Source organism: Protopterus annectens, chromosome 6.part0, assembly GCF_019279795.1.
Source record: "Protopterus annectens isolate FY-2018-M chromosome 6.part0, PAN1.0, whole genome shotgun sequence".
Lineage (NCBI taxonomy): Eukaryota > Metazoa > Chordata > Ceratodontiformes > Protopteridae > Protopterus > Protopterus annectens.
The window spans coordinates 1,733,119,319-1,733,191,407 of NC_056737.1; positions in this window are offsets into that span (position 1 = coordinate 1,733,119,319).

Consider the following 72,089-nt stretch of genomic DNA (forward strand, 5'->3'; position numbering starts at 1 on the left):
CAGTGTTGCTGTAACAGCATAAATAAAATGCAAATAAGAAATTTAAATAGAATTCATACTGACATATCACTGCAATTTATACGTTAATACATAAACAAAAATGTTAATGATGCAAAATTTCATACTGGAATCCCATTGTCTAAATTCATGCCCCTCGGATGTAAGGTATGATAATTAAAAATCATTTTATATTCTAATCTATTAAGTTCAGTTTTGAAATTGCCAACCTCAAAATGTGGTCTAGCCAATACACTGAAAATAAATCCATCACTATTACCATTGTGCACATTAACAAAGTGTGAGGCCACGGGGCTGTCCATATTACTCCTTCTCACATCCCCCAAATGCTCAAGGATGCAAATTTTTACTTTCCTCGTAGTTTGACCAACATACCAAAATGGCTTAACACATCACACCCCAAAATATAAACCACCCCTTGTGATGAGCAATCAAACTTCTCAAACGCTTGATACTTTTTCCCATTGATTTTCTTTCCATGTAAATTTCTAACCCTATTACATACGGAACATCATCCACAACATTGCATGCCAACATCCATGGCATCTGTTGGATATTCCAACTTCCTAGTTAACAATTCTTTCAAATTATTGTACCTACTATAAGAAAAAGTAATGTGTCTAGGAAACAAATGACCAACAATCATGTCATCACAAACCACATAGCAAAATTGTTTAACAATTTTCTCAACTACCCATGAAAATTCAGAATACCTAGATACAAAAAATAATCTATCCTGTTCATATTGAGCTGAACATTGCTTATAGTAACCACCTCTTGTTTTCTTTCCTCCACATAACCTATCCTTAATTCCTAACAGCATTGTCTTCGAGTAACCGCTAGAAGAAAGTCTTACAAACACCTCATTAAGGACTTCATCCCACAATTTTAAATCAGAGGTATTCCTGAGGATTCTTTTAAATTCCCCTTCAGGCAATGCTTTAATCAAATGTGGAGGATGCATGCTGCTAGCATGCAAAAGGTTATTAACCGAGGGAGGTTTCCTAAAAGGTCTGTGTTGCACTTTATGATCCTTTCCAATGTAAAATTCTACATCCAAAAAAGATATTTTTTCTCTTGAACATTCAAATACAAAACTTAGCCCAATGTGTGTTTTTATTCAAATCTTTTATAAAACCATTAAACAAAGATAATTTCCCCTTAAAAACAAAGATGAGATTGTCAATATATTGTTTATAAAAAATGACATTATTAACAGAAAATGCATTCTGGAACATAAATTCCTTCTCAAATTCACCCATATATATGACTGAGTAGGTAGGGGCAAAAGCCGCTCCCATAGCTGTTCCTTTAACTTGAAGGTAAAAATCCTTCTTCCACACAAAATAGTTGTGTGTAAGACTATATTCCAACAGGGACAGCAAAAACATTGTACGAGGGCCCTCACCCATCATCTTTTTCATGGCTTCCAACCCCCAACGCTTGTCAATATTAGTGTATAAAGAAGAAACATCTACTGTGACCCAGTATAACTCTTTATCCCACATCATCCCATGCAGTGCTCTACAAACATCCTGGGTGTTTTTCACATGAGAAGGTACCTTAAGCAAAAAACCTTTGAAGTGAAAATCAAGAAATGTATTTACTCTTTCTATGTAGGAACACACCCCCGAGATAATGGGTCTCCCTGGTGGGTTAACCATGCTCTTATGAATTTTAGGAATTGCATAAATGTAGGGGTGCCTTGGTTCCTTCACCAACATTTTTTTAACATCACTATTTGAAAAAAAAACAAGTCTCTCACCCCTCTCAAGCAATTCAACACGTTCATCTGTATACTGTTTCAGTGAGTTTTGATTCAATTTCATATAAACAGTTTCTCTAAGCAACTCCTCAATAATGTTGTCATATTTTACATTATCCATGATTACCCAGTTACCTCCTTTATCAGCTGGTCTCACAGTCACTTTATTTAGTCTAGTTCTAAATTCCTTTAAAACAAGCCATTCATTTTTAGAAAGATTGAATGCCCTATCCTTTCTACAGAAATCTAAGTATTCTCTTTCAATGCTTGCACATATCACATGTTCAAATGCGTTGATGGCTATAGAACGTTTTGGAGGTAAAAAGGCACTGTCATTAAAGAAATGCGGCAAACAAATACGTGTATAACCCACCCCAAACAATCCCTCACCTGGAATATTCCCATCATCATTTGAATTTTCACTTTCAAAAGACAGTTCATCATTAATGTCATAAATACTTAGATTTAACAATTCATCATCTTCTTCTTCAATAACATTTAATGTTTCAATGCACAAGTTTGAATTGCGTTCAGAAAAATCTACCTTCAAATTCAGTTTGCGAACAAACTTTCTAATGTCCAGAATTACATCCGCTAACACAGGCAGTTTTGTAGGTATGAATTTAGTGCCTTTATGCAAAACACAACAAAATTCCTTAGACAAAACAACATTGGAAAGGTTAATAATGCTTAAATTATCACAACGTGTGGAACAAACATCCTCACAACTCACATCATTTACAAAAAAGTCCGGTGAACTCACATTATTGTCCAAATTACTATCAAATGTGTTGTCATGAGTACAAATTGATCCCAATGAATGGGAAGTACCAAAAGTTCTTACTTTTGATTTTTGTAATAGAAAGGCGACTTCCCTTGATTTTTCCTTGAACGGGTCTGCATATTTAAGTTTGTTTTTTTGGTGTTTTGATCAAATTTTCCAGTCTCTACCCGTTCAATTGAATTGTCTGTTTCGATATCTTCAAAGGATATGCTCTTCCGACTACCAGTAGTCTCCACAGACGAACATGATGAGCCATCCTCACTCCTGGGCATGCGCATCTTAGTGTTCTGACAATGACGACGTCCCTTACGTGGCCAATTATATACTTCATTTTTTTCATAATCCCTTATGTCCCTGTTGAGTTTTGATTTCTTTCTCCCCATAACATCATTCTCTACTTTATTAATCTTTTCATTGATGTTTCTAAAGGTGCCTTGAAAAACATTAGGCGGGTTTTGTTCATTAATTCATGCTACAATTCAACAATCTCTTTCCGTAGGTTATCAACAGTTCTATTATTTCTTTTAATGAGTATTTTAAGCCAGTTAAGGGTGCATTCTTATGCGACCTGTCTCCATTCTGGAAGCAGGTCACTCTCATCTTCACCAAAGCCGCTGGCAGGCAGCCTATCAATGTGCAACCCTCTAGGGGTAATGTTCATAGCAACATATTTTTCAAGCAACTTGGAATCATAGAATACAGTCACCTCTTTGGACATCAATTACTCTAACCGAACAAACTCTTCTGAGCAAGAATCAGTAGCACTGGTAGACCATAAATCAGATGCAGCAAATTTTCGTTCTCTTTCTTTCACGAAATCAGTGAACAAAAAATTCTCACCAATAGAACGTCCTTCTGCATTAACACGATCCATAATTAAACACCAAATGTCTAAGAACCTGAAGCAAAAAATACACCAAACTCCAAGCAGAAAGGAGTATCAAACATGGAGATGATAGAAAAGGTTTTCCTTTAATAACATGTCCTGGTACCTCGGTAATTCGCCTTCAGTGGAACACCTCACCATACAAAAACCATCTCCTTATATACTAATGACTCATTAATCAATCAATTCATTAATCAATTTAAAAGTGTAACAGCTCTATATTAATTTACATTGTTTTCATAACAGTGTTGCTGTAACAGCATAAATAAAATGCAAATAAGAAATTTAAATAGAATTCATACTGACATATCACTGCAATTTATACGTTAATACATAAACAGAAATGTTAATGATGCAAAATTTCATACTGGAATCCCAGTGTCTAAATTCATGCCCCTCGGATGTAAGGTATGATAATTAAAAGTCATTTTATATTCTAATGTATTAAGTTCAGTTTTGATACTCCTTTCTGCTTGGAATTATATTATTATACAAGCTGGTACTAATGACATATGACACACTGTTAAATCATATAGAGATGCAGTATTAGCTGCAACTGAAATTTTAGAAACTGAAAACATCAAGGTCATGTTCAGAGAAATCATACCATTACTGAGGTAGAATGACTGTTCATGAAACTACATATTTTTAAAATTTGGCTCTAACAGCTTTGTGGAGTATACAATTCTGGGCTATTAAGTCACTGTGAAGATTATATAACTAATGATCAAATGTTCACCAAGGGTAGATTAAAGTTGAGATATTATGGGGTAGAGTTCTTAACAGGTAAAATTTCAGAATATCTTTTTTAGAGTATCAGCTTGACAGATTCTTTGAAGTAACAGATTTTATTTTCTGCTACGCTTTTATCACTGGAAATAAGCATACTCAGCTACAATTTACAGCAAGCCATGAAAGTCTTGCTATTGTTATTATTACTGTGGGCACATGGAACAGTGGTGACATAATCTTTCCAGGAAACAACAAATATGAATGCATACATGACAGCAAAATTGGTGATGAAATACTATTTCTTGTGAACTCTACTCTCGTCTCAGTCTTTGTAATAATTACCCAGAAATTATGGCTGTGGATACTATAGGATCAAAAAAGACAGCATTTCTTTCAATTTATTGTCATACAACACCAAGTATAAATGCATCCAAACACAAGGAATATTTTAATCTTTTGGACACTTTATTTTAAGGATGTATTAGAAAGAGACATTAATTACCCAGACATTAACTGGTCAAATGTAACAATGGGCTCTCTTCTCACCAAGACATTCCTGGATGTCATAACCTTTCATGGTTTTTCACATCCAGTCAAAGAAAACACAAGGGGAAAATAACCTGCTTGAGCTGATAGCAGTCAACACTGAGATATTAGTTATTGGCAGAAATGTAGGTGAACCTTTGAATTATCAGGCCACAGTACAATCAAATTTACTTTAAAGATAATGCCTGGATGTTTTGTGCACCATTTCCTTTTGGTATAATTATGCCCTCATCATAAACATAGTAATTTTAAGTGCAGTGTAAACATTTTTAAGACTAATATGTGAAATTATACAATAAAATGGATTAAGATTCAAACACTTGCACGCTGATTAGACAAACCGATCAGCATGCTCATTTTAAATCCAATGTTTCCTCACAGGAAAAAGTTCCATTTATCTTTGCAGAGCTGCAAAGTCAACTTCAAGTGCTATGATGTTTTAATATATAAATAAAAACAAATCAGCCTTGCACCCCTGTTCATTATATATACCAACTCTGGCATCATACTACAGTTGGGAAAAGGACAAATTTCCTGATTCCTACCGTAACGCAATCTCTTCAGAATGGTTTGACGGCCTGCACTGTCGATGAGATGATGTTCAATAATGTGGCCATTCAATTATATGACATAGACCCTTTTATACACACACGCACACACACACACACACACATACACACACACACACACACATATATATATATATATATATATATATATATATATATATATATATATATATGGTTCCCATTCAGAAGCCTGAAACATCATAAGCCTGAAAATCAAAATCCTGAAACCAAAAGCCTGAAAATTCAGAATCCTGAAAACTCAAAATCCTGAAAGCCCAAAATCCTGAAAGCCCAAAATCCTGAAACTCAAAATCCTGAAAACACAAAATAGACATACTGATGTCATTGTGGCTTTGCTATTGTTAGCCGTGTGATGTTAGGTCATGCGTTGGGGTCAGGTAAGTGTGCGGTTGGTTTTATGTTAGGGTTAGGGGCGGTTTAAGTGAGTTAGGGTTAGGGCGCAGGTTAGGCATGTATGCAATAGTGACAAATATTGGGGTTAGTGGCGGTTTAAGTGAGTTAGGGTTAGGGCGCGGGTCAGGTGAGTGTGCGATAGTGGCGGACCTTAGGGTTAGGGTTAGGGTCAGGGTCAGTTGGTAGATATTAGTGTCTTTATAGTGACATATTAGCATTATTTGTGTTTTCAGGATTTTGAGTTTCAGGATTTTGGGCTTTCAGGATTTTGGGCTTTCAGGATTTTGAGTTTTCAGGATTCTGAATTTTCAGGCTTTTGGTTTCAGGATTTTGATTTTCAGGCTTATGATGTTTCAGGCTTCTGAATGGGAACCATATATATATATATATATATGTATTTTTTTTTTTTTTTTCGTTATAAATCCTGGTTCCCTGATGGGAAAAAGTTCTGTTTTCTTGGCAATGCTGAGGGTAGTAAAGTGCTAGGATGCTTTAAGCTGTGAATAAAGACAAATCAGCTGTTACTATATAGTATACTTTATGTAGTAACCTTTTTAGGTTTACTATCATTATTTCGAAAGGCAAAACATTTGCCATTTGAAATAATGAAAGGTTAAACTGAAACCAAACTTTTCAAACATACATAATGTCACCCAAAATGATTGAAACATTTGAGTCAACATTGTTGCCAAAAATGTCACGTGATAGCCGTATAGGAGCTGATGTAAATCAAACTCCTATACGACATATCACGTTTTTGCAGGGGGGCAAGCCCCCCCTGCACCCCTCCACCCCTGCTACTAATATATTCCAACTCTGAGATCGCACTACAGTGGGGATATGGATGAATTTCCAATCCCCACTGTACCGTGATCTCTGTACATATAGTTGAAGACACTTATGCAAATGCACTACATCTTGATTTTTTTTTGTTTTAAAATCCAAAGATAACAGAATGTTTTCTGGCATAAGATAATTGTTTTTAATAAGTTCTTTGTTTTTGTTGCAGCGTTGCACCAGATGTAATGACCTCCTAAATTAAAATAGGAAAAATATAAGAGATAGCTCATACATACTGTAGAAAAAAAATTAAGAAATGCTGTGTTGGTCCAGTAACAGAAAAGAAAACACAAACATGACATGCTGTCTAGGAAAATGGAAAAAAAAATGCCTCTGTCCTCCTTGTAAATCTAGCATTCCCTGACAGAGAGACAGTAATGTACTGTATAGCCATATAGCATGCATAGTTGAGTAGTTTGATGCCCCAACTAGAAAAGCAGAATAGTCCTTTTATACAATGGCATTATTTAGAACACTTAAGACTTTTGTTCCTTAAATAATGTTATCGTATAATATCAATATTCCACTTCTGCGTGGGGGAGGTATCACAGTATTTATCTACAGTTGGCTTGGTTTAATCACTCAGGCTTCATCCTAATGATCAAACCATGCCAACCGTGGGTAAATCCTGTGATACCAACACCCAGTCATGGATTATTGCTAAAGTATTTGATCTCACAGTATATTCGAAAAATTTGGAATAAGTTACATGCATATAAATAGCAAGCAGGTGCTAGCTTCAGTGCCATTTTAAGAGTGCAGCCAGAGAGTGAGTATGTATGAGTATAATAGCTAGTTTGTATACAAGTTTATCTAGGTTAAAGTTACTAAGCCTAAATCCTGATGTATTTGTGCATAATAAAGCTGCTTGAATAGAACCCACAAAGTCTCATCTATTACATCCTGACTAGACAAGCAACATGGTGTCAGAACTGGGATTCCAGAGACTACTTTCCAGAGCTATGAGGTACAGAGTTAACAGTGAAGGTAAACTAAGAGAAACTAGCAGGGAAAAGAGCCAGAAAAGAACCAAAGGTAATGAAAACTTGCACGAACAGTTTATTTTATAAAAAAGATAAATGGAGGATTACAAGGGCACAAACCACATTATTAAACAAGCAAGAGGCACAAAAGGTTTGTTGATTAAACAAAATGTTTAAGATTAAGATATTTGATAAAATGGGCATCAGAAAAGTAGATGAGGGGTTTCGAATTCATCTTTTACGTCACCAAACCGACACATTTTAGCTTTGTTCCCCAGGTCAGTAATATAAGCTACAAAAGTTTCCCCTGTTCCCCTACAAATGTTTCCCCTATTTATATGCATGTTCAGTCCTTGAAATGCTTATTAAAGATACAGCACACATGCTCTGTTCTACACATATTAATAAAATAAACAAAAAAAAAATCAAAGAAATAAAGTGATCTCAAATGAAACAAATATGTTGCATTTGTGATCATCTAAAATAACCAGAAACGTTGCTCACACTCCCCACCCCTCAAAATTAAATATACTAATTCTGCAATTCCACAACCATGGAGACAGGAAATAATTCCTAAATTATATCACATTCAAATTGATGCAAGTTGACCACTGCAACCACAGATGAAATTTAACAAAAATCATGGCAAAGGATAAATGTGTGTGACTGCTCATTTCACTGAATTTCAATTCACTCTGACCAAATCACTTCTTCTTCTTCTTTCGGCTGCTCCTGTCAGGGGTCGCCACAACAGATCAACTGTTTCCATTTCTTCCTGTCCTCTGCATCTTGCTCTGTCACACCAACCACCTGCATGTCCTCTCTCACCACATCCATAAACCTTATCTTAGGCCTTCCTCTTTTCCTGTTACCTGGCAGCTTCATCCTTAGCATCTTTTTCCCAATATACTCTGCATCCCTCCTCAGCACATGTCCAAACCAATGTAATCTTGCCTCTCAGGCTTTGTCTCCAAACCTTCCAACCTGGGCTGACCCTCTAATATACTTATTCCTAATCCTGTCCATCCTCGTCACACCCAGTGCAAATCTTAACATCTTAAACTCTGCCACGTCAAGCTCTTACTAATGCTTTTTTGTCAATGCCACTGTCTCCAACCCATATAACATAGCTGGTCTCACTACCCTCTTATAGACCTTCCCTTTCACTCTTACTGGTACTCGTCTGTCACAAATCACTCCTGACACTCTTCTCCACCCACTCCATCCTGCCTGTACTCTCTTCTTCACCTCTCTTCCACACTCACCATTACTCTGGACATGTGACATGCAGGTGGTTGGTGTGACAGAGCAAGATGCAGAGGACAGGAAGAAATGGAAACAGTTGATCTGTTGTGGTGACCCCTGACAGGAGCATCCGAAAGAAGAAGAAGAAGTGATTTGGTCAGTGTTGATCCCAAGTATTTAAACTCACCCACCTTCGCCACCTCTACTACCTGTATACTCACCATTCCTCTATCCTCCCTCTCATTCATACACATATATTCTGTCTTAGTCCTGCTGACCTTCATTTCTCTTCTCTCTAGAGCATATCTCCACCTCTCCAGGGTCTCCTCCACCGGGCCAAATCACTGAAAGCTCAAATTACTGAAAACTCATATACACTTGTGATTCACTGTGATTTTATGGTCTAATGAAGAACCAGCAGGTGTGAAAGTGCTTACCAATATACCGCAACACAAATGAAATAAACTAAATCCACACAAAAAGGACTGAAACCAGGAGCCAGCAGGAATAACTAGATGAATAGGTATACAGTTACTCCAACACAAAGAGAATCCTTGATGTCAGAGGCCACACTTCTTTATTGCAACACAGTAAATGCAAGTGCTTTCATCTCTGTCAGTTCAGAGACTTTATCAAGATACAGAAAGAAACAGGAAACACCCCATATATAACCCTGACCCAATTAACACCTTAACAAATCATCACTCAATTAATTTCCTTCACTTTCAACCTACAAAACTTTTTTTAAAACTTCCCTAAAACAAAAATATATTATAACCAATAAAACCAAGTCTCAATGCAAGTTCAAGATAAATAAGCTATAAAACACACATATAAATATATATACAGATACATAAAAAAACAAAACTTCCCTAAGAATAAATACATACATACTAAAAATGTATTAAAAAACTTCCATGACAGAAACATTCATATAAAAGGAAAAAAATTAATACACTTGAAAACCACTCACCTTTCAAGTGCCTTTAATTTCAAAAAACAAGCCAGGGAAAACATATAATTTAATCCTGGTCAAACAGTTGCATTCATTCTAAGCTGCCAGTATGCTTCCAACCTTTCTAACTGTAAAGGCCATGGACCCCCTCGGATCCCTTTTCAGCACATCAATAACAACAAACTTAAAAGAATGTCCCTCATATTCCATATAATGCCTAGCTAAGGCATTCACTGTATTCTTCGTCTGATGTCCCATTCACTGTTTCCTGGTTACAAGCGGACGTATTTAAACCTATATTTTCATTCAGTTGAATATGTCGGTGACCCCTTACATATATCAAGCACTTTTAATCCCTCTTTGCACCCCTCTTTACATCTTTTTGAAAGGGTGTGTGAGATAGATTTGAGGAATATTCCTAGATGAAACCCCCCTTTGAACTTGAGTGTAGCCGAGGAGAGAAGCCTTGGAAAACCTAGAAGCAATGCGGATGTGTGGTTTATTAAGCCTGATAAAGGTGGGGGTATGGTCGTCATGGATCTGGATGATTATAATACAAGAATGAGGGGAATGTTAGAGAGTGTTCATTATAAGAAAATCTCACTAAATGAGTTGAATGGCTCATATCGTAACATGAGGGAGCAGTTGAATGACTTGTTTATTGAAGGGTCACTGACTATATAAGAACAAAATTATATGGTAGTGACACACCCAATAATCCACACCACACCATTTTTGGCTTGCCTAAAATCCACAAGAGTTTGAGTAATCCCCCTATGTGGCCTATCGTGGATGGGCGGGGGTCCATTACATACCCAATAGCCAAATTTTGGGATATTAAGCTGAATTCTTTAACAGATGAGAATTACATGTGTAGGGACTCATGGAATTTTTTGGATAGAATTAACAACCTTGATTTTTGTGAATCAGGTGTGTTTATCACTGTGGATGTGAAAGACCTCTACATGGTGATATCCCATGACATTGGTTTAGAGTAGGCCTGTGATTAATGTGTATGAACAGCTTTTTGAGCTTGTATTGAAGTACAATTGTATTTTATTTGAGAACAAATTTTACCTTCAAACTGATGGTGTGGCCATGGGCTCACCGTGTGGGGGCTTATTTGCTAACATTGTCATGATTGAATGGGAGAAGAAATTCCTATACAAGTCCCAATTTTTTTCTTATTGTAAACTGTATGTCCGATACCTGGATGATATTTTTATCTTCTGGGATGACCACTTTGACCTAATATCTGATTTCTTATCTTACATTAATAGTGCTATCCCTTTTTGAAGTTCACACATACTGTTGAAAGGAATGAAATTTCATACCTGGATGTGAAATTATTCAAAGACATGGGTTCCCAGTCCTTTACTGCTGAAATATTTAGAAAAGAGACCTATTTAAATAGTTTGTTACACTTCAGCAGTGCACATCCTTTCAAGCAGAAAAAATCAGTCTTTAAGGGACAGTTTGTGAGGGCAGCCCGCATGGTGTCCCTTTTTGAATCATTCTTGAATGAATGTGATGTTTTGAGGGACATGTTTTTGAGGAGAGGTTATCCCCCCTTATTGGTCCATGAGGTAATGATTGAGGTTGTTAACAAAAGGGAAAGGGGTCATTTCAAGGCTATCTTATCCCTCGTAGGGAATGGGGCAATTAATGATACGTCAGAAATGGATATTGGAAATATAGGGGACCCTGTAATGGCATCATGTGCTAACACCGAGGGAGAGTTCGACTTTAAATCTGACAGAAACTTTAAGTTGGCATTTATTACAACATTTAGAGCAGATAGTAGATTAATTTCTGATATTTTGCACAAGAATTGGGTGATTTTGTCCTCTTACGATGAGGTCAGGAAATGTATTAGTAATGCCTCAGTGGTGATCTATAGAAAGGGCAGATGTTTGAAAAGCCTACTCGAGAACCCTAGAAGTGACCCTAGTGAAGGTCTCATGACAAAATGTGGGATATGTAATCAATGTGGTTTTATTAAGGAGGGTTCATCAGCAACCATCAATGGGCAGACCTTCAGTTTCAGGGACAAGTGCCCTTGCCAATCAGAGAGGGTTGTTTATTGTGCTTTATGTGTGCAATGCCCCTGCTTCTATGTAGGCAAAACTGAGAGGAAACTTAGGAATCAAATCTATGAGCATGTCAGGGACATTAGACTGAAGAATAAAGTGAATGCCTTAGCTAGACATTGTATGGAATATGAGGGACATTCTTTTAAGTTTGTTGTTATTGATGTGCTGAAAAGGGATCCGAGGGGGGGGGGGGTCCATGTCCTTTGCAGTTAGAAAGGATGGAAGCATACTGGCAGCTTAGGATGAATGCAACTGTTTGACCAGGATTAAATATGTTTTCTCTGGCTTGTTTTTTGAAATTAAAGGCACTTGAAAAGTGAGTGCCTTTCAAGTGTATTAATTTTCTTCCTTTTATATGAATGTTTCTATCATGGAAGTTTTTTAATACATTTTTAGTATGTATGTATGTATTTATTCTTAGGGAAGTTTTGCTTTTTTTATGTATATGTGTATATATATTTATATGTGTGTTTTATAACTTACTTATCTTGAACTTGCATTGAGACTTGGTTATAATATATTTTTGTTTTAGGAAAGTTTTTAAAAAAAGTCTTGTAGGTTGAAGGTGAAGGAAATTGGTTTTGTGATGATTTGTTAAGGTGTTAATTGGGTCAGGGTTATACATGGGGTGTTTCCTGTTTCTTTCTGTATCTTGATAAAGTTTCTGAACTGACAGAGATGAAAGCGCTTGCATTTGCTGTGTTGCAATAAAAGTGTGGACTCTGACATCAAGGATTCTCTTTGTTTTGGAGTAACTGTATACCTGTTCATCTAATTATTCCTGCTGGCTCCTGGTTTCAGTTCTTTTTGTGTGCTTACCAATCTATTAAAGATTTTATTTTTATCTTTGAGCCATGTTGGTCAGTCTGTTTGTATTTTTCTGATTTACTGGTGTCATTTGGACTTGCCTTTATCCACGTTACTGTTCTCTACTTGCATCTTTTGCAGTCATGCCCTATCTTTAAAACATGCAAACAGTTTACCCATTTTCAAGTCACCTGCATACAGACTGTAGAACATATCAGATGAAAAAGATAGATCTGAAAGACACAATCTAAACAAATATGGGCCCTGTGGGACACTCTGACTGTAAATAATAATTTCACTTATCCAATTGCTGTATGATACTTACCATGTCCTATATGTAAGCCATGCAGCTATCCATCTTAACAAGAGTACTTTGATACCTAGTTGTTCTAATTTATTGATCAGTGTTTTATGTACAACCCTATAAAATGCTGAAGTTAAATCAATATAAATTACATCACACAAATTTTCATTCATAGCTGTTATATTGTTATAGAACATCATTTTACAGATGGCAATAGATCTATTTTCAACATATCTGTGCTGATATACGGTTTCAAGTCCCAAGCTTTCCAATTCTGACAATAACTTATCCAATATTATCTTCTCCATTATTTTTCCACAACATGAAAGTAGATTTAAAGGGTCTATATCACTCTGGGTTTGTCCTTCTCCTCTTTCTCTTAAAGCCAGGATAAATAAGTGCACGTCTCAAATCTTGAGGAATCTCACCATATTTATGCAACCTAGTAAATAATAGATATAATGGTACTGCAAGTTATTGCTGAAGTATTCTCAGGTCATTATTACTAATTCCATCTCCTCCCTGTGCTTTGTTTGGATCCAGTTTACATAGTTCTTTTTTAATATAATTTAATCTGATTTCAGTATCTGAGGTTACCTGGATGTCACTAGGACAATTTACTACCCCCTTCTTTGAACCAAACTATTTTGCATAAGATTTTGTAAATATATCTATAATCTGTTGTGCCTGAGAATAAATTTTAGAATCTAAACACAGCTTATAAATTTGCATGTCTTTACACTTTCTACTTCTTATGTATCTATAAAATGGCTTACTATTGTGCTCAATATCTTTATATACATTTCTTCAAATGTTTCTTGTCTCACACTATGCTTAATTTGTTCGCCCACCTTGTTTACTTCAGGTTTCAAAGTTGTAGTTTGGCCTCTTTTCCATTTCTTATATTTTTTGTCTCTCACCTTAATCAAGTATCTTGTTCTTATAGAAATATACTCTCCTGCCATTGTGTGCCTAGATCCTGATGTTAAGCATTTTTTTTTATCTTTTGCATTCAATTTGTCTTTCAAAACTTATCACATTCCTTCTGCAGTTTTTCCACTGAACACATCACTCCAATTAGTTTTACATAGTGACTGTTTTGCTTTCACATAATCTGTAATTGATCTTCTGTGCATTGGTTCAGGTTTCAGTTTGGTAGAATTAACTGGCAACAAATTAACCTTAATAACCCCAAGATCACTGCATATCAACAGCAGTAAAACTTGACTTGAAGTAACAGTAATTTCTTTAGGAACACAAGCAATGTTCTAGTATGTTCTATTCCTTGCTAGTTTTTTTTTAATAATCTGAGGCAATTGTTGTTCCTGAACATACATTGTGAATAATCTCCTCATTAATGTTGTTGAGCTAATATTATTTCAGTCTTTTTCTGGTAAATTTAAATCTCCAGCTATTATTCTTCTCTCTCTTGTGTTTCATGAAAGAAATGTATGAATTCCTCTAGGTCATCAGCACTTGACTTTGGTGGTCTGTACACCCCAACATTTGTTATATGTTCCAAGGTTGTCTTTATTGTCACAGTTAAACAATCTATAGTATGGGGGTTATCACTGAACATGTAATAATCACAAGTCTCATAACTATCTCTAATCCCTATCATAACACCTCCACCTGATTTTTTGTTAGAATGTCTGTTACAGTAAAACATTTATACCCTGACAGAACTGATTTCCAATCATTGTTTTTTAACTGTGTTTCACAAACAATAACAACATCAATCTTGTGGGAATATGGCACATTTTCCAACAAAAAAAACTTTATTATTAATGCTCCTAGCATTAACAACCATCAGAGATGCATCAAATGTTGTTATCTATAAACTGTTAAATTTTCGACCTGGCAAAAATCCTTCCTTGTGTTTGTCAAATATACTGCAAAATATCTGCTGCAAAAATTCTCCTCCCTCATCTTGACAAGTTCATGCCATCCTGTTTGAACACGTGTACCCAAAATTAGGGTTGGATGCTCTACACATTTACATTTTTTAAAACAGGACATTTTTGTTTATTTAGGTATTTACCCCAAAAATCTTTTCGTTCATGATAACATAACTCTCCTTTCTATATGAGATTTGTGAAAAATATATCCTAAGACCTTTATAAGCTATGCCATCTAAGAGGGCTGTAAGTTCCCTACCAACAGTTAGAGTCCTTGTGGATGAGATCATTTGTACTGACATGAATAAAAACAGATCCATATTTTCTTACATTAAGGCATTTTTAAGGCCTGTCTCATATCCTCTATTTTTTGCTCCTGGCAAACATAACATTATTCAATGTTCATTATCTTCTCTGCAAATGTTAAGTATTAGTTCCTTTAAACATTGAACTTCCAATTACAAGAATATCTTTTCTGACCAGATCTGAAGAATATTCAAATTCTAATTCAATAATGTCTGCACTATCAATTGTTACAAATGAATGATCTTCATCACCAGTAGTCTTATTAATCTCACTGGTTTTATTGCGTATTATATTTGCAAATGTACAATTCTCATCCAGCTGGCTTTGTACATCCGCAGCTTTAGTCATGCTGTCAGCATCTGTCTTTCTGATGGATTTTGTTAAATAGAATGTTTATGAATCCCTTTACCTTTATATATCATAGCATGCATATATGGTGCAATGGTTGTGTTGTAGTGTCCAGAGGAGGTTAGGTATATTGTACCCACTGCACCACATAATGCCAGTGACATATCTGAATAGGAATGCTTCCCCACAGCTTTTAGACTCTGACCCTGTGTGTTATTTATTCATTATCCTGACAAATCCATAGAACTCACAAGGTTACCAGGCATGGCTCACATGGAACAGACCAAGTAAATATTGGATATATTGTATATATATTTATCAGCTTGCCTTGGATATATTGTATATATTTATCAGCTTGCCTGGGGATGCTTGATGACTGTGGGATGAGCTGGAGACTGTTCCTGGGGATAAGATGGCCTGGTCTACACAGCTTAGCTTATTACTGCTGCTACCTTCACCAGGAAAAGCAGTTTATAAAATAGATGGGTGGAAGTATTAACAATAAATGTCAAGACTGTGCCATTGTCATAACCTGCCAAGGACTGTGTTATTTGCTAGATACCAGATTTATAAAATTAAATTATAAGGAAGACATAGATAAAAGATTGATAGATAAGCAGATGGTGTGATACATTGCATAATAGCAATGCTATACAGGATGACTTTATTAATGAGATGATCCAGCCCACATCCACAACATCACTGGCCCTTGGCATTTACAGTGATAAAATGAAAAGACATACAGTACAATATATGACAAGATGATGCAACAACAACAAAGTAAAGAAAATAATGCAGAAATAGTATTTTAAGCATGAAATGTAATGTTTTTTTCAAAGTGGTGGTAAGTTGTGTGGGTGTTGTCTCTGTTGCTGCTTTACTCACTTTTAAAGCTACTTTTTATTTTTAAAAACTTTATATAGTTTCTTGTGCTCACTCTAGTTCCTGATCTGTGTATTTGTTTAGTATTTTACTTAGTCAGTTGTGCTATTTGATGTGATATGTGCAGTCCTGGGTCCACTCTTGTTCGGCATGTTGTCGAAAAAACACACACCACACAGATATCCTCCAGAAGGGCTCCAGAAATGGATATAACTGGTGCCAGAGCCATGGCCTGAAGTTAAGGTTGACAGTAGCCTTTTGTTGACACTCATGTTGCTAAAGTAGTTAGGAAAACCTTCTATATCACCCACTATGATTGAGTACAATGCCCCGCCTCGAATGTATCTGACCAGACACCTGCTGCAGCTTCCCGCTGAAAGAACTCCAGCTCTATTCAGTCTCATACCGCTTGCTCAGACCCAAAAATCTAGATCCCTCAAAGAACCAAGGGGGGGAGACTTAAACTGACCTTAGGTTATAAATAGATGGAGGGCTGGAGGGACAGATCAGATCCCAGGAGACTGTGGAACAAAAACAAAACAAAATGATCGGTACATGAGGCTCTGGTCTTCTTCAAGAAGAGAGGAAGGAATCTTGACCAATGGATGCAGATATATATATACCTAGGGATTCTTTCACACTGCTTGACAGAGGCACAGCAAAAAATGATAGGCAGTTTTTTTCAAACTAAAGGGGTGCGAAAGCCACATAACTATGGGCTAGGCATGAACCTATGAACCTATATGTAGTATTTACTGCAAATTACCCTCTGGCTTGCAGCTAAGAGTGGGCAGCACAATGGCAAAGAGGCACAGTGGATAGGATTGTTACCTCACAGCAAGAGATTTCCCAGTTTGATTCTTGACTGAGGTGTCTTCTGTGTAGAGTCTCTTTGTCCTCCCTTTGTATATGTGGGTTTCCTCCAGGTAGTCTGGTTTCCTTCCATATTCCAAAGACATGCAGTAGGTGGATTGGACACTCTAAATTGGCCATAATTGTGAGTGCGTATGTGAGTGTGTGATGTAGAAGAACTACCTCAGCAGGACTAGCCATCAGACGGTATAAAGCTTAGCTCTAGATGATTGTCACTGTTGAAGTGACACATCAACCTCATGAGCAAAAATGGGAAAAGGGGTTGTGGATGGGTAGCAGCTAGTAATGCAAGAATCTATGGAAGTGCAAACAACTAAAGCTAAACTACCTCTCACTATAACTCTTGAAAAATTTAGAAAATCTAAGTGCAAAAAATAAAATCTGAAGGATTTATGCTAAACAACCTAAATGAATCTTAAAAATCAAAAGTTAAAAATAAATACAAATATAACCTGCAAGGTTTGCAAGGCACTATCTGTCAGTTACAGGAGGCCTTAAATAAAGTGTTACTTCAATAATTTTTGTCTGATATAACCAAAAGATTGGATTCCACAGAACAAACAATATCATCCATGGAAGACTGCAAGACTTATACTGAGCTATGGATTCAGACACTGCTAAAGATCTTAAGCTCCTTCAAAATAAGGTTACCAGTTTAGATATAAAAAACATGGAAATATTTTTAATTGTTTACAGTCTCCTAGATTGTTTTCCTCTAACATGTACAGAATTTGTTAATTAACAATCTTAATTACTCAAAATCTAAAGCTCTTATATTCATTGCAAGAGCTCGCTAAACATCTAGGCCCCAATTTCAAAAGACTTGCTCTCATTATAAGTGACCACTTACACTGAGGGCAGGCTGAGAGCAGGTGTTTTGGAATCTGGTCCCCAGTATAAGCCTGTTTACAGATAGGCATCTGGTCCCTGGTGTAAGCCTGTTTATAGATAGGCCTTACACCAAAGTAAGTCACTTACACTGACAGCAAGTCTTTCAAAATTAGGGCAGACTAATACTGTGAAAAACTCTTTTGGAATCTGGCCCTTAAACTTGCCTTGTCATTCCATCTCTGACGAATGGTCAATGTAAATATTTTAATTTACCAAGATGTTGTATCTCATTTAAGGCAATACAAGAAGACGACTCATTTACATGGAGATATTTTGAAATCATAGTGACCAAGATCTGCTATTTGAAATTAAACAACAGGTAGACTATAAGCAAAATCTATGCAAGTCTTATGAAAAATGTATAATTCAAGATGGGATGCTTGCTGAAACACTCTATTTTTGAAAGATGGCACTAGCTACTCAGTGGGCTCTGTTAATGAAGTCTTTAAATTGTTCAAACAAATGTTTGATGTTACTGTCACATAAGGTTTTATTGTTTTTATATGTTGATGTTCATTAAAATTTGGCTTTTTGTCACTCTTTCTTTATTTTCCCCCTCAAGTGGTGTATACATTTTGTGCAGATAATGATGTTGATTTTTCTTGGAGATTGGTTTTATCTAAATCACTTTTATATAGTATACACTTCAAGTCAAAGTCAAAATGCATTATCTCAACCCACCCAACACATAACAGTCCATTGTTTTCATTAATGTAACTTAGGGTGGGACGGTTGGCATAATGCTTAAGGTGTTTACCTTGCAGGCAGAAGGTGCAGGGTTTGATTCTCACATGGGGTAATTGGCTAGGCTTAAAATGGCCCACAAGGCAGTAAGCCTAGTACTAGTCTATGAACCTAATAAATAGAGCTAGTTTTTTTTAAATTATTGCTGGTACATTGCACCATCCACATATACCAATTCATGTATGTATACTGAAAGCCATATTAATATGGCAAGACTGTTGCACTGGCGATTGTGCAAATATTACAATATTGAAGTAGCTGAGAAGCATTGGAAACATAACCTCAAAGCATTATAGAGAATGATGAAGTTTATATCACATGGAATCACCCATTACCAACAGTTCAAAACATAGATGCAAGAAAATCAGATATAGTAGTCCATTAAAAGAACACAAAAGTAGCATTAATCATTGAAATTGCTACATTCAGTGATAAGTGTCTTATGTATAGAGATCCACAAAGTCATAAAATACCAGGATCTGCAGGCAGAAACAAGGACAATATGGAAGAAGGATACCCAGACAGTTCCAATAGTAGTGGGAGCAATGGGTTTCATAAAAAAAGAATTTACAGTCCTATTTAGATGTGCTACCAGTACATGTAACTCCATATGAATTAAAGAAGGATTAATGTCTGGGCAAATTGTGGGTGCTGCAAAGAGCACTTTTGCCTAACATCAAAGACTGAAACAATACTAATTTCGTGAACTTTAATTATATCCTTACTTAAAAAATGGGGTCCATTCCCATCATGGTACTAGAAAAACAAAAGACTCTGAGAAATTAAACTGAGAGAAACCAGTTCATACCTGACATAAATATAACATATTTTTTTCTATCCATGATATCTCTCTCTCCATCTCCACTACAAACTATCTTCCCTTAAATTACAACCTTTACCCACTTACCTTTCTTCTCCTGCCATTCTCTTCTGCCTACCTCCTCAAATGTTTTCCATTTCACCTTTAAGCTTTTCACCTAATTTCTGTGATCTTTACAAATTGTTTCCTGTCTCAACCACTGTCATTTTCTTCCTTCATTAACACTGGTATTATCTATGCTTTTCATTCCTTTACACTTGCCTTTTAATCACCCCAACACTAAAAATATCTCCTACCTTTCTTTTATGCTTCATCTAACCTAGCTGCATATATTTTAGACATAATTTTCATGTCACTATTACTCAGAGAAGTCAGTCTGTAAATTGCTAGGTCTTCCCTTTCCCCCTCCTTTTATGTGACACTGCAATCTCTCTGCTGTATTGAAGGTGGCACTTTCCCCCAGGTTATTAAATAAATTATTTAAATACTTCCCTACATGCATTCTTACCAATTTCTAATAATCAGTTAAGATACCATCCAGTATACCTGCTTTACCTTTTTCCATATATATAATCACCACTACCACTTCTCCCCTGCTCAGTGTTTTATGCATCTCTTCCCAGTTTCCCTCTCCAAGTTAGGGGCCTTTCCCATTCCACAAATTTTGACCTGCATGATTCTCTTTGTGTATACAGATTCTCATAGAATTTGCCAAATTCTTCATTTACCTCTGTATTCATGGTAATCCTCCCACCTCTCCCTGTTTGCATTCCAGCCACCTATGCTTTCTCCTTTGAATTTTGAGTTTGTACATTAAGAACTTCACATCTATTTACTCCTTATTTCTCCATCGACCTCTCTACCTTCTGCTCCATTTCTGACTATATTTGCTCTTCATGTAAATCCTCAAATCTTTCCTGCAAATCCTTAATACTGTCCATTCTACATATCAGCTCTTCCTCTATTTGCTAGATCTTCCTTTCATTTATATAACAAATGAATGAAATTGCTTAATGCTCATAAGAGGTCTCATTCTTACTTCCCTTAAAAGTTCACACAAGTAAATTAGTAAACAGCTTATTGGAACCATTCAGAATCTCAAACCTGAATATAAGCTTAAAATAGCCACTAAAACAAAAGTAACTACAAGTCTTTATTTAACTATGTTTAGAAAGGTAATGAATAACACCCAACAATGCTCGGAGCTAGTCTACAATAATACTGCACACTCTTATCCAAGGGAAATAGCTTACATCCTAGCTGACAATTTTTTTACACCACTACAGTTCTGTCATTTCCACAATTTCTGCAATCCCATCCACCCCAATTAATTACTATGGAACCAGTTCTCTCTGACCTCTGAAGAGCTAAGAGCACCTCATCCATGTGTCCTTACTGGAAAGGCTCACCCAGACTCTGCTGCAGTTTGCTGTGAGGGAAAGGTTGGTTTTTATTTGTTGTATTCTGTATTGCTTTATTGCCTTTTTCTATTTTGTATACTGTGATTTGTTTTCTTTACACTGTGTTTTACTTCTATTCTGCTTTTAACTGCATATTAAAACTTGAAAAGACACCACAGCTCTGTCTCTCATGAGTCAGAGAGAATTTTTTCCCCACCCTCCCACTCGGTTACTGTTGTGTTCTTAAACACTGCTGTCTTTCTAGTTGCCTGCCCCTTATGTTCATTTGACCATATATCTCATTTCCTCTCTGCTTTTACTGGTTGGTGTGACTAGGCACAGAATTATCATTTTGTGAAATCACTCCCCTTCAACTATTTACATTTATTGGCCATCCTACTGTATTCCACAGTACTAGAATACATAAATGACTACCCCCTTTCAATCTATCTTGCTGTTTTAAAAAATAGTGACTCTCCACTAAAACTTAACTTTTTAGACAGGTAAAAGTTAAGTTACCTACTTTCACATCTAACTCCTCTAGTGCACACTGCAGTGTTTAGGATAAACCATTTTTTTCATCTTACCTTTAAGAATCTATTGCAAGACCACCAGTTATTGGAGAGCCCACATTCTGCCTCTCAGTAGTCATCTTGGGATTAGTGTTTCTGTTTTCTCCTGGTGAGAGAGGGAGTGCAGTTACATTACGTCCTGGAGACTGCTGATCACCAGAAAGCTTAATAACTGCTTTATAGGTGACAGCTTGGAATCTGTGCTTATATTCTGATCCTGGTGAGAGTAGGAGCAGAGTGCATTGATTCCTGACTCTTTCTGGTTGGAGAGTGAGTGTCTGTGCTTAACGTACCTGATTGGTCTGGTTGCTATTCAAGGCATCTACTAGAAAAAGGCTACAAGCCTGCAGACCCTTGCAACATCTGGAACAAGATTGTAGATCACCAAACAGGCTGTGGCCTGCTTCTCTTCTTGGGATTGGTGCTAACATTTTGCTTCTGGTGAGAGAAGAAGCAAAGGAGTATTGTATCCCAACAGAGTGAAGCTGTGCTGAAACCAGCATTAGTAGTAGCCAGGCAGTAGCCATTCATGTGACTCCCCTCTTTTCATCTTCTTGACAAGCTAATTCTTTATTTTCAGTAAGTACTGCTTGATTTCTTCCTAACTTTAGAATATCTGCTTAAATACTTCATCCTTAAATTTTCAGGGTCTACATATTAGTTTCCCCTCAAGTGTTTGATAGTGCTCTGTACAGACTCAGAACTTTGAATGACATTTTCCCTGTAAAGGGCTTCAGTACTTAATATATTGAGTGCATATCCAGGCATGTCTAAAGGTCAGTTCCCTGTTCTTTCTCCTGTCAACCTGGTGAACTTGGGCATCCTGAGGCAATGTAGCAACTGCCTAATGTACACAGACAACCCTCTCCTCTTACCTCCCAACACTATGACTTTTGAGAGATGCACATATGTAGCCAAATTGGAAGCCAAGCACTCTCCGGTCAAGACTGGATTAGCCAGTCAAGAGGAGAAGGTTAACACCTGCACCACACCACATTCAACACATAGCCCCTCCAGAACTTACACCACCACAACCCTCACATAGTAACACAAAATACATACATACTTTAATGGAGGCTTTCAATAAAAATCTGTGCAAACAACAGAGATCTCCGAGGCAGAAACGCAAACAACCACCACATCCCAGCACAAACCATGAGACACATAGCTTACATAAACAGTGTGCCACTCAACCAAAGCCCATAAGGCAAAACAACTTACCCAATACACTAGTCATAGGTGATTCAATAGTAAGGCACACTGAAGTCTCACTCACTAGGATGAATAAGGAGAAAGTTATGGTCAGCTGCCTGTCAGGTGCCAGGATCCGCCACATAACACACACACTTAGGTCACTCCAAAACAGGTACAAATATGACTCTGTTATTGTCCATGTTGGTGTGAATGACATGAGACGTACCTCTCTGGACTACATGAAAGGAGACATAGAGGAGCTCTTGGATCTTGCAGCCCAGGCAGGTATGACCCTAGCTCTGAGTAGCATCCCTCCATCACCCAGAATGATACCACAGTACAAGCAGAAAATGATTGACTTCAATAATTGACTAAGTTTCTGGTGTCATTCTAAGGGGATCCCGTATCTGTCTGCCTGGGATGACATGATTGACAGACTTCAATGCTTCACCAGAGATGGCCTGCACCTGTCACCCAGGGATTCCGTATACTGGCCAAGGTTCTTGCCACCTCTATAGTGCCTTTTTTAGGCAATGTCCTGAAGACAAAATTACCACCATAACAGCTACAAGCAAATGAAATCTGAGGGTTATGCTACTCAATGCTAGAAGTCTAAATCTCAAAATGCACTTGCTTGACGCACTCCTTAAAATGGAGAACATCGGCATCTGTGTAGTGACCGAGACCTGGTTCAAGGCTCCGGAGAGCACCCCAGCACTACCAGGGTATAATTCATACCACACCTTTTGGCCCCTAAACCTGGACTGAAGCACTTAAGGTGGTGGTATCTCCATATTCATAAAGGATATGCACACCTCCAAACTAATAGCCCAACATAATGGATTAGAGATAGTTCAGGTACAGCTAATACTGGGTAAAACTGCAATCCAGGTTGTAGCCTGCTATAGATCCCCCACCATGTCCCAAGACTCCCACTCCACATTCCTAAACACACTGATTCGGTTACAACCCACTACCCTTATACTGGGAGACTTTAACAACCCTTCCATTAATTGGGAAAATTACTCATGTACCAACACACTTTCTCGATGTTTTCTGGAATTCATTAATTCCAACGCCCTGGACCAACTCATTCTTACCCCCATCAAAGGTAGAAACATCCTTGACCTGGTAATTACTGACATGGACGACCATTGCTCTACACTAGTAATCAACTTCTCCCTGGTCAGATCTGACCACAAGCTAATCACCATGGATATCCACATCCCACCCTCACCCCCCCCCCAAAGGAAACCACCATAAAAAAATGTCTCCAAAGACAATTTTGGGCTTAAGAAAATAGAGGTGGCTAACTCAAAGACACCCATGCAAATGGAAAACAGGTGTATGACTGCTGAATATTACACCAGTGCACTGTATGAGCACATAAACAAGTGCATGGAACGGGCCATACCAAACAGAACCAAGACGCTCTCCTTCAAAAAAAGGAAGCTAATCTGATGGTCCCCCACCATAAACAAACTCTACAACAGAAGGAAAAAATGGTTTCAGAAAAGGGTGAATTCCCAAGATTGGAAAAACTCCCTTGTTAGCCTCAGCAAAAAAACTGAGATCCATCATCAAATCCTCTAAAACTAAAAATAGAGGTGGCTAACTTCACGACACCCATGCAAATGAAAAATAGGTGCATGACTTCTGAATCATACACCAGTGCACTGTATGAGCACATACACAAGTGCATGGAATGGTCCATACCAAACAGAACCAAGACGCTCTCCTCCAAAAAAAGGAAGCCAATCTGGTGGTCCCCCACCATAAACAAACTCTACAACAGAAGGAAAAAAACTTTTGCAGAAAAGGGTGAATTCCCAAGACTGGAAAAACTCCCTTGTTAGCCTCAGCAAAAAAACTGAGATCCATCATCAAATCCTCTATAGATAGCTACAAAAACAAAATTGCTGCAGATTCTAAGGACAACCACAAGGCATTCTATAATTATGTCAAGAATCTACATGGCAATACTCAGATCTGGTCTGAGTTACAGCACAATGACAGTACATATACAGAACCAACTGATATTGCCAACATATTGGCCGACAGGTTCAGTGCGAACTTTACCCCCTTTCACCCCCTGAAGGGCCTATCACAATACCTGAGGAATGCCAAGTCCTTATTATCACAGCTACACAGGTAAAAACAGCACTGTCCAAAGCCAAGAATATAGCTTCCGTGGGACCTGATAATATCCCTGGCTGTGTTCTACATGAATTACAAAGTGAACTGACACCACACCTGAGTACCCTGTTCAATCATAGTCTAATTTTAGGCTTTGTTCCTAACGAATGGCACACTGCTACGGTCATCCCACTCCACAAAGGGGGAGCGACTGCAGACCCTGGGAACTACCGCCCCATTATTCTGACGAGTCTGATATGTAAGGCTATGGAGTGCATCATCATGGACCTTATAAATAAGGAAATAGGGAATCTCCAAACTCTGGACCCCATGCAGTTTGGGTTTGTGAAAGGTAGATCATGCCTGCTCAACCTGATAGACTTCTTTGAGTCTGTCACCAGAGCTGTGGATGAGGGCAAGGTAGTTCACACAGCCTACCTAGAGCTTGCCAAGCCCTTCGACACCATCCCTCACTCAGGAATCATAGATAGACTCACTAAACTAGGCATAAACCCCTATGTCATAAGATGGGTTGCCATCTGGCTCACTGATAGAACCCACACTGTGAAAGTAGCAGACTCCAAATCTGACTACCGACCAGTTACAAGTGGTGTCCCACAGGGATCGGTCCTAAGTCCTCTCCTGTTTGGCATCTACTTCTCTGAGGTTCAAGCCAACATAAAGGGACTCTGGCTGACCAAGTTCGCAGATGATTGCAAACTGGGAGCCATTATAGATTCTCCACCTGATGTAGACATTCTACAAAAAGGCCTCACTGACACCAATGACTGGTGCCAGAACCATGGCCTTAAGCTCAATACCAAAAAGTGCATTGTCATTCCCTTTGTGAAAAATTTGGTGCCCATGAACTACCACATAGGCGGTAGGCCACTAAACACCAAAGGTATGATAAGAGATCTGGGGACACAGGTTGACAGCAACCTCTTCTTTGATAACCACATTGCCACTGTAGTCAGAAAGTCCTTCTATGTGGCACATCTCATTACAAAAGGTTTCTCATCCAGGAAGAAAGAGGTCATAATCCCTCTCTACTCATCCCTCATTAGACCTATTATAGAGTATAACACCCCATTTGGTATGTACCTCACTAGACACCTACAACAACTGGAAAGGCCACAAAAATACCTCACTAAGAGGATCTTAGGCCTTAGACATGCCCTATACGGACAGACTAAAAAAATTCCAGCTATACTCTGTCTCTTATCGCCTACTTAGAGGTGATCTCTGCTTGACCTACAAAGCCATGTCTGACCCAGAGCTGCTAGATATGCTACACCTAAAGAAATCCGAATCCCTTTGTGCCACATGATCCAGGGACCTAAACCTCATTACCACAATAAACAGAACATGCTGGAGGGACAGGTTCCTAACTCAGAGACTTCCCATACTCTGGAACAAACTTCCCATTCACGTCAAGCAGAGCACTTCACTGGCCCTCGTTAAGAGAAATCTTGACGAGTGGATGGGCAATAGGAAGTTCACCCCAGGGATCACTTCAGTGGCCTTGCTTGACAGGGGCACTAGGAACTAGCTTTGGGCAGCATGATGCCAGGGAATTTTCTTGGGCTAAGCTTATATAGGTTCCAGGGCCATTAGCCTCGTACACACCTATGAACCTATACTGTACCAGGTTGCCTAATTATCAGTGCCAAATATGGTTTATCTGTTCCCTGTTTAACCTCGTTAATCTAAGCTTCTTCACTGGCTGTATTCCTGAAGCCAGCCATTGTAATGCCATTATACAAAGGTGGGACAGCCTCAGACCCCGGGTAACCATAGACCTGTTAGTCTCTCTAGTCTCATATGTAAAGCTACTGAGCATATTACGTTGCACCTCAGCAATCTGGACATTAAAAATCTTTTAACCTTGGACCATCACCAATTTGGCTTTGTCAAAGGAAGGTCCTGCTTCTTTTATCTCATAGTAGATCATGGTTATACAGTATATATAGCATATCTCGAAGTGGCCAAGTCTTTTGACACTATTCTGCATGCAGGTATTATTGACAGACTTGTAAATCTGAATGTAAATTCTTAAGCTGTTAAGTGGATAGCTAACTGGCTGTCTGACAGAACCTATGTGGTTAGAGTCATGGTTGCCTCTTCTGAAAGCAAAAAAGGATACCAGTGATGCACCACAGGGCTCTTGGTATCAGCTTCTCAGACCACCAGGCCAAGATGCCTGGTGTATGGTTATGAAAGTTTGCAGATGACTATAAATTGGGTGTTGTTATTTAGTCTTCCACTGACTCACAGTTACTCCAAAATGAGTTTGACCAAGCTAACAAGTGGTGCAAGGACAATAGTCTCATATTAAAAGTGAAGAAATGAGACATAGTTCATTTAGGTAAACAAAAGATTTTATATACCATACCAGACAGTACTGTAAGGGATCTTGCATTCCATATTATTTGACCATTATGTCTCTTCAGTAGTTCATAAATCATTCTATCTAACTCATATAATTTCCAAAGGCATCTCCACTAAATCCAAAGAAGTCTTAATTGCTCTTTTATCATATCTCATCAAACCCATTATTGATTATAATGCACCTTTGGTCTATATTTGTCATAATATATCACTCAATTTGAGAGACCTCTGAAATTCATGACTAAAAAGGTTAGTGGAATCACAAATCTTACTTATCAGGACAGGCAGGCAACCATGTGTCTGTACTCAGTCTCTTTCAAGCCATGAAAGACCAAATCCTCTTTGACCTCCTATTCCTTTGCAGAAAAAAATGGTTCCTCAAATATCTGGTTAAAGGAACTAAACCTTCATTAACAGATAAATAAGAAGTATTGATATGATTAGTTCATAACCCTATGTATCCAACTGCTCTAGAACAAACCTCCATTACAGGTCAGAGTAGTACTCTTGCCATCTTCAAGGTAAACCTAAATAATTATATGGGTGTCTCAGATTCTTCTCTGGTCTATATTGCTTTGCCCTCCATGAGGATGGAGGAAACTACTGAATAGGGTTGCTTTCTTTGGCTTGTAATAGTCTGCAGACTAATTGCCTAGTGCTTACATATGAACCTATGTCTAGATGCTTCTGTCACAGTTCCTTCTCTAGTTCTCCTAACTAATCCTTTTGCCATCAGTTTTGACATCCTCTATATCCAGTTATGTCGGCCCACTGGGCAGCATTGATTCTATTCTGTGCCTTAATTCCTACTTCTCCTTTCTCTGATTTATTCATTTGAGTTTCTGTGAGCTACCTGTTCTACACCTATCCATTTAGCCCAGTTACAGCTCCACCTCTCCAAGCCCTCTTTATCCCGTTTTCATAACATTGCTACCAAGGAAAGATCTAGTACTCTTCTTTCCTATACAGAGAGTTCCCACCTTATATCTTCAGCATCCACTAATATCCTATCCAGCCTAATTACTTGCTTACCTTATGTCAGCTAAATGTAAACTGCATCATCCTTCTTCATTTTTCAATCCATGCAACTAGCACTCCTCTTTCTTTCATGCTTTTCCTTAAACTCTGCTGACATTTCACAAAGAACTTTGCTGTCACATGTAGTCTACCTAAACTCATATCTAATATTACATTGATAAGCACTGCCCATATCCATCTACCTCCTCTATGTCTCACACATTCAGTTGTATCTACACAGTCTATCATGGTTTCTACTTCATCTCTGTTTGGGCCACAATAGGATCCCTCTACTATTCTCCTATCCCGAAAAGTACTTGTACATACCCACTTGTCATTCTTCCCTGTTATAATCTCTTTCTACCACAAAGCTCCTCACTGTTGCATTAGTATTCCTGTTCATGTTTTACCCACTCCTGGAACACAATCCTTTCCCTCCCATTTGTAAACTTTTACTGAATCTTTCACATCTCTCTTTTTGATAACTTTAGCTCTTGTAGGCATACGTTATTTAACCTTTCCCTTTTGATTCTTCTCAATCTATGTTCTGTTTTTATTGGGTTGTTCACAGCCACTACATTTCAACTCACTATCCACCATCTGTTCCTCCCTGACCTACTTTCCACTCATTAGCAGCTGGACCCCAAGGGGTCTTTGGGCAAACTACAAGTGCACACCAGTGCTCCCTTTCTCCAGATAAGACAAGTCAAAGTTGCCATTGGTCATCCTCCTTAACAGCTACTTGGGTATTGCTCTCCAGGTAGCATTTTACTCCACCCCCTTCTGACTCTACTACCTACCTCCCTCTCTTAAACCTTTAATCCCAAGCCCTTCCTCCCAGATCTTATGTCTTCATTATGGTAGCATTTGTGGTGTCAGAGTGGATAAACCTGTTTAAAATCTGATGTTTTTCTCTTACTTATTTTAGATTGTTGGCACATTTGCAAGTTATATATAAGGTATGTAAATGTGTAACAGAATATGCACTGTAGACCTGCATTCAAAAGATTTTGAAACAGTGATGGGAGAATTGTATTTTCATTTGTTATTGTATGTGTCATACAAAAGAAAATATGCAAAGTGCATATCTGAAGTTGTAAAGTTGTAATTCCCTTCTACTGGGGAAAAATGGGATGTGAAAACTGCTTGATCTGAGCCTATATAAAACTATTTTTAGCCAGGAAGCTAGTAGGTCATAAAATGAATGACATTTATATTTGAAGTGTAAAATGCAACTTTTGCATTCCTGAGTCAGGAAACTAAAAAAAATATTCTTCCAAGAGGCAGCTGTCCAGGGTTAGGAAAGCAGCCATTAGTATGTAAATAAGAAACTGTTCCGTTGCATCATTGTATGTGGGAGTCTGGATGTGAAAAACCTGTTTTCTGTGTGTGAAAATAACTAATATAATTGCTCATGGTTTCTGTGGGATACCAGTGAGAGGACTCAAGAAACCACCTCACTGGTAACCATCAGACCTAGCTGGAGCAGTGGAGCTGATCCACAGACTGTAGTCATTCACATGCCAAGGTGGTACACTGGTTGATTCAAACCCACATCAATGCCAGGCAGGCTATCACATACTGGTGGCAGTGAGCCATCTCTCAGATTTGGTAACAAGTGGTGAGATACTGGAGTTAAACTTAATGGATGTTGGACACAATGCAAATACCCAGGAGATCAATGTAAAATGAACAAATATTGACACATTCTACAAATGTTCCAAGGATTACCCCAAAGAGGACTAAACAAATGGCAAGAATTTTTACAGGGGAAAAACTCCACTGCACCACCCATATGGGGGGCTGAAACCCCCACCCTAGCTAATTGTGTATACTAACTCCAAGACTGCACAATCCCCGGAGAAAGGGAATATGCCCCCATTTGGGGATTGCCAAGCTCATACACCTGTCAAAATTTCCCTGTGTTGACCAAACAGGTATCATCATTGTGTCCATTTGATCAGGTGTCCTACACCCATCCTGAGCAATGCTTATACCTATAAGAGAGTCCATGGATGTAGCCTAAGCCATCACAACAGGTTACACAGGTGACAGGAGAAACCAAGGTTTCTAGTACATGTCCATGTCTTGGGGAAAATGCTATAAATATAACACATGGGAGTATGTACACTATTCACCTGGACAATGTGTGGAAAAATGCCTCCAGACATAGCACGCAGAATAAGCACTATGACACTAGCAGGCAGCCTGGAGACAAGTGATGTACCACACTACCTCAGACATCTGTGTCATATCCTGGTGGTAGGAAAGGAGGTCATTGTCAAAAGAGTGACAAAGACTCAGGAATAATTTGAAATTGTCAGAAAGGCACAGAACATACAGAGGTAGTCTGCTATAGTTAGTCCTTTGGGTGGAACACCTTTTCAGATACCTTAGCCCAGAGTTTCTCTGAATTAGAAATGGTGTCAAGAGAGCAAGCAGTTGAAGTCTTAAGAATGACTTTGACAATGCAATAACTTATGCGTATGTGGTTATATGCAGCCACCATGAAAACAAACATGTGGGGAATACAGTAAGAGAGAAACCCATCCAGGACCTACATCTTCATATGGAACTGGTAAAGTGGCTACTTATAAGGTTAGCTGGTTACTAACAGTAAGCCTGGAACTGAGCCACAACAGCTGAAAGGTGCTGAGCTTTCCTTGCAAGAGATTACTTCAAGGAGAGAGGAGGGTGGTAGTAGCTTTACAAAATCGGAGGCACCACTAGCAAACAACACCAGGTGTCCTTTGGGAGGGGAGCTAGAGAGGGTCAACAAGAAGGAAACAAAGCAGGCTCAACTCTCAGACACTATTTTACACGGCTTCAGGGAGGTAATCAATGAGGCCCCAATACTCAAGAGTAGCAAAAGTCCATATACTGCAACAAAGGGTTGTTTACAGGGAATGGAAACCCACAAGGAGGTCTAGAGGGAGAAGTAATACAGCGGTTTGTAGTACCTATAGCCTGTTGAGAGGCACTTTGAGCCATAGCCCATGAGATTCCTTTTGCAAGCCATGTGGACATAAAGCATACTAAAAGATGTATTTATTGTGCTGAATCATTATTGTCTAGGAATTGCAAAGGATGTCACAAGGTAGTTCCTGTGAGCAGTGCCAAAAGATTGACAAGGCAGGAAACAAACCTAAGGTGGATTTTATTATTTAGCCTGTTATTAAGGAATCATTTCAGATGGTAGCTGTGGAAATGTTGAGACCTCTAAGTACTCTAAACCCTAAAGGTAAGAAATCTATCCTGTTGGTGGTGGATTATGCCACTAGATACCAGGAGGAGGAGGGGGAAGATCTGTCTTGTATTGAAACAGTGAGGGTGGGAAATACTTTGTTAAATGTTTTCAGCAGAATAGGCTTTTCTAGACAAATACTGACATATACAGGTGCTGTACATCAATATGGATGTATACCTTTAAGAAGCTTTCTAGGGGCTTACATAAGTGTATAAATACTGAGCACATGCAAGCCTGACTGCCATTTTGTAGCAAGCTGTTGAGATGTGAGCATATATGTGTGTAGTCTATCATTTAATCAGTTTGTTTATATTTTGTACCACCGCTATCCATTCTGATGTGTTTCTGTGTATTAAAGTATATAAATTAACTACCCTGCCTGTTTGTCTTCACTTGTAAAACAAGACGAGCAACATGGTATCAGAATGGGATGCAGAAATCCAGATTCAGGACCGAGAGGTACTCAGTTAATGGTGGAGGAATGGATCATCCCTACTGCATGTATAATTCCAGAAACAAGTCAGAAATGTATTTCGGGTATCAAAACTTACTTGAATGATTTCTTATTCGCAAAATATAAAATGAAGCACTCAGAACACTCTAAACGAATTTCTAGTTAAACAAAATGTCCAAAACTGTGACATATTGATTAAAATATTCAAATAACTATGGAAAATGTTTGAAATAACACCCAAATCGCATAAAATGAATAAAATAGGGAAAACCCATTTTTTTGCTGCGAGATACTTTTTCGCATTAACTAAAACTATTCAAAATATCCAAAGTGTATGAAGTGTTTGCACGTTTGTGCAGTATTATAGTACAGTTATTTCACAAAATCCAGCCATTTCAAAGCATATTTCACAAAGTACAGTATTTCAAAGAGTTTATTATGCGCTTGAATGTTATTACAAGTACTGGCTATGTGTGCATATTCAAATGTAATTATAAGGGCCATATTTACAGTGTGTTTGGGCATACTTTGTTGGCATGGCAGATGGCTTTCGAAAAGCAGGTCCACTTGTCTTTGATAATAATATTGCAGAGAACTGGAGAGTGTTTGAGCAAGAGTACAATATTTTCATACAAGCTACATTTTCTAATAAAGATGCACATACAAAGGCATTTATTCTGCTTAATTTAGTTAGTTGAGAAGCAATTGAAAGAGAGCATTCATTTGTGTATGCACCTGTGTTTGCAGGGGAGGGGGGAAACTGACATACAGTGGTACCAGCTGAGTCAAGGGAAGACCCCGAGTGCTTAAAACATAAATTTAGAAAAATGTGTAACCCCCAAACAAATATTACAATGGAAAGGCACTTATTTTATACAAGAGATCAAAAGACTGGAGAAATTTTTGCAGCATATATAACTGACTTTAGAAACAAAGTTAAAATGTGTAGATTTGGTGATTTAAAGGATGAGTTGATAAAAGATAGACTTGTGTGTGGTATTAAAGATGAAGCTGTGAAAAAGATTTGCTTTGTGACACTGGCTTAACTTTGAATAAGGCCACTGAGATTTGTCAGATATAAGAGCTCACAGAAAAGCACACAAATATGCTTACAAATGAGAAAGCCATGTTCCAGTATCTTCTAAAGCTAATGTTGATAGTATGCGGCATGTGGTTAAAAGAAACAGGCCCAAGCACATGGCAGCAACTGTGGGTCCTGCAACACTCACTGGGAAACCTTGTAGCTTTCTAGCAAATTCCAGAGGGTGCACAGTCTCAGTGAAGCACAAGGGTGAGTCAGAAAACTCAAAGCATGTATACTCACCTAGTCTCCTAGTCGACTGTTGTAGTTGTGCTGGCAATCATGAATCTAAAAGAGAAAAGTGCTTAGCTTTTGGTCAGCAATGCCACAGATGTAAAAAGTGGAATAATTTTCAAATATTTTGTAAATCAAAAGAGGCTCAATCTTTTATTAAAATGGAACATTCCAACAGACAAATTGATCAATTAGAAAGCTAAGACACTACTTTTTATGTTGATGGTGTGTCTTTGCTTAATGAAACAGTCAATGCAGAAGATTTATGTGCAAAGAATGAAGTGTTTTGCACTGTTCAGATAAATCGAAGACACACAGAGTTCAAAGTTGACACAGGTTCAAAGTACAATGTTATGTCTGCAGAAACATTTGCTAGATTATGTGCTGGTGAGAAGCTTGATTTGGCAAAGTGTGCAAAGCTTGTTGCTTATGGTGGTGAAGAAATTCAAACCAAAGGTTCAGTAGTACTTTCATGTTACTCTGCTGGGAACAGCTATGACTTGCAATTTTATGTAGTCAGAAGACACATGCAGTCACTGGTGGGCTTCCAAGATAGTTTGAGAATGGGACTGATTTCACTTAATGAGGAAATCCACCATATTAGCTTAAATGACCACTGTTCTAATTTTGCCAAGTCTATTTTCTCTACCTATGCTGATCTTTTCAAAGACAAACTGAGCACACTCCCAGTTGTGTACTCCATGAAGTTAGACCCTGAAGTCAGTCTAGCTGTCAGGCCAGCCCTGAAAGTTCCAGTACCTATGCAGAATAGAGTCAAGGCCAAGCTAGATAAAATGGTGCAGCAAGGTGTGATTTGTCCAGTTTATGAACCAACTGAATGGGTATCCTCCATGGTCGTAGCTCATAAGAAAAGCTCAGATAATAAGAGTATGTAATGACCCAAGAGATTTGAACAAAGCACTAAAAAGACCTCATCATCCAATGCATACAGTCAAAGACATTGCTGCTCTTATGCCAAATGTCACTGTTTTTTCTGTCTTAGATGCAAAGAGTTCATTTTTGCAAATTTTGCCAGACTGAAAATCTTCATTGCTAACTACTTTCAGTACTCCTTTTAGTAGGTGCAGATTTTTGAGAATGCTATCTGGGATAAATTCTGCCAGTAAAGTCTTCCAGGGTACCATGAAACAATTTTTTTCTGGGTATCCATGTGCTATTATAGTAGATGATATTCTAGTAGAAGGTAATGGTGAAGCTGAGCATGACAGAAACCTCAAGAAATTTCTGGAAAGACCATGGGAAGTGAATCTTAAGCTGAATCCTCAGAAATACAAATTCAGGCTACTAGAAGTTATTTATGTTGGTCATTTGTTTACCAGTTCAGGCTTATGACCAGATCCTTCCAAGCAAACAGCAATTCTTGAGATGCCAGCTCCAAACAATGTCCCATGCCCTAACTGGCATGGTTAACTATTTAGGCAAGTTTATTCCAGACTTGAGCCAACTATCAGCACCACTCAGAGAGTTGACATGCAAAGATGTATCCTGGTCATGGTTAGAGCAACACCAAACAGCATTTGATGTCCTGAAGCAGAAAATTGCTGGTCCACCAACTCATTACTCATTCTTGTGATGCTTCAAAGTTTGGTCTTGGTGTAGTCATTCTTCAAGAGGGTAGACCAGTAGCCTATGCATCCAGAACTCTAACCCAAACTGAAATGCAGTATGCTCAGATAAAGAACTCTTGGCAATTGTGTTTGCATGTTCGAGGTTCCATGATTATATTTATGGCAAACCTATCCAGAAAGAAACTGACCACCAGCTTCTAGTCACTATTTTGAGAAAGCTTATGTATACAGCTCCTGCCAGATTGTAATGCATGATGTTGAAATTGCAGAAGTATAATTTCAATCTTGTCTACACAAAAGGGAAACTTTTTTATCTTGTTGGTACTTTATCCAGATCGCCCAGAAATACCACTGAACAGCATGAGAATGAGAAACTTGATTTTGAAGTTACAGAAGTGAGACATTTTTCTTCCACGTCTTGATGAACTTAGAAGTCATACAACTTCAGATCCAGTTCTTCAGAAGCTCAACCACTTTATTAGTCAAGGATGGCCGTCAAAGCAATCTTGTTTATCAGTAGAAGTGCTTACAGAGATGAGATTTTGTCTGACAATGATATTGGTGATTGTTCCAAAATCCTTGCAACAAGAGTATATTGTCATTTTGCATCATGGCCACCCAGGAACTGACTCTACCAAAAGAAGGGCAAGAGGACTAGTATTTTGGCCTTCTATGTCACAGGATATTGAGAGAGTACTGTCTTCTTGTTCTGCATGTATTAGTACAAAGCCACATCAACAGAAAGAACCACTTCAGCAAAACCAGATTTTTGATCTACCTTGGTCAACAGTAGCTACAGACAGTTTTGAGTGGAATGGTCAACATTACTTGGTGTTAGTAGACTCTTATTCAAACTGGTTCAAGATTGACCTACTTCCTAATCTAGTGTCCACTACTGTCATTACTAAGATGAAGCATAATTTTGCAGTCCATAGTAGTCCACACAAAGTTATTTCTAACAATGATACACAGTTTAAAAGCCAGCAGTTCAAAAGATTTGCTGTTGAGTGGGACTTTATCCATATTACGAGTAACCCTAAGTATCCACAGTCAAATAGTTTGGCAGAACGTGCAGTTCAAAGTGCGAAACAACTACTAGAGAAGTCATAATGAGACAATAGTGATGTTTTCTTGAATTTCTTGAATCTCGGAAATGTTCCTTGTGATAAACATCTTGATTCACCTGCACAGAGACTTCTGTCAAGACAAACCAGAACCACACTGCCAATTAGTGGTACATTATTGTTTCCATGTGTTAAGAACAACAGATCAGTGAAAGCTCATCTGTTGAAGAAGCACTTATCACAAAGTCCTATTATGACAAGTCCAGCAAACCTCACAATCCATTATGAAAAGGGGAGATAGTAAGGATGCAAACAACAAAAGGTTTTGATCAGGTTGGAGTCATGAAAAGTGTATGTCCAGAGCTGAGATCGTATATTATGGAATCACAAGGAGCAGAATTTAGGCAGAATAGGAAACATTTGGTCCCGGTGTCTGAGCCTATATTGCAGTATCATACCTACGAGAGAGACTATGTATCAGAGAGAGTTATCCAGCTTTCGAGTTCCAGAGGATGTTCCAGTAAATATCCCTATTCCTGAGAAGAATCCCAAAACTCCTGAAGCAAGGTGTTCAATGGCTGTCCCTGTTGCTAAACCCAGTTCTGATTGCTATATCACTAGATCAGGTCGCATTTCCAGACCATGTTCCAGATTCACTGTAACTTGGACACAAGGATGTGAATATCATATGCATTTATTATTGTCTGTACAACAGCGTGTTTCTTTTTTCAAATCTCATTATATTGTGGGCAAGTTACGTTCCCACACTGTGGAAAGTATCACATATAATTCCCCTCCACAAAGGCAGACCCTCCACAGAACTAAACAATTACCACCCCATAGCTATTCTCTCTCCACTCTCCAAAATACTACAGAGATGCATACACTCTCAGGTCTCAGACAACCTCCTTGCTAACAACCTCCTTTCCAATACTCAGCATGGTTTCCGACATAACCATAGCTCCACCACTGCCTTACTCTCCTTTACTAACACTATCCTTCAGCATAAAAACAATGGCCATCTCTCCTCTGCTACTTTCCTAGACCTATCTAAAGCATTTGACATGGTCCCACACAAACAACTTATCTCTGTCCTCAATAACCTATCCTTCTCACAATCAGTCACCAACTGGTTTTAGAGTTACCTGTCTGACCGCCAACAATCTGTTGTATGGCAGAATGACATATCTCCCCAACTACCTGTCTCCATAGGGGTTCCCCAAGGATCCATCCTTGGACCCCTACTCTTCTCTGTTTTCACCAATAATCTAGCCTCTGCCACCAAACATGTCACACTCATACAATACGCAGATGACTCAATCATTATCTGCTCAGCCCAGTCCCTACCCAAACTGCAAAAAGTCACACAGGAAGCCTTTTCCTCTGTTGAAACTTCGTTATCCGATGCCCAATTAATACTCAACCCAAACAAAACTAAACTACTCATCTTCCAACCCACCAAACATACTCAAAACAACTCTCACTTTAACATCACAGCAAAAGACAACACCACTATATACCCAACTGAACACACCAAATTGCTAGGAGTTGAAATAGACAATAAACTAAAATTTGACATTCCCGTATCCATGCCCATAAAAAAGTCCACAAAAAACTAGAAGCGTTATACAGAAATAAGCAACTTCTCACCAAAGCAGCAAAGATTTCAATAGCAAATTCCCACCTTATCTCCACCCTACTTTATGCCTCTCCAATATATACCAAACTAAGGCAATGCGATCTAAACAAGCTAGAGACCTGCTATAACAAAATCGCCAAATTCACCACAGGGGCAGTTTTAAAGTACTTTATAGTTCTGTATGGGTTCAGGCACTTGGGCAGCATGACATTTCCCTGTGGTACATTTGACTGGGGACACATGGCTGAAGTGACAGTCAGCTGCAGAGAAATATGGCTCAGGAGTCATCATTCATATCTACACCTTCTAGTTAGCCTACACTGTTCCAAACAACATTGTTACATTACTATATTACAATAAACCCTCATTTTTACCATGGCCTCTTAACCCTCTCTTTTCATGCCCTGTCTTCAAGTGCACATGCCAACTAATTGTACACTTCTAAATTATTTGTTCCTATTTTTTTCATCTTCCATTCAGAATCACCCTACCTTTTGCTATTAAGCTTGTCATCCATCTGCCTAAAAACAGTATTTCAATTTTCTCAGATTTCTTCTATCCATGTTCGTTACCCCCAATTCCTATGAGGAAAACTTGCCACATACTACTAGGCAGTTGTTTACCAAATATCTTTTGCCAGTCTTCCTATAGGCCCCCCAAATTTGCTTAACTCATCCGCATTCCCAAAACATATTGAGATTACTTGCTTCTGCTTTCCATATCTCCAACGTTCTCCTTCTCCCACCTGCAATTACTGTAAAATCTGCATCAGTGTCCTAAAGCACCAATGCAGCCACTGCATATGTTGGTCCTAAATTATTTAGACTGCTTTCTGCCATGCTGGTGTTTTAAAGCACTCATTCCACATATGTTTAAAAAGTGTGGCCTTTCTCTTTTTCTGCCCACCTTAGTCACAGTTTCTCTATTTCCTTTTTGTATTTATCTCTGCTTTACTGTGCATACATCTTCCTCCCAACCCTTTGCTCTGTTCTTCCTTAACCATTGTATAATTGCCATCCTCAACTGTTCATAATGAAGACACCCCCTTCCTGATGGCATACATGTCTTTAATTTGCTGACAGTTTAGCCAAAGGTGTAGCTAGCTATTTTTCTTCCTGTTTCCATCTCCTGATCTGAGGAGCAACCAAAAAAGTTATGTTTCCAGTCTAGCACTCCTTATTTATGGAGCAAGCCAGGTCTGTTCTTCCCCAGAGAAAAAGCTCTAATGTGTTACATTTGTAAGAAGCAGCTGCTACAGAGCTGTACAGTTTATGCCACACATGGAAAACTAAAGCACTTCAGATCTGACCTCAAATGCAATACCAGCATTCATTTCTGAACGCCTGTATGCACTTAAGACTCATCATCATCATCTGCCAGTCGAGACCCCTAGCACTTTCTGTCCAGAGTGGCTTATCCCTTTGCCCCACCCTACCTACACCTCTGACTCCTGAAGCTGCCCAGATGAGCCACCAAATTTATGGAAAATGTCTCCAACATAATTAGTTCCTCTTCACTGTCATCCCTTCCAGTGTACTGTTTTTTAACACCTTTATTAAATTATCATTTAAGATACAGGCAAACATAAACTAAGAAAGCAAACCATTTTTCCATTTAAATACAATATACATCACATATTTCCTTTGCTAGTTATCATCAGTCCAACATTACAAAAAATTCCTGAATTATTGCCTTCCTGTAAAACTCAGTCCTCCTGAACATTATTATGCATTTATTGTTCCCACAATTTCCATTAACTTCTATGCAATTTGATCCTTCCCTTTTCTAAAGACCCCTTTTTCATTTATTTTATCTCTTTTATATAATCCAGTACCTCATATATAGTTGGCGTATACTTTAATTTCCATGTCCTAGAAATTGATTTTTTGGCAGCCAAGGGAATTACACTTAATAAGGCCTTAATATGCCTGGGCAAGTCAGATTCAGTAACACAGCTCAGAAGAATAATTTTCTTACTTACAGCCATTTGCTCACTCAATTTCTGACAGAGTACACTATAAGGAATTTTTAAACTCTGCTATCTCATTACACTCCCAAAATATACATTCCCAGTTACCTCTTTCTTCTCAATCACACCGCCAACATTTGCTATGTATCTTAGGAGAAATTCATTGAAGTCTGCTTGGGGCATAAAAATACCTATGCAAATAATTCCAAGCAATAATCCTAAACCATCTGGACTTGGCTGTATAATTGGAAGCCATACATATGTCTTCCCATTGTTTGTTTGTAATTTGCTTTTTCAATCTCTCTTCCCAATCTTTTCTAAACTCTGATTGATTCTTATAGTTATCACACAATATTTTATATACCTTACTAATTATCCTTTTTTTAATTGCTGTTTTGGTTATAGATTTAACTAAAATCTCTACCAGAGTATGTCTTTCGCTTAAAATTTCCCTATCCCATTCTCTTTGCCAGTATTCTAAGATCAAACCCTGGTAGGAAAGTCAGTCTCTAGACTGCAATCCAAATGTCTTCTTGGCCTCATCCCACTTTGTTACCTTCCCTGCTTGAGTTTTGTGTTCCCAATATCTTGGTTACTTTGCCAAGTTTCTGCAGTAAATTCCAGCCTCCTCTGGCTTATTTTCTGAACTCCTACTTGCAGTCATCCCTATTGGAAAAATTTCCTTTCTCCATTCTCTTACTGACTTAGTTCTTAGAATACTTTTGCTGCTTTATGAATATAGCATTCTATATGGTTGTTATTATTCTCCTTAAGGATCTGCATCCAAAATCCCACTCTCTATCTATTTCTTGAACTTCCCCCTTGCTTCATCATCATCATCCCTTTCCCCTCTGAGTTATAACCTTCTGCTTGCGTTATACATATGAGGTTTAACTGTATAGCTCTAAAACATCTGTTAAAATCAGGTAAACCTAAAACACCTTGTTCTAATAGAAGGATCAACTTATCCCACTTAACTCTTGCCTTCTTTCCCTCCCAGATAAATTCTTTCAATTCTTTAATTATTGTCCACAATTTCTATTCGTATTGATAACTTATGCCTGACCCATACACAAGACTATACATTTTCACTGCTTGTGTCATACTATCCATATCCATAAATAAGAGTTTCCAGTTTCTCAATTTGTGTATTATCTTTTGTTTAGTCTCTTCCCACATATCCTTATCTGCTATAATATAAGCTGTTTTAATCCATACTCCTAAATACTTCATTTTGTCATGTTCCCATAAATCTGGGTACTGCTGGACCAAATCCTTGGCTGGCAAAATAATTTATGGCTATAGTCTTTGTTTTCTCTTCATTAATTTTATATCCCAAAAAGACTTGAAACTGCCTCAAAATGTTCTACAACAATAAGATGTCCTTTTCTGGCTTTATCAGGTACAAAATGATATAGTCTACAAATAAAGCCAACTTTTCTTGATTACCATACCAATTATATCCTTGTATTTCTGAGTCCCTTATTTTCTGTGCCAGTGGCTCTAAATATAAAGCAAATAACACCCCTGCCTCCTTCCTCTGTTCAAACACAGCTTATCTGCAAGGAATCCTCCCATTTTAATTTTGCCTCTGATCCTTTTTATATCCTTCTAATTAACCATATAATTGTATAAGGAAATGCAAATGCTTCTAATGTTGTGGCCATAAAATGACATTGCACTCTGACAAATGCTTTCACTGCATCAATACTCACCAACAACTGAGGCATTTTCTTACATCCTGCTTCTCTCTGGATCATCATTCTTCTATTAATGTTTTCAAATATTTGCCTTCCCTCCAGAAAACCACACTGATCCATCTCTATTAATTTAGCAACACCTTTGCCATTCTTCTTGCTAGTATTGATAGAAACACTTTATAATTGTGGTTTAAAATTGAAACGGGTCTATAAGAAGCTGGGTCTCAAGGGTCTTTCCCATCTTTAGGTGGCATAGTCACCACAGCTTTCTTCCAAGATATTGGCACAAAACCTCCTTTTAAAATACTGTTAAAAGTCTTCAGATCATTATCTATTTCTTCCCTCCTAATTTTCAAACTTCAACAGGAATGCCATCTGTTTCTGGAGACTTTCTTGAAGATTGATTATACATCACTAGTCTACCTCTAACCTTGACATAATTAAGTCTTCCATAAATATTTCCATTTGTACTCTTTCTTGATTTCCAAATTTCACTGCTTTATACAAATTTTCATAAAAGTTCCGGAATATCTCTAAAACCTCTACAGAATCTCTGGTTATTTTTCTTGTTATAGGTTCCCTAAGTTTGGCAATAGCCTTTTCAACATTTTTTTTTTGCCCAAGTTGTTGTGCTACAAGTTTTTGTGCTCTGGAGTTGTTATGAAAAAATAGATGCTTAACTGCAATCTTTCTAAAGTTATGCATATTATCCAGGTGCTCCCTGGTTTTCCCTATAGCATTCTACATTTGCTTCTCCTCTTGTTCTGTCAGATTCCACTTAATCTGCAATACTTTAACTTTGTCGGCCACCCTAAGAAATGAATATTACTTACTTCGTAACATATCTCTTTCTCTTTTATTTCAACCCTATTTTAACCACCATTTCATTTTTATCCCAGACGATAGTTATAACTTCTGAAGATATTTCTATCTTCCTTAATAGCTTTTGAATAATTTCCACTACCCATTCCTTAACTTCCTCTCTTTTTTACGGGTAGGTGGGAAAGTGGCAGTGTCTTATTTTTAGTTCATTTCCCTGCGTTTTTATCTTAGCTTTTATTGGTGCATTATCAGAAATCATTATTGGATGTATGTCAAATCTTTCAGTTAAATGAACATGTTCCTGTGAAATATAATTTCTGTCTAGTCCAGCCCAATTATTGTACTTTGGGGAATAATATGTTCGTACTATTGAATTCACATCTTCTGTACCAAATAGTTTCATACATTTCTGCAGAAAACTACCCAAAGCTATTTCCTAAGCAATCATGGCTAGTCTACATAAAAGCTAAAGCCTGACTCTCCCCTGTTTGTTTTCTTATGACTTCACAGTGGTATTGTCTGTAATCAGGAGTAGTGGTCCTGGAGTTCAGAATTGATGCAAGGCTCTTAATGCATTTATCAAGATAACCATCTCCTTCAAGTCTACACATTTCATTTTAAAATATGGATCCTAAGTTCTCCTAACCTTGCTTCCTTTGTGTTAAACAATAAAGGTTAAAATCAATTCTGCTATAAAAATGCAAAATAAATAAGGCATACTATAAAGCTTGCTTAAATGTAGAATTAGAGCTTAGCAATATGTAATGAGCATCCATACTCTAGTGTGACAAAGCCCTGACTGTATCTATTAATAGACATGCTTTTTATAAACTCAGCAATACATGATCTTTTACAAAGCTGTATCTTCAGAAGACGTTCTCCTACAGTATCAAAAAAAGATAAATGAACATGTTTTTTTCTCAAAAATATGTTTTTTTCAATATCAGCAGCAGAACAGTTTGACATATTCTTACAGATGTTTCCTTACAGACTTCTGTCAATGGGCATGCTTTTATAGTACATGTTTTCCTCAAGATATTTTCTAAATGACATGTTTGTCACAATATTAAGAAAAGCTTGATGTAATTCCTCACAGATAAATGGACATGGCTTTTTATAGAATCAACAGAAGACAATTCTAAAAGACAAATATTGCCTGATTAAATGGTTTCACAAAAGAACAATAGAAAAGTCTAAAAACAGACATTATGTGATTTCCCACAAAAGCCCAAAAAAGAAGTGCGTAACTAAAAGAGTATATATACTAAACTGTGTTAGAGGTATTTTGTAGGAACACACTTGTTCCGAGGTATTGTATTGGAGAAGCAGTTATAATCTTCCTTTACCTCAAAGCGAAAAATAACAACAAAATAATGAACAAACCAGACTGAAAGTAGAAAACAAAATTTAATGAGACGTTAGCGCTTTCACGATCCAAACTGATCGCTTCTTCAGACTTAAATCATATTACTGAACAGCCAAATTTAAATTAAAAGACAGCCTATCACAGTGGAGAATGTACTAACTAAATTAGAAAGTGCATTTATCTAAAAACTTTAATTACTTAAAAGCTAAAAATATTTAAAAAATGTACAAACTATTGGTAAAATGTATAAATAATACATAGTAGTACAAAAAACATTTGATACATAATTTTAATGTTTCAATGGTCTGGCTTTCAAAAAAGGTTTAAGTGATACCATACCATTAATTCCAGGGGGTTTATCAGCCTGCAGTTTCATAATCCACTTCTGTTCAACCTCCTCTGTCCTGTTCTTAATATCTCCACCTCTCAAGCTTTCTGATAAAATCTCTAATACAAAAAAGTTAAAAACATGGTGCATCCCTTTTTCTTGTACATGCTTAACCAGTGCACTAGTTTCTTTATTTTTCACAGTGTCCCTCATATGTTCCAGGATTCTATCTTTAAGGCATCTATTTGTCTTCCCAATATAAAAAGCATTGCAATATTTACAAAAACTAAAATAGACCACAATCTACGTTTTACAATCTGCATAGAAGTCAGCCTCAACTTTAAATTTCTGACTTCTGTGTGAAAAAGAAAAGCCTGAATATATGTATTTACAGGCTGTACAATTTCTGCAGGGGAAGGTGCCTACTCTGTTAGAGTATTTCTTGCTGGTCATTCCTGAGGACTTATAACAAAGCTCCCTCTTCAGTGACTTTCTATTAATAAATAAAAAATGTAGTACTGTATCAATTACATTGTCTAATTCAGTCATCAATGTTAATATATTCCAGTTTTTTTCAAATATTTTACAAAATAACTTAATATCACTGAAGTATGATACTGGAAATCTAATTATATCATTATTGGCCCTAGAATTACTAGGGCTCCCTTCTGCTGAATGGGAAAAACAGGGGATGCCACTACTATTATGTACTTCATACATATGACTGACACTTTCATCTATCTTGGTTTGATTATAGCCCCTATCCATGAAATCTTTCCTCAGTGTAGAGATTGCTGCATTTAACCCATCATCTGTATTATGTATCCTGCTCATTCTCAAGAACTGCCCCTTGAGAACATTCTTACTCACATGTCTAGGGTGCATACTTGATTTATGTAGGATGCAATTCTTTCTGCTAGGTTTTCTGTACACATCTGTAGTTAATTCCCCAGGTTGTATCTTACTAACTTTTACATCTAAAAACTCTATTCTCTCATTAGAGTACTTATAAGTGAACCTCAGGAAGTTGGTAGACATTTGAAGATAGTCAATAAATTGTTCCAATCTTTCTACTGTACTTCCCCATAAGAGGAAGGCATCATCTACAAAACGTACATACCATAAAATTGCATCACTAAAATCATTACCTTGGAGTAAAGTACTGCATTCCCATTGTGCCAATGCTAGGTTGGCATAGCTATTGCACAAGCCGTGCCCATAGCCACGCCAATCTTTTGCAAATAAAACGTCTCATTAAACATGAACACATTGTTCTCCAAAATAATCTCAAGTAGGTTACATATCAGGTTTGTTTTAGCAATTCACATACATTCTCAATGCCCCATTCATTAGGTGTTACTGCAAAGAGAGATACTATGTCCATCGTAACAAAAAGAAAGCCATTATTCAGCTCTTTCACTTTAGCATAAAGTAAGCCAAGAAATGTCTTAGTGTCTCTTAATATAGTACCACAAGTTTCCAAAATGGGGTGCAGGCTCTTCTCTACAAAAATCGATATAGCCTCAGTTGCCCAGCCTCTACTTAAGACAATAGGTCTCATTGGGGGGCACACCATATCTTTGTGTACTTTCGGTAGTCCATAAATAATAGGAACTACCAGATTGTCAACAGAAAAATATTTAAAAAGTTCCTCCGTAATTTGACAGGACACTAATAAATCAAAAATTAGCACAGAAATGTTATCAATAACACCTCTGACCATAGTTTTAGAGATTTGTAGGTATGTTTCTCTGTCATTCAGAAGTTCAAGCATCTGCTGCACATAAAACATTATGTCCATAATGACAACCCCTCCCCCTTTATCAGCTGGTCTAATCTCGATGGACTGCATTGCTTTTAGTTGTATGAGAGCTTCAGATTCATCTCTATTTAAATTATACAACATTGCTGGTCTGTTATCTAAAAAAGCTTCCCTAATTTGCTTCTCACATACAGTAACATATGCCTCTACCATGGGATGCATCTTAGGTGCAAATGTGCTGGGTCTTTTAAAACAGTAATAATTCCCAGCTTCATTGTCCTTAAACATGGTTTTTAAGGTTAAGTTCCTGCCAAAAAGAAATTATGTATCAAATGTTTTTTGTACTACTATGTATTATTTATACATTTTACCAGTAGTTTGTACATTTTTTAAATATTTTTAGCTTTTAAGTAATTAAAGTTTTTAGATAAATGCACTTTCTAATTTAGTTAGTACATTCTCCACTGTGATAGGCTGTCTTTTAACTTAAATTTGGCTGTTGAGTAGTATGATTTAAGTCTGAAGAAGCGATCAGTTTGGATCATGAAAGCGCTAACTTCTTATTCAGTTTTGTTTGTTTTCTACCTTCAGTCGTGGTTTGTTTGTTATTTTGCTGTTATTTTTCACTTTGAGGTGAATACCGGGCATTTTACCCAGTATCTGTACCTTTTTCATTACATATAATCTTCCTTTACCTATCAAGAGTAAAGTATTGGTGCATTTGTACTACAAACTAATGGAAGAGTACGTGTCATTTGTTACAAGAATAAGTTATTTATTTGTAACTGTGCTTACAGTAAAATAGTACTGTGCTGCAAAATATATTTCTTTATCAGTGTGCAGTTTGGTGCTTTAAAAAGACTACAGATGCAGTCATGCAAAACTCTGTGTCTCTGGTTCAGCAGTAAACAGCCTGCAGGACTTTGTGGTTTAAGAAGACTTTGGTTCCAGTCCAGCAAGTGCAGCACAGCAGCAGCACCTAGATAAATTACCTTTTTCAGACACTGCCCCCTGACCAAATCTGAAGTATCTGCCATCACAGACTGGATTGGGTGAGGGAGAAAAGAGAAGACTTGGAATGATCTGAACCTGGTTTGTCTACCACAAGAGTTCCTTTTTGACAAAATCCAGCACTGGCATAGGAAAGGAAAGAGGATGCTGGTGCTGGGTCCTAACTAATCTGAGTTTGCAAGACAAGTGTCTTGAAGGTGATACTTTTAGAAACAGATTTAGTAAGGACAGATCCAGTATAGGTGTCCAAGTGCCCTGTTTCTTTATTCTACAACAAAACCCTCTTCCTTACTGGGAATGGGGGACTGGTTCTATCTCTCCTTGTGCCAGTATTTGATAGAGAATGGGGGAAAACAAATGGGTTTGATTTTTTAGATGAAGAGGAATTCCTGATTTTGAAAGACAGGATTTCCACTGCCATTTGTAACCTTGTTGGATTACAACTAACATACAAGAATCCAATGAAAACTGTCTCCAGAGAGGAAAGGAAAGGCACATATTTTCTCTAATGTGCTAGGATGGATGAGGTGGGTGAGGGAGGGGAGGAAAAGTCACACAGTCATGCAGACTTCTTTGTTTGGGAAGGGCTCTGGGGTCCATTTCCTTTATTCATGGTATTCCTTTGCCTTTTTCTGTTATATTGCTGTTTCACTGATTTTCTTTTCTAGGTTTAAAGGGCTTTTTAAAGAAAGTTCCAAGACTGGAGGGATAGTTCCTGTGATATTTTGGAACAAAGGATTAGAAAATTTACTTGACTCCCTGAATAAGCTATCATCTCTCATTAAAATGTTTTAGGACACAAGAAGAGGAGATACCAAACAAGATTTGTTTGTCTAAGACACAATTTAGTATCAGGAATTTCACATCTTCAGGGGGATCTGAACCAGGTATATCTTTGAGTAACAGAGCCTTTAGCTGCAGCTCTGGAAACTGCAGCAACAGCATACTAGGAACACCTGATGGTATGTTTAATGACCTGGAAATCTGAAGATAGCATACTGATCAGGGAAGATTTAGCTCCCAAAGAGGGTTCATCACAAATTACCAGATACATGTCAGAGAAGATATTAAGGATGAATTTGGCCATATGATCATGTCAGTTTGTTGCTCTAAAGGTCAAGGTAGAAGATGTATACACCTTCTTGTCATACCTGTCGAAAGCTTTTCCATCTTTGTCACTATGGTTGGAAGAAGTTAAAGTTTTTGACTATTCATCTTTATTCAGAGAATTAACAGCAAAGTCTGTCAAGGGTTTCTGAACAGATATTTATAAGGTTCACTACGTTATATAATCTATCAGACTTTTCAGGAGCAGGAGGTTGGACAACAGGTGAGGAACAGGCAGACTTAAATGTGTCCTCTAGGGGCCCTTATAACCAGTGGAATAGCAAGAGCTTTAGGGGAATCAACACAAATGAGGCCACAGTACTTCTAGGTCTCCAAAATTTATTTTCTTCCCACACAAAAAAATGTCTTTGATTCTGGAAATAGTGTCTGAAATAGAAATCTCCTCAACTGGGGAGTCAGAAGAAATGTTCTCCTCAGACACTGATTCAAAGTGAGGTGGTGAGGTGACTTGAGATGCAAATGAAGACCATCCTCTTGACACTAAAGAAGAATCATCAACAGATGAAGAAGAGTATCTTTTTTTTTTCCTTTTTGAGTATACAGGCAGTGGAGAAGATGGCAGAAATTGAAATGCCCTGAAAAGCACCTTAGCAAAATTATACCAATCATCCCTAAAACCCTTAAAAGTAGCTGGAGAGGTAGGTAGGGAAATTGTTTTTGGTTTCTGTGACTTTTTTTTTCTTGGAGAATCCATGTTAATGGTCATGGATGTATCACATGTCCAAATCACTGCAAGGGAGCCAGCTACTTCCTCCTGGACTAAACTCTGATTTATCCTGTCCAGACCTACAAATATCAGAAAGTGGTCTCTCTTCTCAGCAACAGCCTGACTTTCAGATGAGGAGAGTATGTCCTATTCCTGGACCTTAGAACCATCCTACAGAGTGGCATCAGACAAGTCAGGAGCCTCATACTGATGGTCCAAGGGCTCAAAAATAGCCATAGTAGAATTGTCAGTCTATGACTGGTAAAGAGAGACCAAAGGCATCGTTGCTTTGGAATCCTCGTTAGTATACTTTTTCTTCTTTTTTGTTGGAAAAGGGATATCTGGTGGTAGTGGTGGAGATCCAGTTTCCATGAAGAAATGAGCAAAAGCCTTTAAGGGCTAGTTCTCAGTCCACTATGAATTGTCTTGGGTATAAATTGATAACAAATCTCACATGACAGTAAGTTGTATAACCTCCTTAAAGAAGTAATTTCAGAATTGTTATAAGGGATTTGCCTACCACATGGATATGTCCCTTTTCTGCTCGACATTTTTACAATGTTTTAGTCAAAGGTAAAAGGAAGGTCCCCTGAGGGACGCTATCTCCCCAGAAGCTTATGTACTAGATGACTGCCGAACTGTAGATGCATAGTAGACAAGCATGTGACTGAACTCTTGAACAGCAAGATAGTTCTGAAATTTCACACCAGTATGTCCCCTTTTATGTTGTCACTCTCATGCTACAATGGACGTATGGGCATGAGAAGGTGCCCAAATAGGCTTTTGCATACTGTCCAGATATTTGATTTTTGGCAGGATACATCCCATATAGATAGAAGCTACTGTAACAGTGAACTAATGATGAAAATCTACTGAAAAGTGACATTTAAAAATGCATGCTGTTTCAGAGTCAAAGTCCTTTGTTTATTTCCCAGATGGAAAAGGACACCATATGGATAGTTCAAGTAATACTTCACTATGGCTGCAGTGACTCAGGTGCTAAACCATAATGTCAGGTTCTCATCTTGTATATGACATGTCTAATTTGTGATCCCAGTTATTCTAGGTAGGGAGCCTGGTGGTGGATTGAATATCTGAGCTGGGTTATATGGGAAGAGTGTCTGGGTTTAAATTATTCCAAATCTGAACATAAGGCCAATACAATATGGTTCTCCTGGTGATATTATGAGGCTTTGTTTTCTCATACTCTGGATCAGATGGCCAACAATCTCTGTGTCAGTGTTCAAGAGTATTATTTATCTAAATGTATGTTTGCTTCTCTTAATGGCTGTTTTATAGCAGAATATGTCACTACCATTGCTGCTTTAAATCTTGGACACTAGTGTGTGTGTGTGTGTGTGTGTGTGTGTGTGTGTGTGTGTGTGTGTGTGTGTGTGTGTGTGTGTGTGAGGAACTATTTTCTAACATAAAGTGGCTTTTCCTCCCTCAGACAGATCTGTTTGCTGCTTTGCAAGCTGTGGGGTTACTCCCTGCTTTATGAAGAAGGGTTAATAATCATAAGAGGTTACTAGCTAATGAGTCAGGTACTAGACATTTGCATTTGATTTCACACTTTCTGGGTGATGAAGCACATGCTTGCTTCTTTTCACACTAGCCTTCTTTATGTGCACAGATGGTACAGGTTTCAAGCTCCTATGCACTTTGCTTTTCTCTGTGCTTTCTGTTTCAACTGTTTGATAACTGGAAGAGTGGTTACTCGAAGCTGGAATGGCTGGTAATTAATGTAATGTTTTTGAAGTCTTCCAGCATAGATCCATTTTTGTGGCCATGAGGTCTTATATGCATCTGACTGAGTTGCTGTGGTGCACAAGCTGTGGTTAACTACCTTTTGAAGTTGGCTTTCTCCCCTAAAATGCCATTTTGGACCGGTTAGGCTGGATGAGTTAGATTAGTTACTGAGTTAGTAATGTTGTCTGGACTTTTTATTAATTAGGGATTTACAGTGCTGATGCCCTATTTTGTTAACAGGATTTTGCTTGTATATGCCATTATTTCATCTGGGTTTGGACCTGCTACACAACTTGGATTTTTGTCTACCTTTGTGTCATCTGGGTTCAAACCAAACGGCAGGTAAGTAAGTTGGGGTTGACTGTTGCTGATTTTGGTCCTGCTGGTTGTGGATACTGCTCCTGGTGAGAGGAGGAATATTATTCCACCCTTGTCTGCCTGAACTGGCTGCTGTTTTCCTGAGGTTTTCTTACTCATTATGTCCAAGTGATGCCTCCAGGTGCATCTGCAGTTACCTCCTACTGACACCTCTATGCGTCAAATATTGCTTGTTCATATTTGCATTAATAATTTCAAAACTATGCTATGTACCAGGTTTTTAAAGATGACATCTTAAAGCTTACACAATGGCAAACTCAATTGCATTAATATTTGACCTCTGTGTAGTGTGGGTAAAGGGATATTACCTGTTGTTTTTAAGACCACAAAAGCACCTCACCAAGAGGATTACTGGCCTCAAACATATGTCCTATGCAGCCCGACTGAAAAAACTCTGGCTGTACTCAGTGGCATATCGCTTACTCAGAGGTGATCTCTGCCTGACTTACAATGCCATGTCCAACTCAGAATTGATGGACATGCTCCACCTAAAGAAATCCAAGTCACTGCGAGCCACGTGAGCTAAACCTCACCACAACAATAAATAGAACATGCTGGAGGGATAGATTCCTGTCACAGAGACTCCCCATGCTTTGGAACAAAATTCCTAACTACATTAGGCAGAGCCCCTCACTAACTCTCTTCAAGAGAAGCCTTGACGAGTTGATGTGTAACAGAAAATACACCACTGGGATCACTTCATTGGCTCTGCTTGACAGAGGTTCAGTTAATTAATCAATGGGGCGGTGAAAGCCGACACACTCTGACTAGGCTTATAAATGCCCTCGGGCAGATAGCCTAGTACCTCCCTATGAACCTAAGATATTAATTTATGTAGATATAATTTTCACAATTTTCTGAATCTCTCAACAACCAAGTTACACAGATAGAACTCCTTAGCCTCTTATGAAAGCTGTTAGCTAGATGAATAAAATGCTGCTGACAGTATGTATATAACTTGAGTGGTTGCTGAGATACTGTAAGTTGTTCACAAAATATTACAAACGTAATAGTTACTGGGTTTACTGTGACTTAAAAAATTCACTTTAAGACCTAGAACCTAAAGAATACTAGCATTATAAAAATAGTTGGTGCTGATGAGTTTGCCATTTATACTTCTTCCATAATCCCCATGGTTCTAGATATACGAACATTTGTTTGAAATGTGAGGACATAATTTGATTCTGTCAAAAGGCTTAGGCTCCACCCATTGGAAGTTACAGTCCAAACTTCCTGAGCTCCAGTGGAGTGAATGAGTTGGCTATGTGTTGTCCCCTTTTGCCATGTGGAGCTTTTCTCTTTTAAATTATTATTTACCTAATAAATAAGGAGCTTAATTGCATGGGCCAGTGATTTATAGTGCTGATCTAGAATGGAATGACCATGTTGGAGTCTTCATAAACTTTCTGGATTTTGTTTGCATAGTGCCCTTGTTTCCCCTGGGTTTGGACCTGCTATTCTAAGCACAGCAGCTCACATCAAATTATGTTTTACTTGTAACATGATAGGTATCTCAGACTCTTTGGCTGATATTATCAGGTGGTGTGACTGTAGTTTGCTGCATTTCTTGCTGTTTTTCTGAGGTCCTATTAGTTAAAACCGAATCTCATGATTCATTTACTTACTTGCAGAATAACTGAGGGCTTCTACTTGATCTTTCTGGCAGTTTACCAGTTAGGTAGTCAGTAATATCTGGTCATGTATTGGTTTATGTTTTTTTTTGCTCCCTTCGGACCTCATTTATACTGGCCCAACCCCCAATGCCACACGTCTGGTTACCAGCATCCCCCTTCACTCCCTACTGTTCACCCCGATCTTGCTCTGACATTGCTGGTGCTGATCATGGATCTCAAAGGCATCCTGGGAGCTTGGCCATCTGTGCTTTCATTTGCTCAAAGGGGATATTTTAAGTATCATACCCACTTTTCCCTTTCCCCACCCTGACACTCACTGGCTGCATCTGAGGATAACTTCCTTGTCTGGACCATTTCTCCCATAGGGAGCAGCACCAGTGAGAACCCCCCCCCCCCGCCACTCCCTCAGTCAACTGAGTTGCTAATCAAACCCAGTTCAGCTGGGCCATAGTTAGGACTTTATCCCTGTATGCCACAGAAAGGCTTATGTATTTGTCTCTGTTGTCATGGATTCACAGTTTACATTTTTTCCTTCTTTAGCCAGTCATCTTGCTTTAGGAACTTTGTGTTTGTGTAGCAACTGTTTCATGCTTACTGACAAACACTGACTTTCATAATTTTCAGATACTACTTGCTAGATTTGTAAATACTTGCTAAATTTGGAGTCTAACCTCTCATGCAATAGACATGAAAGTAAACATTTTAAAACTACACAACAACCACCCGAGAAGAGATCTACTTTTGCCAAGGTTGATATCAAATCATTAATTAAGCCCCTTTAACTTCATTTGAACAAACCTTCAGCTACATAACACTACCAACTCAAACACATCTCTTTCATTTTCATATATTCTAAAATGAGTCACCCTGTCTACACACCTACTCTCATTAGGACTCCTGATCTGTAGCCAAAAATGGAAATGTATCAGTAATAGGTTGTGCAGAGTCAGGGTCACCATCAGCTGTCTCTCTGGTGCCAGGATTTGGGATGTCATCAAAGCCCTTAAATGTGTTTACCCCAGGTATGAATATACTTTGTTGTCACCCACATTGTGGTAAATAACTTGGATGCACCACCCTAGAGAGATCTAGTTAGTTGAGTTCTACATGCATATGTTCAATGCAGGTAAGACACCTGCATTGAGGATTAGCTTCCCATGCTTTCGGTATTGGATTCTCACTGGAATGACACCAGTTAATAAGCCAGTTGTTGAAATCAATCATTTTAGTTTTAAATGGTGGCATCAGTCTTGATAAGGCAAGATAATCCTCTTTGTAGTTGAATTTGTGGGCAATTTTGTACAAATTTTGAGAGAAATGGTGGTATTCAAAAATGTCATCACAACATTGTCAGCTGTAAGTCCCCTTCAATGTCACCAGAAGACCACAGTAGGTTCCCTAATATGTTGGATTCCATATCAGTTAATCCCAATATCTAGTTCTAGGCAGCATCAATTATTTGCTAATTTACTGGGAGTTATGCAACTAGTAATAAATACAATGTTTCCTGGATTCCATTAATAGTAGATCCCTAGATGAGTTTGTTCATGTTCCCACAAGGGGGAGAAATATACTTGACCTTGTCTTTATGAGTGTTGCCTTTATCTGCACACCTATCCTTTGATCAAAATCTGACCATCTGACTACCACCATTTCTCTCAAAATTAATACAAAATTGCCCACAAATTCAACCACATTCTGGTATTACATCAAATCAAACACTGTTTCCCTTTCTAAGGGCTTAACAGATTTCAAAGGTACTTTGCCCCTGCTAACTAACCCATTGTCTAAAATCACTACATCTGCCCATGATTATTTACACCCACCTTAACTAAAGAATAGGTAAGTCATTAGCTATTAGGTTTACATATGGTGAGAAATTCAGAGGAAACCCCCTCTTTTTCATACATATATTTCAGGCAATAGCAATAATGCCCTTCTAGCCTGACAATATGTCAAAAGAGTTATTTCCATAATAAGTGTCCAGTTTCTTCTTCAAATATCTAAATATCTAAACTAGTGATTGCTTTACTATAATTTGGTAGTCAATTCGAAGCATAAGCTACTCTGTCAGAGAACCAATTAGTACAACTCTCATTCCTGTATAATTTTCTGCATAGGTTGCCTGGTGATTCTGTACTGCTTTCTGATATCCCCAAATATTTCCAGATGTAGTTGCCTCGACGTGACCAATACATCTGAATAAGGTGTCCTCTTGAATAAATGTTCACATCCATGGATGCCCTTGGTATATTTCCAATGTACTATTTCCAATTTACTCATGCTTGTTTTTGTAAGGTTTCTATATTGTTATTCCATACTCAAGTTTGGGTCTAATGTAACTAACTAACTAACAATGATTTCATTATTTCTGATTTCATAGACTTTATAAATCTTTTAATATGACCTATATGTCTATAACTATCATTATCTAACTGGTTGATATGATTAGAACTTAAAGCTGGATCTACCTGTGTACCCTAAACCTTAAATAAATGTTCAGTTTCACTGTGTACTGTATTAAATATTCATCTTTTAATCTATGTCTCCCAAATCTCATACATTTAGTTTTTGTTGTATTAATCAACATATTATTTTCATGTGCCCAAGTGGTCAACTTAGTCAAGTTCTTTTACAGAGATGGCCTATCTGTAACACGTTATCAGTTTACCCATTTTTAAGTCATCTGTATACAGACTATAGAACACCTCAGATGAAAAAGATACAACCTAAACAAGTATGGACCTAGGACAGAACCCTGTGGGATACTCTGACTGCAACCTGGAACTTCACCTGTCCAATTGCTATTTAATACTTGCCATGTCCTGTTTGTAAGCCATGATGCAATACATCTTATCAAGAGTACATCAAAGCCTAGTTGTTCTAATTTATTGATTAGTGTTTAGTGTATGACCCTATCAAATGCTGGTTAAGTCAATTTAAATTATATCACAGCACAACTTTTCATCTTTAGCTGTTATTATGTTGTTATATAACATAATTTTATAGGTGGTTGTAGATCTATTTTCAACATACACATTCTGATATATGGTTTCAAGTCATAACATTTCCTTCCAATTCTGACAATAAATTTTACAAACTAACCTTCCCCATTATTTTTCACAACATGAAAGTAAACTTGTAAGTCTGTATGACTTTGGGTTTGTCCAACTCCCCTTTCCTTAAAGATAGGTTTAAAAAGAACATGTCTGCAATCTTGATGAATCTTCTCATAGTTAAATGACAGTGAATAACATATATAGTGGTACTGCAAGTTCATGCCAAAGTATTCTAAGGTAATTATTACTAATTCTGTCTCTTCCCTGTGCTTTGTTTGGGTCCAATTTGTTTAGTCCTTTTTCAATATATCATTTTATTTCAGTATCTGAGGTTAACTGGATATTACTATGACAATTTATCACCCACTTTGTGGAGCCAAACTGCTTTGAATAAGATTTTGTAAATATATTTATAACTAATTGTGTCTGAGAATAAATTTTAGAATCTACACAAAGTATATCAATTTGTATCTCTTTACTTCTAACACATCTTATGTATCTACAAAATGATTTCCTATTATGCTCAATATCTTTATAAATTTTCTTCAAATTTGTATTGCTGTTGTCTCACACTATGTTTAATTTGTTTTTCCAGCTTGTTTTTTTTCAGTTTTCAAAGTTATAGTTTATCCTCTTTTCCATTTCTTATATGTTTTGCTCTAACCCTAATCAAACATCATGTTCTTATGGAAATATATCCTCTTAACATCGTATGTCTAGAACCTGATGTTAAATATTTTTTTTATGTTTTGCATTCAAACAATTTCTCTTTCAAAGCTTGCCATATTCCTTTTACAGTTTTTCCACTGAACACATCACTCCAATTAGTTTTACATAGTGACTGTTTTGCTTCCATATCATCTGTTATTAATCTTTTGTGAATTGGTTTAGATTTTAATTTTATCCAGCAACAATTTAACCTTTATTATCCCATGATCACTGTATAACAACAGTAGTAAAACTTGACATGAAGTAACAGTTATTTCCTTAGGAACACAAAGAATGTCTAGTATGTTCCATTCCCTGGTAGGCATTTTACAAGCTGAAGCAGTAGTTCCAGAGCATATGTTGTAAATAATTTCCTTACTAATGTTGTTGAATCAATATTATTACATTCTGTTTCTGGTAAACTTAAGTCTGCAGCCACTATTATTCTTCCCTCCTGTGTTTCATTCAAGAAATGGATGAATTCTTCTAGGCCATTAGCACTTGACTTTGGAGATCTACACACTCCAACAATTGTTATATATTCCAGGGTTATCTTTTTGTCACAACTACATGATCTACAGTATTGGTGTTATTACTGAACATATAATAATCACAGGTCTCATAAGAATCTTTAATCCGTATCATAACACCTCCACTTGTTTTTCAGTAGACTGTCTGTTTCAGTTTGTTTGTCTTTTTGGCTTTTCCCGGTAAGGGGTGGCCACAGCGGAACTCCGGTCTGCTAATGATTGGCAGTAGATTTTTATGATGCCAAGTTGCCAGCCCGATGCCCAACCTTCAGCGAAGGCACGCCCATTCACGCATGTCTTTCAGAGGCCACTCGACCACGGGGAGGACATGCAGACTCCACACAGAAGGCACTCCCCGCACACTAGCTGAGAATCGAACGGGAGAACCTCTTGCTGTGAGGCAACAATGCAACTGCTGTACCACCGCGGGTTAGACTGTCTGTTTCAGTAAAAACATTTATAAATTTATATAACTAGTTTCCAGTTATTGCTGTTTAACCATGATTCACAAATGTTAACAACATTAATCTTGTGAGAATGTAACAAATTTTCCAACAAAAAAAAATATATATATTTCTAATACTCCTGGCATTAGCAACCATGAGAGGTACATCATGTTTTGCTCTCTGTGAACCATTAAATATTCCACCTGGGAAAAATCCTTTCATGCATTTTTCAAATATTGCAGTATATTTGCTTGTCGCCTCACAGCAAGAGGTTCTCCCGTTCGATTCTCGACTGGAGCGCCTTCTGTGTGGAGTCTGCATGTCCTCCCCATGGTCGAGTGATGTCTAAAGACATGCAGGTAGGTGCGTGCGTGAATGGGTATGCCTTCTTTGAAGGTTGGGCATCGGGCTGGCAACTCGGCACTGTAAAAATCCACTGCCAATCATTAGCGGAATGGAGTTCCGCTGTGGCGACCCCTAACTCGGAAAAACCAAAAGACTTACACCTGGTATAAAAATTCTCTTCCCTGGTCGTGACAAGTTTAAATAATCCTGTCTAAATATGTGTGCCCCAAATTAGGCTTGGGTGCTCTACACATTTCCATTTTTTAAAACAGGCCATTTTTGTTCATGTACATATTTACTCAAAAAGTATTTTCTTTGTTGGTATCCTTTCTGCGTATCATTTGTAAAAAAATATGTCCTAACATCTGTAAAAGCTATGCTATCTAAGAGGGCTGCAGGTTCTTTACTAACAATCAGATAGTCCTTTCAGGTTAGATCAACATGAATAAACGGGTCTATATCACTTAATCGAAATATGTATTTGTCGAATACATATTCATCAAACACTAATCAGCGAAACTCAGTTCAGTGAACCCCAGCCTTTTTACCAGGGTTAGGAACCACTCACCCACCAGCACTCTGGAACAGATGCCACAATAAATCAAATCCAGCCAACTGGGGGGAGCTTTGCCCCCACCCCACCCAAGTTTGGGGGCTGTACCCCCACACCCCCCAACTATATATACCAACTCTGAGATTGCACTACAGCGGGGAAACGAGAAAAGTTGCATTGATGGCCAGTTGCTTCCTAAACCTAGGGAAAAGTTTGGGGTTTGCTGAAATGAATTTCGCTCATTAGTGTTCAATGAATGCATATTCAATGAATATGTATTTTGATTAAATGATATAGACCCGAATAAACACAGCTCCATACTTTCTTACATTAAGGAATTCTAAGGCCTTTCTCACATCCTGTACTTTAGCTCCTGCCAAGCATAACACTACTTGATGTTCATTATCTGCTCTGCAAATGTAAGTTATCAGTTCCTCTAATAACTGAATCTCCTATTACAAGTCCCTGTATTGCTTTTTCGTCAATACTGTTATACTTCACCAAGCGTACGCTTGCTAGCAGCCTAATACAGCCATATAACCAGTTTATTCTCCTGGTCCTTTTCCTACTCCCTTGTCAGCCCGTCCTTATCCTGTAGTTTGCTCTTAGTCTGGCCACTAGGTGGTAGCAAATTTCCTTGCTGGCCCCATAACCTATGTTAATATTCCTGTCAATGTATTTCAAGTGAATTACATAGTCCCAGCCAAGCCATAATTAGCCAAGAGCTCAGTCTCTGTAAGGATACCCTGTGAGTGGTTCCTTACCCCTAGTGATCATCTTGTTTATCTTTTACTTTAAGTACATAAAGACCCCATCCCCTACCCCTGTTGCCTTCCTTACCTTCTAACTGGCTCCCTGCTTACTGATTATTCCTTGCTGGCTGGTCTTCTTTCTTCTCCTTTGGCTCTACCCACTCCATTTGCCCTACAGGTTCACTCCTCTCCCCTACCCTGCCCCCACTACTCCTACATTTATTCTATCCAAAAGTCCACTCCCCTTCCTCTCAGCCAATCCATTCACATCTCCTCATTATCCCCTCCCCTTCCCATCCTCCAATACTTAATTGCCCCTCCCCCATCCCAAACCATAAGGTCCTATATTCACATCTATGCTCCTCCCTCTTACACTCTCACAGTCCCCCTAACATCCAACTGCTTCCTTTATACCTAACTTCCAACTACTTCCTTTACACCTAACTCACACCATGCTTTCTCCACTGTCTCAAACCCTTCTCATCCCCTCCTACAGCTTACTTCTTCTAATTCCTCTATGCCATGCTACCTCTTATTCCTCTTACAAACTCCCCCTTCTTTCCTATCCCCCACCACCACATCCAACACCCATCCTCACCCTACCAAATCTCACTTTCACACTATATCCTCCTCTCTAGTTCAACCAAACCCACTTCACTACTTCAAACCAAAACTTCTACCCTCCTCAATAAAACATCACATACCTAAAGCAATATTGCACTTCCCACAAAACTCAAGGAGCAAACCCAAGCCCCTGCTCCCATTCCCTTTTGACTGCCTATGCTTAGCAGGTAAAATACACCCCAAACCTGGACCTAATACCAGCAACAATCCTACTCCCCCTATCACAACCCATATTACCAATCCTAAATATCTCAAACTCCTAACCATTAACGCCTAGAGTCTAAAAAACAAAATAGCCCACTTCCATGCCTGGCTGTACCATACCCTACCTGACATAGTAGCTGTCTCTGAGACATGGCAAAAACCCAACATTTCCGACTCTGAAATCCTACCCCCTGGGTTTCAAGCTCTCAGATATGACCGACAAAATAGGAAAGGAGAAGAAGTAGCCTTAATCTACTCTATCCTACTCTCCATCACTCCCTACCAAAATCCTATCTTTCAGTTCAACAACACTGAACTAGTCATAGGAATACTCAAAATAAATAACTATAAAAGCATTTGTGTTATGGCTCTCTATATCCCCCCTGGAAACAATACGACTCCACTTGAAGAAATTCTTCTATGGGCCTTAACTAATATTAAGCTGGAGACATACATACTAGGAGATGTAAACATTGACTGGAACAAAATTAATACCAATAATCCCTCCAAATCAATCAATCTATTCAATTTCACTCAGCTTACGCCATTACCAGACCCAATAAAAATAACCCCCCAGGCTCCATACTTGACTGGATCCTAGTCTCTCACCCAAATAAAATCTCCCACACAGACATCTTACCAGACTCCATTAGTGATCACTTGCCAGCCTTCATCCATAGAGCAACCCCCTACACTCCTCACCTACACCAATATATCCATACACGAAACCTTACAAACTTTAACCCCACAACTTTCTCCAATTCTCTCAAACTAATAAACTGGGACAGTCTAAAAACTCTTCCCCTAGACGACGTCAGTGAATTCTTCAACTCAACCTTCTTAGATACCCTAAACTCCCAAGCCCCACCAAGAACAAAACATATAAAACCCAATTCTGACCCATGGCTAACTAAAAATACCAAAACACTCATGCAATAAAGGGATAAGACCTGGAAACTTTACCATCACAATAAGCACCCTGACACCCTTCATAAATATAAACAACTCTGCAACCTAGCCAAAAAACAAATTATACAGGATAAAAAATATTACTATACCAAACTCCAGTCTAATCATTCCAAGAACCCCAAACAATTCTGGAACTCCATCAACTCTCTTCTCAACCCAGGTACCAAAAACAATCCTTGCCCTGTCACTAGTAAACCTGACCAAGAAATAACTCCTTCTTTACTAACTCCATAGCAGAACTCACCAAGACCTTCCCAAATCACAACTCCTCCTCCCAACACAAACCCTCTTCCCAACCTCCCATCCCTAACACTCCCCCATATTTCATCTCAAACCCATCTCCACCTCATATATAAAAAAAACTTCTCTCTAAGCTTAACCCATGCTCCAATGCCCCTGATAATATCCCCTCACTCTTTCTAAAACTTGCAGCAGATGGTATTGCCATCCCCATTAGCATTCTCATTAATAGATCCATACAGGAATTGTATGTCCCCAAACTGTGGCATGCAGCCTCTATCCTACCCCTCCACAAAGGAGGCAAAAATAATAACATCTATAGCTTCTGACCCATAGCCATTCTCTCCTCTATTTCAAAAATTCTTGAGAAATGCATCCACCTCCAGCTCATGCCTTTCCTTATCAATAACCAACTCCTCACCCCAACACAACATGGGTTCCATTATGGCCATAGCACAATAACTGCTCTTCTCTCTTTCCTAGACATAGTAAACCACGCCCGTGACTCTGGAGAACTTGTATCCACAGTCCTCCTTGACCTCTCCAAGGCATTTGAAACAGTCTCCCTTACCCACCTCTAATCGTAATATCTCTCAAAGCACCCTTTCCTGGTTCAGCAGCTACCTCTCTGACAGATCTCAGGCCGTGAAATGGAAAACTGGCACCTCAGCCTTCCTTCCTACCCCGACCAGAGTACCCCAGGGATCCATACCCACCCCAATGCTCTTTAATATATTTATTAATGACTGCCATTCCTAACACTAAGACTAACTCTAGTCTGCTCTGCTTCTAACCTCCCCGAGCTCCAAACAAAAACTCAGACTGCCTTCTCGACTACTGAGAACTGGATGCTTCAAAATCACCTTTCTCTGAATGACAACAAATCTAAAATTCTACTATTCTCTCCCTCAAAATCCCTCCCTTTTGACAAAACGTCTTTCAATATTATCAGCCATGCCAACTCCGCTATAGAAGTTATTCCTTTTGCTGCTAAACTTCTTGGAGTTACTATTGATGAACACCTAAAATTCAATACCCATATTCAGCTAAATATTAAGAAAATACACCAGAAACTTGGCATTCTGAACAGAAACTCCCACATTCTCTCCCCTTCTACAAGACAGACACTCGCCACTACCTGCTTACTACCATCACTGTTGTACGGTGCTCCCCTACTAACCAACCTATATTCCTCTATTTCTTCTAAAGTGGAAATCTGTTACAACAAAATCTCAAAATTCGCCACCAAATCCAAATACTCCACAAACCACTGTATACCTCTCCACCTGCTGCATTGGCTAGAACTTTCCAACTACCTTGACTACCTCCAACTCACTACAGCCCACAAGCTTATTTTTAAACCAACTAAATGTCCAGCACTATCAAACATCTTACCATCATACACCCCACACAAAACTCTATCTGCCCACCAAAATCTAATTTCTGTATACAAACCAAATTGTCCCGCTGGTCAGCTTCTCCTATCCTTTTTCTTAGCCAGAAAATGGAATTCACTCCCTCCTTCTCTAAGAATTTCTGAAAACTTTGAACATTTTAAAACCCAGCTCCATTCTTACCTCTCCTATAATTGGAAATGCAACTGCACTCTACCTACCTAACCTGCTTATTACATGAATACATTCATTACACATAATGTACCTTCCACCTTTATCCTCCCCATTCTGGGGATTAATCTTATTTACTGCCATCTTACTAATGTTACTTTTATACCATTCACAGATGATTTACAGCCTCTGTACAATTTAAACTCTGCACTACTTGTTCTCTAATCTGTAAGCATGCAAGTATGTATTGTATATTATTCTATTTTGCTGTTATACTTTGCTTAGTTTACTATATAATATTACAATTTGCTTAAATGGTACTATTTTTAGTATGTAATATGGAGCTTTTCTCCCTGGGCCTCCACTGAAAACGGGCTCCTTGAGCCCAGTGGACCTCCCCGGTCATCAAACTGGAAATAAATAAATATCACTTCTGACCAGACCTGAAGAATCTCCAACTTCTAATTCAATATCTGCTCTATCAATTGTTACAAAGGAATGATCTTCATTACCATTAGTCTTATTAATCCACATCTTTTCATTGCTTATTACATTTGTAAGCATACAATTTTCATCCAACTGGCTTTGTATATCCACAGCTTGGGCCATGTTGTAAGCGTCTGTCATTCTACTCTTTTTTCTTACACCAATGATCTTCAATCCTTCCAAGTTCAATTTTGATTTCTTTCTTTTCACCTGCCCATTGCATCTTTTTTATTTATTTATTTTTATTTGTTTACCGAGAAAGTCCGACTGGACACAGGTCCATTTTCAACGGAGGCCCAGGAAAAAAGCTCCAATTAGATACATAATGTTTACATAAGAATAACACGAAAATCACATAAAGATCACATTGATGCAATAATACATAAAATTAAGTCACATAAAATGCAATAATACATAGAATAAAAATGGCTAAAGTCCATGATGTAATATAAATTGTGCAATTTAAAAAATAAAATTGAAAAGTACATTGGAATAAGGTAGAGTGCAGGAGTACATAAAATGGGTACTATGAGACAGAGAGGCCAGTTTGTATGTTAGGTAGTAGATGTAATACAGACCTTAGCTCTAAAGACATTCATTTTACTATATAGATCCACATGGTTTGAAACCAAATGCAAGTCAAGGTTTTTATACCAAGTTATTGATGGTACAGTAATGCTGTTTAGATAGGTGAGTGTGAACATAAGGATTACTAAGTAGAGGGTGTATTATTTGTAAGGTGGGGACAAGTTGTCGATTAGTTGTTTTTCTACATTTTCTTTTGGAAAAATTATGCCTTTTCTGTAGACTAAAGGTTCTCCAACCTGTGCTAATTGCATAAGTGCAATCATCATCAGTAAGTCTAGATTTACTACTAATAATGGTAAGGAAATCCTGCAGCTTTTGACATGAGCAACACAAGTCGCCAGTGTTATCAGATGTTACCTTTAAACATACATAGCATTTACTACACCATACAAGATACCTGTGCTTTAGCAAATCATTAATGCGATACACATTTAAGGAATCCATTTTTGGCTGCAAACAAGTAAAGAAATCTAAATGAAAAGGACAATCAAAATCAGTTACCACAGAATACAAAAAGATTCAAAAAGATTTTAAGTCTGCCTCTAGAAGAAAAATCAGCAATGTAGCACAAACAACTTCACCAAAAAGATAAGAAAAGATCCATATCCAAAATACCACGGTGGACTAAAGATGATGTATACAGAAAATATTTTTATTTACACAAGATAATTGAGTGCTTTCATCCCCAGCTGGGATTTCATCAGGATTACAACAAAATCAATTCAGACATTTAAATAAAAAAAATTATACAGGTCATGTCACTTCATTCCCAATTACATTATAAAGCTTTCTAATTACAACTGATGTATAAAAAAATCATTACTTCCAAAAAGGTATTGAAAATATTACATTGTGTTAAACTATATTAGAACATATTAAAATACATTTATAAGAAGTTATTGAAAATAAATTATTACAATTTTAAAACTTATACTGTGAGACTGTTTTTTCCATAATTTTATCCTTAATCTCAATACACTATTAGCACCCATCATATCATTAAGCCCTAGGTAGCATGTAGCATTAAATTTAAACTGCCATGTTAGGTCACATGGCTCCAACTGAGATTCCCAATCACCCCTCTAATCTTGTAAGATATTTCTTTTCCAAAACATTTATTAAATAATTTGCATATTTTGGAATGTTTTGCCAGAGTACTGGATATTCTATTATGATTACTGTCACGTATGTGTTTCAATACTCCTTTAATGGGATTCTCTCAGTCTTACCAATATAAAAAACATTCACCCCTTAGTGTAACAATCATATCTACCCTGACAACAAACTGTGCCTTTGCCAAGCTTCACAAATGTTGAATCATTAATATATTTACAAGCTTTGCACCTCCCATACTTCTGCAGCTTACCTTCGCTTCTATTAGAGTTATTACATTCAAATATCTGATTCACATTCCTGCTCTTTTTATATACAGTATGAACTTAGGGTTATTTCCCAAAGATTATTTTAAGTCACATGTGAATATTGTATGCCAATACTTCTTAACCACTTATTTTATACTTCATACATTTTTTCCATTAGGAATAACAAATGAATGAATCCTACTATAATCACCCCTTTGTCTCTTGTAATCTTCACAAGTATCAGTAGTTCTCTTAGCTTTAATAATAGATTGATAATGGCCATTTCTCTCATCTAAAATAGAACATTCCATTTCTCTGAGAATGCCAAAGGATAACCTCTATCCAGTAACATCCTTTTTTTTTAAATACAAAGTTTGTTTGTACACTCATCATCACATGGTGTTACCATTGAAAGCCTAGCCTTTTGGCCTTTAATTAAACCACTTTTTTTAAAGAATGGATGGCAACTGGTATAATGTAAATACCTATTACTAAATATTGGTTCCCTGTAGACACTAGATTTGTAAAAAGAATTGTGGCTATCTTTTTTATTAATATATCCAAAAACTTAATTTTATCCAGGTGGCTATGTGCTACAATTTTTTAAATTGTGTAGAATTATTTTCAACAAATTTATTAAGTTCTTCTAAATCACCTGTCCAAATTATAAAAATATTCAAAAAGTGTGTATATAACTTAACATTTTCCATGAATATAGTACAAAACACCATATACCATATGCCATAATATTATACAACAAATACATGAACTGCTGCTGCATAAGTAGCTATCCCAAAAACTTGTTTAAAATAGTCTCCTTCAAAATATATATAATTATTTGTCAAGACCATAGCCATGAAATCTCATAACTGTAACTATCTATCCCCTCCACACACTGTACGCCGACAGCGTCCTCATGGCTACTGCGCTCACCAGCTCACTCCCCAGTTTCTGCACCCTAACTTTGAATCCCTGACCAAGGCTCTGTCAAAATTCACCTAAAACAGGGATCAGCCTACCTGTACCTGAAAAGAATAACTCGGGAGACTGGAAAGAAAGTATGATATCACCCCCCCCCTCTCCCCTGTTTCTGTACCCTAACTTTGAATCCCTGACCAAGGCTCTGTTAAAATTCACCTAAAATGGGAATCAGCCCACCTGTACCTGAAAAGAATAACTCAGGAGACTGGAAAGAAACTCTCTCTCCTGTTTCTGCACCCTAACTTTGTTTCCCTGACCAAGGCTCTGTCAAAATTCACCTAAAACGGGAATCAGCCTACTTGTACCTGAAAAGAATAACTCGGGAGACTGGAAAGAAACTCTCTCCCCTGTTTCTGCACCCTAACTTTGAATCCTTGACCAAGGCTCTGTCAGAATTCACCTAAAATGGGAATCAGCCTACCTGTACCTGAAAAGAATAACTCAGGAGACTGGAAAGAAACGCTCTCCCCTGTTTTTGCACCCTAACTTTAAATCCCTGACCAAGGCTCTGTAAAACTTCACCTAAAATGGGAAACAGCCTACCTGTAACTGAAAAGAATAACTCGGGAGACTGGAAAGAAAGTATGATATCACCCCCCTCTGTAAATGTGCAAATATTAAACCGAACCCCTTTCTGTACACATTTACCTTATTCCTTCCTGGAATATAGGTATCCGTAATCCAGTGTGAGCACAGTATGACGGGAACCCAAGGCCTTTTACAGATCCCTGCACCCTTCTCATACCTACACCTTAACTATCTCTCTTCTCCTATAAATACTAGCTAGCTAACTCCCTGCAAATTAACAGAAATTTACCATTTTACCTGCAGAAATCCTGAACCGTTCTGGCATAGTGCTGACAGATAGTTTTTTAAAACTCAGCACTTACTCGGTAGGTGTAGACCCCCACACACACACACCTATCACATCCGGCCCTAGGTAATATTGGTGTCCTGCTACTAGTGGCACCATCTTTGAACTGTAATTATCTATCCCCTCCATGCACTGTGCTCAGACAGTGTCCTCGTGGCTACTGTGCTCACCAGGTATTCAGTAAACTATTGTGTAATTGTGATAACAAATGTTAAAAGGCTTTTAAACCCTGTAAACGGATGTCTATAACTGCTTTCGTTGTACTGCATGCTGATTTACTGTTGCAGGATTGATAGTTAAACTGTTTGTATCTTTTGGTTACTTTCTGCTAGATGTGTTACCCTGGGTCCTGCTAACTGACAAAGCAGAATTTTTGTTTGGTTTTGCGGCATGAACTGAACTAGGTGCATTTCCTGTTCAGTTTCATAGTTAGTCCTCGTAGCCATTGAGTTATTCAATGCTGTTGCAGTCTTTTTGCGATGTATTAGTGCTTAGTGTATTTAGTTTTTATTTCTGATGTATTAGTGCCCTGTTTAAGAGGTGACATATGTGCAAATTGCTTCTGTCCCGGAGAAACAGGAGATCCAGGGTTGATTTATGAATTAACCGCTCTGTCCTTAAAACAGCCTTTGTAGAGGTGCCTTATTAAGAAGATTTATTTCTGGATTAACTGCTCTCTCCCTAAAACAGCTTCCTGAGACATGCCTTATTAAGAGGTTTTATTTCTGTTGTATTAGTGCCCTGTTTAAGAGGCAGCGTATGTGTTAGTTGTGCTTCTGTGCCTGTAAAACCGGAGCTACTAGGTTGATCTGTGAATTAACTGCTCTGCCCTTGAAACTGCTTCTTTAAAAGAGCCTTTTTAAGAGGTTTTATTTCTGTTGTATTGGTGCCCTGTTTAAGAGGCAGCGTATGTGTAAATTGTTTCCGTGCCTGTAAGACCGGAGCTACTACGTTGATCTGTGAATTATCTACTCTGTCCTTGAAACTGGTGCTATAAAGGAGCCTTTTTTAAGAGGCTTTATTTCTGTTGTATTGGTGCCCTGTTTAAGAGGCAGCTTATTGTGTAGATTGCTTCTGTGCCTGTAAATACCGGAGCACCAGGGTTGGAATATGAATTAACTGCTCTGTCCTTGTTACTTCTTCTGTCGAAGTGCCTTATTAAGAGCCTGCATGTGAGTGCTTAGCCTCCGTGATTTAGAAAGTGGAGCTACATGTGCCAGTAATTGAATTAGCACTGATCTGAAACTGTATCAGCAGTCATCCTGTGCCTATAACATGAAACTACAGAGTTAGGCTGCTTAAAAGTTGTTTTTACGCTCTGTTTGGAGCTCACAGTAGTGAGCCAAGTCTCCATGTTTATTTCTGCCTAACACCCTTGGCCTTTGTCTACTTTTACTAGCTGGTTAAACTACTAAAGACAGCCCAGCTAAGACTAGTATCTATTATATTAAGTTGAAACTTGAGTATGTTTTGTTCCTGATATGACTTCTTATTTTATGAGATGATTTTTTTCTTTAAGAGTCTGAACTTTAATATCTGATTTTTCTGGGTCTATATCGGTTCCATGAAAATCCATTTCAGTGAATACCAAAACAGCGGCATGTATTAATCAAACTGTGAATAGACCGAACGCACTAAACCGCGAAATTTAAAACATCGAACGGTCATAGTCGGCTAACCCCACCACACACTACATACTACCAACCCAAACAAAATAAATAAACCACATACATACATACACTAACCAAACCCTACTCCTAACCCTAAAGTAAAGCACCAAAACCCAACTTCTAACACTACACTAAACCCCACATACCCGACTATCTATGCACTATCCTTAACCCCTCCCTAACCCTAAGGTCTGTAACTACCGCACACTTCCCCTACGGAGATATACCCTAACAAAATAAATAATACACATAAATCCATTTAACAAAACCCTACTTTTAACACTATACTAAATTTTACATACATTGCCTATCTATACACTTACCTTAACCGGCACCCTACCCTAAGGTCCATAACTATCGCACACTTACCTTACAGAGCTATACTGCAGACGGGCCAACAAAAACACTTCGACATTTTGGATTTCGCTGTTTTGGACGTTCGGCATTTACGTAGTTCACGCAATACGTGTAGATCATTTCGTATTCATGGAAACTGAGTTTCGATCGTCTGATAGGGACCCGATTTTTCTACCCTACCCATCCCACTAAATACTCTGTATGTTTTTTGTTTCTCCTAGCTCTCTCCCCTATTTCTGCACCCTAACTTTGAATCCCTGACCAAGGCTCTGTCAAACTTCACCTAAAACGGGAATCAGCCTACCTGTACCTGAAAAGAATAACTCCGGAGACTGGAAAGAAAGTATGATATCACCCCCTCTGTAAATGTGCAAATATTAAACCGAACTCCTTTCTGTACACATTTACCTAATTCCTTCCTGGAATATAGGTATCTGTAATCCAGTGTGAGTACAGTACCACGGGAATCCAAGGCCTTTTACAGACCCCTGCACCCCTCTCATACCTACACCTTAACTGTCTCTCTTCCCCTATAAATACTAGCTAGCTAACTCCCTGCAAATTAATAGAAAGTTACCATTTTACCTGCAGAAATCCTGAACCGTTCTGGCATAGGGCTGACAAATAGTTTATTTTAAAACTCAGCACCTACTCAGTACTACCCAAGCATCATTCAATACCATAGAGACATGGCTTTGTGATAACAAATTAATTCTTAACCCTAAAAAACTAAGCTCCTACTGTTCCTCCCCAAAAACCTCATAAATCTCAAAACTACATTTTCCTTCCTATCAAGCAATAACACCGTCATTACTGCTGAACCCAGCACTAAACTGCTGGGAGTCATAATAGACGATCAGCTTAGATTTGATCTCCAAGTCACCAATGCTATCAAAAAGACTCACCAGAAACTTGGACTCCTTTATCGCAACAAAAAAGAACGTATATACTCATCATAACATTCCATGTTTGTAGTCCATCTTGCCCTTCATTCTTACATATGGGTTCGGAGCCAATCCTCGGCTCTGGCTCGGCCGATTACAAAGCTCAAAGTCTCTTAGTTGGCTCATGGCAAGGTAGGTATCCCGTAGTGTACTAGTAAGAATCCCCAGAACTTGTTTGCTGCTAACTATAAGAAAGATAGAAAAGGTTATCCAGAAAGAACAACAACAACAATGAAAGGTCTCCACCCTATCAAAGGCAACACTATCCTGTCTCCAGATCCTTCCAGGATGGGGGTAGGTGGGTGGGTTCATAAGAATGAAGGGCGAGATGGACTACAAACATGGAACGTTATGGTGAGTACATAACTTCTTTATGTTATGTAGTCCTATCGCGCCTTCATTCTTACATATGGGACAGCGTCCCTAGCACCTTTTTCTCAGGTGGCTCACGGGAATATACTCGAGTACCGTGGAAGCAAAGGAGGCTCTAGCCCTGGAGGTCAAATCCAATTTGTAATGAGTAACAAAGGTATGAGGGGTAGCTCAAGTTGCTGCTGCACAAATACTGTCAATTTGAACTCTGGCGTGAAAGGCAGCAGATGTGGACAGGGATCTTGTGGAATAAGCCTTAATTTTAAACGGGAGGTTCTTTCCATTGGAGGAGTATATAAAGGAAATACAGTTGGAAATCCAATTAGATAGTCACTTTAGAGACTGGCAGACCTATTCTAGTTGCAGAAAAGGACATGAACAATTGGTCTGATTTTCTAAGTTCCTTAGTTCTATGAAGGTAGAACTGTAACTGTCTGTGAACATCAAGTTGGTGAAATTTATATTCTGCACTGTTTGAATGATTAGGAAAAAATACAGGGAGTTCGATAGTTTGGTTCAAATTAGTCTGGGAGCAAACTTTATGAATGAAGGAAGGATTTGTATGAAGGGAAACTCTGTCTTTGTGAAAAATCAAATAAGGAGGCTTGATTGACAGTGCCTGCAACTCTGATACCTGCCTAGTGGATGTGATAGCTACTAGAAACAAGATCTTCCAAGACAGAAACTTCAGTTGGCATGAACGTGCAGGTTCAAAAGGTGGGGAAGTTAGTTTGGACAGAACGAAATTTAGATTCCATGGAGGTACAGGTTCCTGAAAAGGAGGTCTCAGCAAGGTAGCACCTTTAAGGAAGGTTTTACATAATCTGCGGGCCATCAGATTAGGTTCATGTTGTCCCAAATGAAAGTTTAATATCGCTGCCAGTTGAATTCTAATTGTGGTAGCAGCTGATCCTTGATGGAAAAGTTCAGTTAGAAATTCTAACACCAAAGGGATGGATGCTGTGTAAGGATTTACATTTCTCTCTTTTGCCCAGATGGAAAATCTTCTCCATTTGCTAGCGTATAACTTCCTAGTGGAAGGTTTGTGTGAAGATGTAAGGGTATAGGTCACAGCAGGTAAAACATCATGAAGCCTGACTAGGGATGGAAGTGGAGCAGCCACGTTGTCAAGTTGAGGGTATGGAGGCAGGGGTGAAGGGAGTCTGACATGTGTGTCAAGAGGTCTGCAACTGGGTACAGAGTCCATGGATCGTCTAGGAGATGAGGCCCGAGGAAGGGGAAACAAATCTGATGAGGCCAGTAAGGAGTAATCAGAATAATTTTGCTTCCCAAGAACTTTGCTTTCTGGATCACTTTAGATATGAGCGGAAAAGGAGGAAATGCATAAAGGAGTCCCAGAGGTCAATCGTGAACAAGTGCATCTCTCGGTGACTCCCCAAGAGGGGGGATAAGGGAGAAGTAGCTGCTGCATTTGGCATTGATCAGGCTGGCAAAAAGATCACAGCAAGGCTGTCCCTATTTGCGGAAAAAAATATTCCGCTACTTTCTGATTCAGAGACCACTCGTGAGGCATCAAAATTGTTCTTCTGAGTTTGTTGGCTATCACACTGGTTGTCCCCGGGATATGCATTGCTACTAGAAAGCGCTGGGAAGATATCACCCACTGCAAAACATGAAGAGCCTCTCGACAAAGGGGGTAAGATCTGGTTCCTCCTTGCTTGTTTAGATACCATACCACTGACATATTGTCCGACTGGATTGCTATCGTCCCTAAGGGAAGAAAGTCGTGAAGTGCTTGCAATGCTAGAAACACTGCTCTCATCTCTAGGACATTGATATGCAGGTGAGCCTCATGATATTGCCATGTGCCTTGGACAGTCCCACCTAGATAATGCCCCCCCCCTACCCTATCTGGGAGGCATCGTGGTCACAGTAGCAACGGGTTGGTGAGGGAGAAAGGGTGTTCCTGTCATCAGCTGATCGGGCTGAATCCACCAATGAAGGTCCTTTTTGCAAGACTCCGTTATGAGAATATGATGAGATAGAGGCAGTTGTTGAAGACACCACTTGGAAAAAAGTAGCCATTGAAGAATTTGCATATGCAATCTGGCTAGTGTTACTAGATTTATGGTAGAGGCCATGGTCCCTAAGAGTTTCAGTACTGTCTTTGCCTTGACTTTTTGTAGAGGAAGTAAGCTGTAAATCTGTTTTCTGAGGTTCTGAACT